The sequence below is a fragment of the Schistocerca nitens genome, chromosome 3 (genome assembly GCF_023898315.1).
Source record: "Schistocerca nitens isolate TAMUIC-IGC-003100 chromosome 3, iqSchNite1.1, whole genome shotgun sequence".
Classification (NCBI taxonomy): domain Eukaryota; kingdom Metazoa; phylum Arthropoda; class Insecta; order Orthoptera; family Acrididae; genus Schistocerca; species Schistocerca nitens.
Genome location: NC_064616.1, coordinates 752,370,964 through 752,443,052, shown reverse-complemented (window position 1 = coordinate 752,443,052; position 72,089 = coordinate 752,370,964).

The window sequence follows — 72,089 nt, the reverse complement described above, 5'->3', positions numbered from 1 at the left end:
TTGTCCACAATCGGGGGCTTTTCCCGACAACGCGGGCGAGCCGGGACTAGGTCAGGTATGCAGTGAAAGTGTAGCTACCCTTAGCAAAGCTACGGTATCTGAGGCGAACGAAGTGAGCGCACGAAAGTAGCAAATGACAATGTGCTACTGCAGTTTTTACAGATGATGGATAGAGACAATAAGGAAAGATTGGAAGCGATGGATAGAGATAATAAGGAGAGAGATAGGGAGAATAAGGAAAGATTGGAAACGTATACGGAAAGATTGGAAGTGTATACGGAAAGATTGGAAGCGATGGATAAAGTTAATAAGGAAAGATTGGAAGTGATGGATAAAGATAGTAAGGAAAGATTGGAGGCAATGGATAAGGGAAATAAAGAGGCAATGAGGAAGCTACACTCAGTTATCGATGAGGGTCTGTCCACAGTTAATAATCGGTTAGGTGAGGGGGAGAAGAATCTGGGTGCGTTGGAGAATAGCTTGTAACTTAATTGTGAGTACTAGAGTTTATGTTACTCGATAAATAAGAATGAGTCCACTCGCTTGGCAGACCACTCATCTTGCAGGCCTGACTGCTTGATGCCACAGTATGAGCAAGGCATGTGGGTGCCTCTCAGTATAGCTATCAAATATGTTTGTGACTGGTTTGCTAGGATAATTGTGTCTAGGGGTGCGTGGCCTGTGGCAGGAATGATTCACGTTTCCAGCTAACGGTAGGAACTGTCCAAATGGAGAGGCCTGTTGGGATGCAGGAATGTAGCTGACTTAACTATGTCGACCTCTAGATGGCCGAATAGCGAACTAACACTTAGTATGTGTTGGATAGCTTTCGTGATCGCGTGGAAATTTGAGAAGATTCAATATGGACATGTGTTTGCGCTGGACCATTTATTCCTCCCATGCAAATTGTCCGATTGACTGCTTCTTCACATTTCCTGTCTTTATTCAGTTGAGAGAACATCGATTGTGGTGTGCGCACCTAGCAGGTGAAAGACAGATGGAAGACACATTTGCTGGTTCTCTAGGCGTGAGACACACCTTAGTTGACTTTGTAAATTATAAGGAAGATTTCGAATCTGTTATATCACCGACATCGGTATTTGCGAGTCGAAATATCAATTTCATCTGTTTTCATGTAAAGGTCTTAACAGGTGGGATAAGTTTCTATTTATTCAGGGGTTCACAGCAAGCTGCACCTCGCTAAAGTTTTGGGTTTCTAGAGAAATAATTTCCAGTCTATGTCTTTGGAATGATGTTCCACGAATGGTACTGCTATGCAAGCGATTCTGCTATGTGCTTGATATCGAAAAGTATCGCGAAAAAATAATATGATATTCTGAGTAAACATGTGAAATTACATATGTTCTTGTAATTTCAGAATCTGGAGACTGGTGTAGAAAGCAAGCAACCAAGCAGGTCAGGACGTGAAACGGTGACATCTTTGTGCCGAGGGGAACCGACATAACCTTTCTACAACAGTCTTCGCGGTATTTGTATGAGTGTCTCTCGGTCGATAGCTATATGAATGATGCAAAAGGGGTGATTTTGTATTGGTGTGGGATACGAATTGTATGTTTACTAGTACATAGACATGGTATACCGTGATATATTGTCAAGTTGGGGCCGGTTACACGCTCTAATATTCAAGCTTCCGTCCTCAGTGGCAGAGCAGTGTAATTGAGTAAGATTCTCTCCGTATTTGACGATCTGTACGTCACTCTGCAGGGTTTAAGTGTCGTTGCAATATGACAATCTGTAGAAAATAGTTTTTTGTCACTGAAAGTCACTTCTGCAGAAAAAAAGGCGGACAGTGCTTACACACTTGTGGCATCAGTAATTTGGCGAGTAAATTGAGTAAGAGCCAGTTATAATGCTCAATTCATTCACAAGACGTCCTTAGTGCCGGGACATAGGAGTCTCTACATTGCAGTCAGAAGGTCTGCATTTTATAGACGTTTGTTGAAAGCAGGACTTAACGATTTCCACGAAGGGTAACACGTGATGCCACATTAGGACCATCAGGAATAATACATTCAGCATTATTCTGCGCTATTTTCGTAAACAGATTCTGTTAGGACAAGAATTTCGATGCAGACAAGCTGAGACATGACAAAAGCTCCTACAAAAGCGACCATAACTATTTCTGGGACACTATACAATTTCCGAAAAGTCGACTTGGCTCTTATTTACATAGCCATGTGATATCAGATAATATTGAGAGCCTTTTAAATGGTGAGTTGCTACTTGAATATTTTGCGGCAATGCGTGAGTCACGTTGGGCAGGTATTCATGCATGCATGGCTAGACGTGGCTCATATGTCCCTTTAGGATCGCTACGAACAATGCATCCTGTGCTATTCTTGGAAGCATTGGAATGGATTTCTACAGCGCGACCTGTGACGTCAGTATCAACAGGTAGAGAGGTATCGCGCCAACAATGGTAAAAACGAGCACATGGCACAGAGGGTGACTAGTCTATTATTTACATAGACATGTGACGTCAGTATAACACTCGAAGAACTCTAACTGTAGACGCGACTTTCACCTGCTGGCTGTATGCGGTAGTGGCCTGAGAGCATTGGCTAGCACCCCATGTGTTCAGCTATCCCACCGTGGCTTGTGGTGGCGTCAACATGTGAGCACATTGGAGCCTCTGATACATTGCAGTTGACGATAGTTTGAAAGCGTTTTTTTATGTGCAATTGTTCCAAAACAAATACAGTACACTCCTTCCTCTCTCGAGCAGTCCAGAACAGGCTGAGTGCTTTTGTTCCCATTGTCCCCAGCCCAGACCACCATGGGATGACAGCACCCTCTAGTGGCAGTACTGTGTACTAGGTCAGTTGACTCCTGACCTTGTGGAGGCCACACTGGATGGAGCTACGGCCTCAAGTTGTTTAAATAAAGACTGAAAATAATGACTTACGTCCATCCTATCCACCAGCCCAGCACAGGATTCATACTTTACCCGATATATTCGTCGAGCTTGTGTCCCATTCCTCACATTTGGTCCTAAACCTAACAAAATGGCTATGTGTAAGAAGATTCGCATCAAATGATGATAATGATAGTGAGACAGACTCTTATTTTGTGCAGTAATTCATATCTTATTTCAATGAGTGTATTAAACACCCATTGGACTAAATGCATTTATAATGGAAAAATAAAATAATTCTCTCTTAAATCTCGCTCAGTGATTGTCCGGCTTATATCTATTTAATTGTCCCATGTCAGCTACAGAGGAGCATTGAGTGCCGTTAGCTATTAGTGACTAATTCTATTGTTGGTTAGAACTTCTCTAAGACTTGAAACGTCTAACTGGAAAGAATCGTTGGCATCTTGTTTTTTAATGTACCAGCGTTTTATCTCCATTATAATGGTTTAAGTTTATACATGGGTGTATTGTCGTGTTTCTGTTTTCGTTGAGTACCAGGGAGAAGAGATACATTACAAACCAATGCCAGCACCTACCCTAATCGTCTGGAATAGTAAAAAGTGTGGAAAACAAAGCTTAATTTCGTCATGGACAACAATCAACAGTGTCATGCCATCACTCCGTGGAACTTTGCAGTAAGATTTGCACTTTAACCCATAGCTTTTGTAGAGATTGTAGTTATCGTATTCTATAGTCATATTACCTACTGACCTGTTTTGCTCGGCAGTGTGCAGAAGGAGTTTGTCCGAAGATCCGTCACAAGTGTCGTATTGCAATACCGCTGAGTTTACTTCTTAGGGGACACTGCGAAGTGCGTAGCCTAAAATGCTCATCTCTGCGTCATTTGAGTATCAGGATACCTAGGGGGGCTGCATGATCAGAATCGTACCCAGACTATGCAGGAGACTTAGAAACTCCCATCAGCCATCCGGCGAAAACTTCACCTGTTGCAAAACACCTATAGGATCGCAGCAAATCCTCACTTATCTGCTTTCTGAACGTGAGTGCGTGGATCACATTTACAACAGTCGCCAAGGAACTATGCGCCCATTGGTGTCTGAGCGAACTAGCATCTGACTTAACTGAGGATTCCGGATTTCAGTGTCGTGAACTATGTTACAAGAAATGTTTACGACTTTTACTCTACACAATAAATATCCCTTCTTCTCTGCCCAGTCTAATCATTTCACATTTCAGTCCTTGAATATGTTCGTGATTTCGTAGCTCCGTTACTCACCATATACACAAATCGTTTGATAAACGTTACTGCATTTTATACGCGCCTCTGTAGCCGAAGTTGCTAACGCACGTTTGTGCGGTGAATGAAAATTTCGCCGCCAGTATTTGGCCGGCAAGGCGTACAGTTCGTGATCACTAGACATCGCACCAGTGTCCTGAATTAATTTGCAAACCTCTCTGCTTAGCCTCATACTGTGTGGGCATTTGACGCTGTTTACCTGGCGCGTCGAACGGGACAGTTAAGCCCGGCCGTCACCTTGGTGTTGTTCAAGAGGAGTTGGCTATATGACGTCATCGGGTTTCACCTTACCCGTTCTCTCATTATACAATATAAACGTGACACCACGCTACACACACGACCATCACAATAATCTACACTCAAGAGGTAAACTTAAAACACGAGTCTCACTCTTTGAGAATGAAAGGTATTAGTGTGCGCGAAGGAAGGAAAACCTGTACAACTACCTCCCAGCCAACCATGCTACACGACATTACTTTACTTACAGTATCTTACACTCCAACAGAATCTCTTTGGTGTGGCATTACTCTGTTATATATTTTAAGCCAGTTTCACTGCTGAGGAGTAGTGGCTTGATGAGGGATTGATTTTAGATATGCGCACTGGTATTTGTGAAGCCTGCAATACACAGAAAGAGTCGCCTACTTAAATCTGTACTCAGAAGATGTATAGCACAGCAATAAGTGACTAAGATTACAGAGTGATAGTGCACATATAAGACCAGCAGTGCTCTGTTGTATATCGCGTGAAAAATCAGGATTACACAAATTTCAAGCTGCAGCCCAGTACAGTACAATTGTCAATGTAATCAGTCGTTTTTCGTTCATTACACTCACGGCACGTTTAAATTAACAATGTTAATGAAGTAGCCGACTATACTGATAGCGAAATAAATAGCGGCCAAAGAAGGTCGAATATCGAGAATAGTTCCGTTTAGTCGGACAGTATTTCACAGGGGTAGAAGGGTACGCCACGAACAACATACTAGAAATCCTGACTCGTGAGGGATGAGTGTATGGTGAAGGTGCGTTTGAGGGCCACTTTTGTGCATTTTTCTTGAATAATGCGAAACCGTCGCCTCCAGGGAGAATGTACCTCAGTGCAGAATTTAACATTAAATATCCTACAAAAAGTTGACATTCATTTTTTTCTGTAGGATTATAAGAATTTGCGCTTGGTTTATGAAGGCCAATTTAACATTGCGGGTTGCATGAAACGACAGCGGCAGGGGCAGCTGAATCACACTGTATATTCTGGTCATGCTTCGCTGCTTTCTGGATTTGCGGTGGCCCATCATTGCCACGAGACGCCACTAAAACGCCAATTAAATATAGGGAAGAAAACAATAAATATATTATACACTCTACATTACTATAACTATAATATATATGAACAAATATTCTGCTTGAATCAGTCTGTATATTGGTGAAGACCGTATCAAAATCCCTACAGTAGTTCCATATATTAGCCTTCACATACACACAGAAAAATACACACATTAAAAATGTCTTGCATCACCCCGGTTCCCAGAACTCCTGAAGATAGATGTTGACTGTGGATATTGTATTACAGACACAGTCCCTTTGACTGATCAGAGATGTCACTCAACCGGCCCAAACATGTAAACAACCATGCTTGCGCAGCGCCGATTAGACAGGAGTCCGACAGCCGATCACTTCCAGTCATTCCACCAGGAAGGAGGTACACGGCTTATGTTTTCTGTAGTTCAACCATGCCTAGACAGTCAATACCGCGGTTCGATCGCGTCCGCATTATTACTTTGTGCCAAGAAGCGCCCTCAACAACGGAAGTGTCCAGCCGTCTCGGAGTGAACCATAGCGATGTTGTTCGGACATGGAGCAGATACAGAGAGAGACAGGAACTGTCGATGACAAGTTACAACTTGTGACTAGGAAAGGAGTTTTCCCCTATGAGTATCTGGATAGTAAGGCGAAACTCGGCAATACCTGGCTACCCAACATATCTGCATTTACCAGTACCGTCACAGGCGATCAGGCGATGCCATAACTAGTGCAAATTGTGAGCATGCCATGAATGTCAAGTGGGAATTCAAGATTCCAGATTTGGGTGAATATGCAAGATTATACACAGACACTGGCGTGCGCTTGCATGCTGATGTTTTTGGAAAGTTCCGGGGTATATGCATGGCCCTGTACTCTCTGGACCCCTCCTTTTGTTACACGGCACCTAGGTTGTACTGGGAGGTACTGCTCAAGAACACGAGGCACAGCATCGATCTTTTGATTGATGCTGTTATGCTGCTTTTCTTCGAGCGTGGGATCCATGAAGGGCTTTGTCAGTGTGTACATAGACACGCCAAGGCGTATAATCCATGTATGGTTGAGGGGTTCAATGCATCCTTCGATTCAAGTTACGATGGAGGTTCGAGTCCTCCCTCGGGCATGAGTGTGTGTGTTTGTCCTTTGGATAATTTAGATTAAGTAGTGTGTAAGCTTAGGGACTGATGGCCTTAGTAGTTAAGTCCCTTAAGATTTCACACACATTTGAACATTTTTTTGATTCAAGTTATTTTCTATATTTGGATGTAAATAACTTATATGGGCACGCCATAGTGCTGCCACTACCAGTTGGTGGGTTTCAATGGGTGCTCGAAAATACAATAGAGGGATTAAGTGGAAAAGTATTGGGTCTGACGGCTCATTCTGATGTAGAGTATGACCTCATATACCCTGTTAGTTTGCGTGAAATGACGAGCGACTTGTCGTTGTGTCCAGAACAAGAAATTCCACGAGGAAGTACTATCCCTCAGCTGATGACCACTGTTGGACACAAGCAGAGGTATGTGATTCATTATCATAATCTCCAGCAGGGTCTCAGCTTAGGGATGGTGGTTGGTAGAATCACCTGGGCTATCTCCTTCAATCAGTCCCCCTGGTTGAAGGAGTATATTGAATTAAATATCGAAAAGAGAACGGGCACAACTAGTGATTTAGAAAAAAGGTTTCTATAAATTAATGAATAATTTCAAAGATAACTTTGTTGCTGTGGAGATGTCGAAGGTTTCACTAGAGTTTAAGAAGCCAATCAATTTGAGTATGTGTATACTGGACATCTAACTCCACATGTACCGGTTCCACTACGAGTTTGCTAAAACTCATTTCGTGGAACCAAAGATACTTTATATGGATACAGACAGCTTCATCTACTGGGTGAAGGACTGCGATCAGTATGAAGTAATTACGAGTCACGGTAATGAATTCGACACATTGGGATATGCAGCCGATAATCCTTGCGGTAGTTTTCCTCAGAACATGAAGGTTATCGGCTTAATGAAAGATGAGGCGGATGGATTGCCGATTGTGGAGTTTTTGGGTCTAAGATACAAAATGTACGCATATTGTACAATAGATGGAGCCAGCCAGAGGCAGGCTATGGGTGTGCGACGTGCGGCGTCACGTGTCCTCGCGGTCGAACACTACTTGCAATGCCTGTATGGTGGCATCCGCAGTGGTGCGCTGCAACCTCCGCATTTGGTTCAGCAAACTAGTATTCGATCGCAAGGTCACAAGGTGCACACTGTGCTACAATCTAAAGTCGGACTGTCACCTCATGACAATAAAAGAGCCATATGTGATGACGGGATCGAAATCCGCCTATAGTCACATTATTTACTTGAGGTGCGACAGGGAGTGGGGGACTTCGATGGTTTGAATGAGAGAGAGAGTGACTGGGTGAATGAGAGCTTGTGCAGAATAGAATGCCTCCTTTATCATAGTGTAAATATTGTATGTGTGTGATGTATGGCGTGCCTGCATGTGTGAGTGCTTATGTAGCTGTGTGTATGCTTGTGAATGTGTTAGAGTGTGGACGTCTATGTAAATATGTATGCCCGTGTGTAAATACAGGGTGTTACAAAAAGGTACGGACAAACTTTCAGGAAACATTCCTCACACACAAAGAAAGAAAATATGTTATGTGGACATGTGTCCGGAAACGCTTACTTTCCATGTTAAAGCTCATTTTGTTACTTCTCTTCAAATCACATTAATCATGGAATGGAAACACACAGCAACAGAACGTACCAGCGTGACTTCAAACACTTTGTTACAGGAAATGTTCAAAATGTCCTCCGTTAGCGAGGATACATGCATCCACCCTCCGTCGCATGGAATCCCAGATGCGATGATGCAGCCCTGGAGAATGGCGTATTGTATCACAGCCGTCCACAATACGAGCATGAAGAGTCTCTACATTTGGTACCGGGGTTGCGTAGACAAGAGCTTTCAAATGCCCCCAAAAATGAAAGTCAAGAGGGTTGAGGTCAGGAGAGAGTGGAGGCCATGGAATTGGTCCGCCTCTACCAATCCATCGGTCACCGACTCTGTTGTTGAGAAGCGTACGAACACTTCGACTGAAATGTGCAGGAGCTCCATCGTGCATAAACCACATGTTGTGTCGTACTTGTAAAGGCACATGTTCTAGCAGCACAGGTAGAGTATCCCGTATGAAATCATGATAACGTGCTCCATTGAGCGTAGGTGGAAGAACATGGGGCCCAATCAAGACATCACCAACAATGCCTGCCCAAACGTTCACAAAAAATCTGTGTTGATGACGTGATTGCACAGTTGCGTGCGGATTCTCGTCATCCCACACATGTTGATTGTGAAAATTACAATTTGATCACGTTGGAATGAAGCCTCATCCGTAAAGAGAACATTTGCACTGAAATGAGGATTGACACATTGTTGGATGAACCATTCGCAGAAGTGTGCCCGTGGGGGCCAATCAGCTGCTGATAGTGCCTGCACACGCTGTACATGGTACGGAAACAACTGGTTCTCTCGTAGCACTCTCCATTCAGTGACGTGGTCAACGTTACCTTGTACAGCAGCAACTTCTCTGACGCTGACATTAGGGTTATCGTCAACTGCACGAAGAATTGCCTCGTCCATTGCAGGTGTCCTCGTCTTTCTAGGTCTTCCCCAGTCGCGAGTCATAGGCTGGAATGTTCCGTGTTCCCTAAGACGCCGATCAATTGCTTCGAACGTCTTCCTGTCGGGACACCTTCGTTCTGGAAATCTGTCTCGATACAAACGTACCGCGCCATGGCTATTGCCCCGTGCTAATCCGTACATCAAATGGGCATCTACCAACTCCGCATTTGTAAACATTGCACTGACTGCAAAACCACGTTCGTGATGAACACTAACCTGTTGATGCTACGTACTGATGTGCTTGATGCTAGTACTGTAGAGCAATGAGTCGCATGTCAACATAAGCACCGAAGTCAACATTACCTTCCTTCAATTGGGCCAACTGGCGGTGAATCGAGGAAGTACAGTACATACTGACGAAACTAAAATGAGCTCTAACATGGAAATTAAGCGTTTCCGGACACATGTCCAAATAACATATTTTCTTTACTTGTTTGTGAGGAATGTTTCCTGAAAGTTTGGCCGTACCTTTTTGTAACACCTTGTATATAGCGTTGTTTTTTCTGAGTAAGTAGCATACTATGTATGCAGCCGGCCGCGGTGGTCTCGCGGTTCTAGGCGCGCAGTCCGGAACCGTGCGACTGCTACGGTCGCAGGTTCGAATCCTGCCTCGGGCATGGATGTGTGTGATGTCCTTAGGTTAGTTAGGTTTAAGTAGTTCTAAGTTCTAGGGGACTGATGACCACAGCAGTTGAGTCCCATAGTGCTCAGAGCCATTTGAACTATGTATGCATGAATATGTAAGCAGTATGTGCTGGACAAAAACTTGTAAAAAAAAAACGTAAAAAAGTTAAAAATGAAGGTTAAAAATTGAACTAAATTCATCAAAAAAGTTAAAGAATTGTAAATGAAGGAAAAAAATAGTTTACTGTATTTCTGTCTTTTGCACTTCATGTGTGAGTGTGATTGTGTGAATGTGTGTGTAAATAGATTAGTTTTTAAGTTTCACCTAGAGCTAGTATACTGGTCATACTAGTTTCAAGTGTGAGTTCCACCTAGTTCATTTTAGTGCAGTTGTTTGGTATATGCATTTTAGGATCATTCGTGTCATTGTGTTAGTAAATTATTTCAGCTGCTTGAGGCGGAAAATGTTTAGAACCAACCAGCTCAGTGTGAAAATTAAGCCATGTCTTTGTGTGGAATTTCACTAGTAACAGTAATAGTATTAGTGTAAGAGAGACTGTACCTCCGCAATAGCTGTAATCAGTACTGCAATGTAAAGTAAAAAATTTGTTCAAACAGTACTATTACTTGTGAAACCAAGAACTGTGAACAAAAAAAACTTTTCAAACAGTAATAAGAATTGTGAATTTAAAAGCAGTATTACTTCGTGTATTGTAAAGCAACAAGATTTGTGGATTCAAAGCTGTATTACTACTGTGAATACATGTGGGTAAAAAAATTTTATTCGTTACCATAAGTCTGTGTTTTTATTTCACAAATCCTTACCGTTAAAAATGTATACAAAGATTGTGCAAGATGCACGAGGTACTAGTTTGAAGCATGAGGGAGGTGACGTTTAAGATTGAGGAAAACAAAATATATGTAAGGATTGCATGGGATTTCACCTATCGTGCTGCATGTACAGATTTTTGGGAACAGGCGGTGCGTGCTGATGTCCACTTCCGAAGACATATAGCAAACACGTCTGAGATGATATATCTCCTGTGCTTGAACAGCCACAGACGTAGGATCTGGGCAAAGCTACATACTATCTAAGTAGGAACTAGGTATAAAGAAAGAAAAACACAGAATTTGATGCAAAAAATTCATTTATTTTCATTAATCCAACTTAAAAGTAATTTTACATTTCCATAAACAGGCACAACACTATTTTCACACATCTTCTTCTTGAGCTGATGGATAGCACGGCTCCCGTAAAATTTCAGGTCCTGAATATATGCAGACTTGAAGATTCACAGCAGCCATATGATCTTCTCCTCGCCTTTGACGTAGATGATGGTCTCAGGATGATCGAGTATTCGAAATGGCGTCATCATTTGTTTATAAGGTATACCAGGATCGCCCCAGTGGACACCATGAAAAAAATGTGTTAACCACTTTGCACTCCTTCGTGTTTTAGCACAATTCACAACCGTGAAAGGCCTCGGCGATGCAGCTCTTGCTGAGAATGTCTCTATTATACCGGCATCTTCTGTGCATGCTATGAGTGCAGCATCTTTAAATATGAATTGTCTACACTCAATATCACAGAAACTTTGAATCTCGGCAACGACGTTCATACTGTGTAGTTGTAATTGTGAAATGCTTTGGGTATGACACAGCCCTTGGTCATCTATATAGCACACAGCACACCACCAGTAAGTGGACAATAGTTAATCACACTGTCATGTGGAACTAGAGCATACACTGCTGGGTGTTCTGGGAAATTCAGTTCATACATCTATTGGTCCTGATTTAATTATCTGATTCTGCTTAGGACAGTCTATTACGATGACTGGTGCCAGCTCCTTGGATTTCCGTGGACTGACTAGGCATCCTTCCTCTTCAATACTTTCAAAGTAAGAAGCACGGAACCTTGCATACATGTCAAATGCTATACTGTATACATTCTGATCATACTGCAGCAGTAAATTGTCATATGAATAGAATTCGGAATTCAAGTAGACTGGCATTAGTTAAATTACAGTTGTGGAATCATTTGCTAAATTCCCCCGTTGGTCTGAAATGCAAGTATGATGAATCTCGGTGTTTCCAGCTGCATTGAGGTTTTAATAGACTATGTTTGTCTGTTCGCTGTTGGTAGAACCGGATACTCAAAAACTTCCCATGGGTGGAAAGTTAATGGAGACATGTTACGATATTCAGAACTTTAAACATCTTCAAACGCCCCTCGTCCGCCACAGTGATGTGTGGTATTCCACATATACAATAGACTTTCGCTAAGCCACGCGGGATTAGCCGAGCGGTCTCAGGCACTGCAGTCATGGACTATGCGGCTGGTTCCGGCGGAGGTTCGAGTCCTCCCTCGGGCATGGATGTGTGTGTGTGTTTGTCCTTAGGATAATTTAGGTTAAGTAGTGTGTAAGATTAGGGACTGATGACCTTAGCAGTTAAGTCCCATAAGATTTCACACACATTTGAAGATTTTTGAACTCTCGCTAATCCGGCCATTCCTGGCACATACGGGTGCCGGATTAGTGGAAGTGCCGGATTATTGAGTGTCTGAAATTTATTTTATTCATTTATTTTGTTTTCTATTTAATTTGAAAACACAGAGGCTATTGTGTACTGTACTTTATTAAACCGAAGGCTACAGTTTTAAAAAGTTGAAGATATACTTTATTAAATCCAAAAATACATTAATTTTCAAAGAAAACTCAGTCCTTGAGTGTATACTGTACATAAGTATACAGTCGTATCACTCACTATGAAACATGCCCCTAATTTTCAACTGTCACAATGATACGCGACAGTAGCATGCTTTATCAATCAACCACTTTACAAGCATTACATCGGTACCGCATGTATCTGGTAGTTGTGTAATGTACTCCAGGAAGACCTTGGCAGCTTCAGCACCAGCAGTGTGAGAAATCTTCATACGCTCTCCTCCTGTGTCCTCTTCTTCATCACTTTCATCATTACTTTCTTGCACGCTTTGGATTATTTCTTCATCTGTTAAAGTTTGGTGCGCATCACAGTTTTCCTCATTCAGCCACTTAGTAACATCTTCATCATCAATTTCTTCTCCTCCTGGAAGGTTGTGGAATATGTAAGTGTACCAAGTAATTGATAATTCCGAATTAACTGGTTCATCGCTGTCACTCACTAGTGGATCCAACTCGGCATCAGTGGATGGCCACAATTTTCTCCAGCTCTTCATTTATGGCAGCGGGCTCTACTTTATCCCATGCATCGGCTGCTTGCAAAACATCACGTATGTTAATTGCTTTCCACGCCTTCAGTATAGTCTCAATAGAGTCGTTTTCACTTTCATTCAGCAAGGAGACGAGAAATGAATGTCGACAATGACGTTTAATTGATTCCAAAATTCGCTGGACAATGGGCTGAATTTGGGCTGTCACACAGGCTGGGAGAAAGAGTGTTTGTATACCATCTGACCTTAGCAAAACGTCTGAAGGATAACTGGGAGCATTGTCAGTTATAAGGATAGCTTTCAGTGGAAGCTTTTTCTTCTTTAGCTTTCTTCTCACTAAAACTTCCTGGCAGATTAAAACTGTGTGCCGGACCGAGACTCGAACTCTGGACCTTCTTCTTGTGGGGCGGCGGGTGGATTTTATGTTGTTATTTAAATACAGAATGTTTTGTAATGTAGATGCATTTCCAGGCCGATGCACCATATGTGGGGTGGCGGGTGGAATAATTTGCTGTATTTAAGTGTTCCTATTATTTATTTAATGCTGTTGTTTGCCGTTCTCAACACTGGCTCTCTAACTACAATATTGGCAACCAGAAAGTGATTAGCAAAACGTGAAACCTGTAATTAGAATTCCTAGTGCCCACTTCATCTGAGAAATACACTTATAGCTACAGCTTATAGCTCTGAGGAATTAGCAGGTTGTCTGGGATTCATAATCAAATACGATTCACTCTAAAATGTTCACTATATTCTGATAGTCACAGACCAAAAAGAATCCACACAATCCAACTAACAGAGCAGTTCAGAGTGTAATGCGCTGATGCAACTATAACTGTTCAAATTAAATGTTTAAGTGACTGCTCGCCACAATTTGACGATAATGTTCATCAGACGCCACGCTAAATAATGGTAGAATGTTTGTCCCGCGGCGGCATGTGAAAATACGACATACGCAAACAGAAGATGATTCATTAAAGTCATCCCAGAATTAACACTTCACTCGAAAACGACTTCATGGTTACGCGTATCCCGAGTAACTTATTACGGCATCCGAGGCTCTTTATAGCAATGATACCGGTGCGACGCGACTCCCGGCACAGATGGTGCGCTAATCAGCGTCTGGAGAGAACTGGGGCCTTATTTCCTCGTGCAGCGTTCTTATACACTCCTGGAAATGGAAAAAAGAACACATTGACATCGGTGTGTCAGACCCACCATACTTGCTCCGGACACTGCGAGAGGGCTGTACAAGCAATGATCACACGCACGGCACAGCGGACACACCAGGAACCGCGGTGTTGGCCGTCGAATGGCGCTAGCTGCGCAGCATTTGTGCACCGCCGCCGTCAGTATCAGCCAATTTGCCGTGGCATACGGAGCTCCATCGCAGTCTTTAACACTGGTAGCATGCCGCGACAGCGTGGACGTGAACCGTATGTGCAGTTGACGGACTTTGAGCGAGGGCGTATAGTGGGCATGCGGGAGGCCGGGTGGACGTACCACCGAATTGCTCAACACGTGGGGCGTGAGGTCTCCACAGTACATCGATGTTGTCGCCAGTGGTCGGCGGAAGGTGCACGTGCCCGTCGACCTGGGACCGGACCGCAGCGACGCACGGATGCACGCCAAGACCGTAGGATCCTACGCAGTGCCGTAGGGGACCGCACCGCCACTTCCCAGCAAATTAGGGACACTGTTGCTCCTGGGGTATCGGCGAGGACCATTCGCAACCGTCTCCATGAAGCTGGGCTACGGTCCCGCACACCGTTAGGCCGTTTTCCGCTCACACCCCAACATCGTGCAGCCCGCCTCCAGTGGTGTCGCGACAGGCGTGAATGGAGGGACGAATGGAGACGTGTCGTCTTCAGCGATGAGAGTCGCTTCTGCCTTGGTGCCAATGATGGTCGTATGCGTGTTTGGCGCCGTGCAGGTGAGCGCCACAATCAGGACTGCATACGACCGAGGCACACAGGGCCAACACCCGGCATCATGGTGTGGGGAGCGATCTCCTACACTGGCCGTACACCACTGGTGATCGTCGAGGGGACACTGAATAGTGCACGGTACATCCAAACCGTCATCGAACCCATCGTTCTACCATTCCTAGACCGGCAAGGGAACTTGCTGTTCCAACAGGACAATGCACGTCCGCATGTATCCCGTGCCACCCAACGTGCTCTAGAAGGTGTAAGTCAACTACCCTGGCCAGCAAGATCTCCGGATCTGTCCCCCATTGAGCATGTTTGGGACTGGATGAAGCGTCGTCTCACGCGGTCTGCACGTCCAGCACGAACGCTGGTCCAACTGAGGCGCCAGGTGGAAATGGCATGGCAAGCCGTTCCACAGGACTACATCCAGCATCTCTACGATCGTCTCCATGGGAGAATAGCAGCCTGCATTGCTGCGAAAGCTGGATATACACTGTACTAGTGCCGACATTGTGCATGCTCTGTTGCCTGTGTCTATGTGCCTGTGGTTCTGTCAGTGTGATCATGTGATGTATCTGACCCCAGGTATGTGTCAATAAAGTTTCCCCTTCCTGGGACAATGAATTCACGGTGTTCTTATTTCAATTTCCAGGAGTGTATATAAAGCCGCGGTGCGGACGGCCAAGGGAATGCCTGATCAAATCGGCTCTCCCGACTAGCCACTGGCCTAGTAATGCACCACTTTAAGTTATTGAATAAATCATTGCTTTCTTCGCTGATGGCCGATGAAGCTCTCAATTTAAATGTGCAATCAACACACTGGTAAGTAATCATAATAAAAGTCTGACGTGGCTAAGTCCAATATTTTGGGCGAGAGAATTAATTTAATTACACTACACGCAGAAGAGGAGCTGTGAACTTGCCCTTTGGAGATACGCTATCGCTATAGTTTTATAGTTATTCAATTGAAACTTCTCACATCTTTATGATTATAGCGGATCTCCATTCTACTTAAATTTAAACATCCTAGCCTTATTTATTCACCTACTTAATGTATCTTGCTTCAATAATTTCTAAGACAAAAACCAGAAAATCATGAATTTCAACTAAAATTTTAATTTGTGAGATCCAGAATACTGTTTCTACTAAATTATTATGAAAAATGAATCTAAATATAAATTTTTAAGTCTCTAGCTCTTTTCTGTTGCGCCAATGATTTTTACAGAAAAACGTCCAAATTTCGAAAATGGTTAAAGTTATTGAACTGATATTCAACACATATTGATTTAGTATTACTCCTGACATGCTAGAAACTTTTTAGGTTATTTACTCGATTTTTAAAGTATTGGGCAACATTTATGATGTCAGAGCTAGGCTGGCACACAATGGAAAGACTGATGTGAATTTTATACAGCGTGAGTAGGCTGCTTCCCTACATTCTCATTGCTGACACTAACGTTTCATGGAACCACCTAGAGAATATCTGTCTGTCCATCCACGCTTTCTTCTGAGCGCAATATTGCACTGATAGATTACAGTCAGTGTGTTGAAAGCAACGTGGATGATGGGATTTTCCAGTTATTATAAGCGGTAGTTTATGATTCCCATTTGCATTACAACACGCCATTAATGTTACGCGCTGTTTCTGTTGCTTGTAACCACGAGCTTCCTTCTCGTTATTGGCAGCTAATGTTTTTGACGGAAGGCTCTTGTAAAAGAGTCCTGTTTCACCAGCATTATACAAGGCATCAGCCGTTAAATCTTCTTCCTCTGTTATCTTCCGTATCTTGCTTACAAACTCATCAGCATCCTTATCGTTAGCTGAGTGACTTTTCCCGGTGAATGTCGGCTGCCGAAAGCCATGCCGTTTTTTCCAGTTTGACAGCCAACCTTCGTTCGCTGCAAACAAGTTACTGCCGCCTAGTTGTTTGTTAAATGCGGCTGGTTTTTCCTTTATAATTGGGCCACTGGCAGGAATTCCTTTACTGCGTTGTTTGTGAACCATCTATAAACAGCTACGTCCTGTTCTTCAGTCTCACTCTTTCGCATAACCTTCCGTTTTCCCATCTCGCTATCCATTTGTGTTGAGTACTGTCGAATAACATCATCATCATTCTTTTTGATGTCATAAATAGTTGCTCGTCCAACATTGAACTCAGCAGTAACGGCTTGTGAGTTAACAAGCATTTCGCTCTCATTTAAGTATATGGCCGAAAGAGTCAGCCTACAGGAATTGTGAAACGAACCATGTCCATGTGCCACAAAGGGCGCAGATTCACCACGAGATGGGGAAACCCACAGGCGTCTTTTGTCTATTGAGGCCTAAGCGCTGTAGTGTGCGAGTCAGACGAGAACCTACGTCGTAGGGAAACCCAGGGAAGCATAGCAGTGTTAAGTATGGTGGACCTAAGATCGCCAATAAAGGGAAACATTTATGAAAACTATTTAATTCTGTAGTAGGGAATTAAGCCACAGTTATTTTAATCTACCATCCTTCATAAAGTTTCATGATGTTCCCAATACAACTTGAATATTGATCATATCTATAATAGTATAGAATTTACTGTTAAAGTTAAATTCCCAAGTTTTGTAACGGAGACCTGAATGCTAAAATCTGAACACTTTAGTCGATCTTAACGATCGAAATTTCATATAGAAGCGCATCATTACAATGACAAACGTTGTAAATGTCAACTCTGTAACTTTATTTGTCTAAAAGAAATAGTAAATTTAAATTATCAGTATTTACAGTTAAGCACCAGATCATCATTTTCTCCACACAAAACACATTGAACGATGACAGCACGACACCTTATTGAATCATTAGGTAACAGAATATTTGTTGTAAAGTTTACTGCATAATAGTTACTTTTGTTCTTTATTTATTTATCGGAAAGCACATGGGTGGAAGGCTACTGGCCGTGACATTCAAAGTTAAGAAGGAAATTGTATTGGTTTTACGTAAAAGTATTTAACGTTTATTATGTAATGGATGTTATTGTTACTTTATTTAGAATGTGAAAGTGGTCAAGCTTTGATATGTTAAAATGTAGAATAATGAAGAATAAGCTGTAGCCAATCAGATGGACGGCTTCAGGAAAGGGAACTGCCCTAGTCAGTTGAGCGAGGATATTGGGCGCGCGGGAAATGCGGCCGTGGACGGGCAGAGGGGAGCGTGCAGGTGGAGATGCGAAAGCGGACAGTTCGGCTGGAGACACCAAAGTGGACAGTTCTGGCCTAGACACCAAAGAGCACAGTTCGGATGCAGACGTGAATGCGGACGGTCGGTCTTTAGGCAGCTAGGAAGTGAAACGACTTAGAAAATTTCACGTTGTCTGATATCGCGGGACTTGGTCTCTGACGGTGAGCAGCTGCGCGCCTCGTGTGAACTGTAACGTTTTGCGAAGATAACGAGGTGGAATATTAGACTTGTACTTCGCGATGAGTTTGTGAATGATCTAACTGTGTCAAATGGATATGCGCTCGAGTGTAACAGTAACTCTAAATACGACCACTTTCGCTATTAGTTTGCTTTCTAAATAAACATTATTCTAACCAAATCGTAACTGTGTGGCCTACAACATTTATGAGTCATTAATTTAGTTCCCGGTATTATTATTACTATAATTTTGTGTTTATTGACTTTGTATCTCGCAAACTTGCCATCCGCCAGACAATTTAACCAAAGGGTCACAAGTGTCTAATTTAGAGCGTGTAATGCGACACGTGCGGTTCAACCCCTAGACGAGTTTGAGCCAAAACATTTCGACCAAGAGGAACCGCATGTGAGCCCGAACATCTTTGGGATGTTAGCTCGCAGGCTTTCTGCGAAGAACCTCGATTTAACTTATCAAAAATTTCGAGTTTCTGCTTGAGGTCTAGCGTAACGTGTTTCCTTTTAGGAGACATGATTCCGAAATGTAAAGAAAGCTAGAATTTCAAATACAGTATATAAAACATTGTTTAACTAAGCATTGTTGCGCAAGATAATTCATTGTGCAAGTGGTTTTGGATGTGCGCCGAATTACTGAGAGGCCGGACTACTGCGGGCCGGGTTAGCGAGAGTCTAAGTGTAATTTTATTGATGATGATCTGATTCTCCTCTTGAGCTCCTTAAATGTATGAGTTGTTATCTGTTGCACTCCGTACCAGAGTAAGCTCCTGGTTAGCGTTCATAATAATTCGATGCATGTGCTCGAAGTACCGCATAAGCATTTTTAGAGGTATGACTGCAGTAAATCGACGGTACTCTTCTGCTGTTCTGCCCACAGTCTCGTCTATGAACCATCCTGCATTTTATAAACCATACAAAGCCGAGGGTGATGACGAGACACATATTTCAAGGGCTCATTCTATGCCAACATTAAGTATACGATCAGTCTGTACCCCATTAAGTTCATATAGTATTTCATGCAACAGGAATGCCAAAGAATTATGTGTAAACTTTGATCCCACTGTATGACTACCATCCTTTCTCTTAAATGATCCACCCAAACATATGAAACTCCTGCATGGAAGAGTTAAAACGTCTTGGTTCTGGATGACAGTCCTAATTTCATCGCTCTTGCTACATGTCGTTGAAGCATAAGCGTTATGCGAAAAATATTCGTAGCCTATGATTCGCTAAGAAACTCTTAGTTCGCACGTGTTATCTATCACCTTGCGGTTCTGCTGCGAAGTGCTGTGCTGTGAGCTGTGTGTGCTGGTTTTATACCTTACGCCCATTCTGTCTTAGATATAGTCATACAATGGTTTCCTCACCACAAAAGTCAGAAAGTTGGTTATTCTGGTCCACAATATGCAGCTCCAGATATTCCAACGTCTGAACTGTCACTGGAAGGTATATAATGTTAGTAGTAATCTCAACAATCTTATACCCTGTTTCAGGTGATAGGAAGTATCCGTAAATTGAATGAACCAACCTATCGTTGAGATATGAATACAAAAATGTTCGTGAAATCTTATGGGACTTAACTGCTAAGGTCATCAGTCCCTAAGTTTACACACTACTTAACATAAATTATCCTAAGAACTAACACACACACCCATGCCCGAGGGAGGACTCGAACCTCCGCCGGTACCAGCAGCACAGTCCATGACTGCAGCGCCTGAGACCGCTCGGCTAATCCCGCGCGACGGATATGAATTCGTTGCAGTGATACACTCAACACAGATTGTACTGACAGAGAGAATATCCACTGTCTGATCAGATTTGTAAAATTCCCTGGGATCCGTCTTCAAAACCTGTTCCCTTGTGAAACCCAGTAGTAGACCTATGGAACCTTTCTGCGTACAGTCAATCGATGCATTCACCGTCCTTAACTCAGGTTTAAGTGTACTGATGTTTGCAGGGAGCTCAATCCCTTTTCCAGACTGTTTTAAAACAATTTCCAGATGCAGTTTTTTATTAGTCTCAGTGATATGTGTATGTCTGCAGTCCAATAAACACGATACTCCAATCTAAAATGCTTAAATCAGTTGGTGCGAAGTAATTCGTACTTACTACAGACGACAGATCTTTTAAAGTCAGACTGTACGACACTGTATCTAAACATCAACCGGTGGATGCTTAATATCATTCGTAAACGTCAGGAGAAACATGATGCATAGATGACTACACAGGAATGTATTCGAGTCTTGTAAGGGTCAAAAATTGTAGAACACATGTCTTCTGCCTGTGAAGTATCGCTGTAATTCTGCTTGTGGTTGCAGGTCGCTGAATAAGTTGAAATAGTAGACGTTATTTGTATTTCTTTTTTTTAACATTTGCTATCCAGTACGTTCCAGGTCCTTCTGCTTCATCCAGATTCACAATTCGGCATTCTCCTGATTTTCACATTGTCTTCGGTAATGTATTCCACATAAACACACCTCAGAATCTCGAAATGTTGAATTTCTTCTTAACAAACATAAGCAGATCTGTATTTGTAAGCTTCCTGTCTGGTTGGATAGTTAGGGGACTTTTTTGTTTATGAAGAGACCTAGTCGTTCAAAATGTTCAATTGTGTGTAAAATCTTATGGGACTTAACTGCTGAGGTCATCAGTCCCTAAGCTTACACACTACTTAACCTAAATTATCCTAAGAACAAACACACACACCCATGCCCGAGGGAGGACTCGAACCTCCGCCGGGACCAGCCGCACAGTCCATGACTACAGCGCCTGAGACCGCTCGGCTAATCCCGCGCGGCCCTAGTCGTTTCTTGTAAAGTTTCATGTATAGCCCTTTCCGACGACTGCTGCCTCCATCGTACGGTTATGTCTTCGTGCCTCCTGCAGTTGCTCCTGAGAGTTTTGTGCACTCTTGACTGTCCTGGCAATAGCCGCAGCGCCCCCAGCCAGTGAATCCACCGCTGAGAGACAGGATAGGGCACGAATGGGTATTGGTGGAACCCTGGGTAGTTTAATCTATCTTTTTCTTACCCCTTTCTGCTTCAGGGCGCTTTTAGCTGCATACATCGCTGTCAGGATATTGTTTTTCATGCACCCTTCGGCTGTCATCTTCTTCCTTAGCGTCCTGCGTGCAGCGCTCATAATTTGGCTGAACCTCTTCACACTCAAGCCCAACTTAACTTTACCAGACATAGTTTTTCCACTTGAAAATGCTGCAATGTGTTGACCTATACCAATATCCCTTCTCGCACGTATTGTCTTAGCTTTATCAGCTAAAATTCAATCGGCGGTGTGACGATCTGTATTTGCTGCGTATGCGATGTCGTGTTCCACACACGCTTTATCGAACAGAGTTATCCCCCTTATCACCGCGTGCCAATTGTTTCCGACGTTTTGTTGCAGGTCCACAGTAGCTATGTCTAGGAATGTGTAATTAGACTGGAAGTTTGTCGAGAATATCGCCTCCTCCTCTAACGTGCCTCCTATCACGCATGTTATTCCATTGATGTGGTTGTTGTCTGTGGACCCTATTATATAACAAATCGTCAGCGCCGATCAGCTGTTCTGTGATGCGGGAAAACCAAACCATTTCACTAATGCTCTATTCCCTCGACGCCGTATGACCCTGTCTACGGGATACACTTCTGATTCCGAGTTCTTCGCCGGCCGAGGTGGCCGAGCGGTTCTAGGCGCTACAGACTGGAACCGCGCGACCGCTACGGTCGCAGGTTCGAATCCTGCCTTGGGCATCGGTGTGTGTGATGTCCTTAGGTTAGTTAGGTTTAAGCAGTTCTAAGTTCTAGGGAACTGATGACCCCAGAAGTTAAGTAACAGTGCTCAGAGCCATGTGAACCATTTGAACCGAGTTCTTCTATAAGTCTTCTGTGTAAAAGCATCCTGCAATTTCAGTACCACTACTGTCCTTTAAGAGGTAGGTTCTGGGATTCGTTCTCTGTACTTTGGAAACCGTGAACATCTCGGTTGACCAGGTTGTCATGTATGACTTCTCAAATGCTGTTCTAAAATAGTGCTAAATCATCTACATTAAAGTGCTGTTTGCGCGGATCTAGCATTTTAAAATGATTGTATGCTGTATCTAGAAGTCTATTACCACGGCGTGCGGTTCTGGCGCTGCAGTCCGGAACCGCGGGACTGCTACGGTCGCAGGTTCGAATCCTGCCTCGGGCATGGGTGTGTGTGATGTCCTTAGGTTAGTTAGGTTTAAGTAGTTCTAAGTTCTAGGGGACTTATGGCCTAAGCTGTTGAGTCCCATAGTGCTCAGAGCCATTTGAACCATTTTTGAACCACGGAAATCGATTGGTCTCATTTTTATTGTGCGATGTTTGATTCGATTATATTGCGCAGTTATTTGTGGGAGGATATCAGTCCATGTATGTGAGCCACGAAGATTGAATCGCATCCACATTTGAGCTTTCACTGTTATGTTCAGGCGTTACACGATACTCGCCTTCAGGTGGGTGATCGTCGATTAGTGATGTATTCCATACCACTCCATCACAGTCTTGAAAATACACTCCTGGAAATGGAAAAAAGAACACATTGACACCGGTGTGTCAGACCCACCATACTTGCTCCGGACACTGCGAGAGGGCTGTACAAGCAATGATCACACGCACGGCACAGCGGACACACCAGGAACCGCGGTGTTGGCCGTCGAATGGCGCTAGCTGCGCAGCATTTGTGCACCGCCGCCGTCAGTGTCAGCCAGTTTGCCGTGGCATACGGAGCTCCATCGCAGTCTTTAACACTGGTAGCATGCCGCGACAGCGTGGACGTGAACCGTATGTGCAGTTGACGGACTTTGAGCGAGGGCGCATAGTGGGCATGCGGGAGGCCGGGTGGACGTACCGCCGAATTGCTCAACACGTGGGGCGTGAGGTCTCCACAGTACATCGATGTTGTCGCCAGTGGTCGGCGGAAGGTGCACGTGCCCGTCGACCTGGGACCGGACCGCAGCGACGCACGGATGCACGCCAAGACCGTAGGATGCTACGCAGTGCCGTAGGGGACCGCACCGCCACTTCCCAGCAAATTAGGGACACTGTTGCTCCTGGGGTATCGGCGAGGACCATTCGCAACCGTCTCCATGAAGCTGGGCTACGGTCCCGCACACCGTTAGGCCGTCTTCCGCTCACGCCCCAACATCGTGCAGCCCGCCTCCAGTGGTGTCGCGACAGGCGTGAATGGACGAATGGAGACGTGTCGTCTTCAGCGATGAGAGTCGCTTCTGCCTTGGTGCCAATGATGGTCGTATGCGTGTTTGGCGCCGTGCAGGTGAGCGCCACAATCAGGACTGCATACGACCGAGGCACACAGGGCCAACACCCGGCATCATGGTGTGGGGAGCGATCTCCTACACTGGCCGTACACCACTGGTGATCGTCGAGGGGACACTGAATAGTGCACGGTACATCCAAACCGTCATCGAACCCATCGTTCTACCATTCCTAGACCGGCAAGGGAACTTGCTGTTCCAACAGGACAATGCACGTCCGCATGTATCCCGTGCCACCCAACGTGCTCTAGAAGGTGTAAGTCAACTACCCTGGCCAGCAAGATCTCCGGATCTGTCGCCCATTGAGCATGTTTGGGACTGGATGAAGCGTCGTCTCACGCGGTCTGCACGTCCAGCACGAACGCTGGTCCAACTGAGGCGCCAGGTGGAAATGGCATGGCAAGCCGTTCCACAGGACTACATCCAGCATCTCTACGATCGTCTCCATGGGAGAATAGCAGCCTGCATTGCTGCGAAAGCTGGATATACACTGTACTAGTGCCGACATTGTGCATGCTCTGTTGCCTGTGTCTATGTGCCTGTGGTTCTGTCAGTGTGATCATGTGATGTATCTGACCCCAGGAATGTGTCAATAAAGTTTCCCCTTCCTGGGACAATGAATTCACGGTGTTCTTATTTCAATTTCCAGGAGTGTATATTGCAAAACTCGCCGCCGTGATCTGTTTGAAGACTGGGCTTCGGTTGGTGCCTGTGTGCAGTAATCGCTCAAACACATCCTTCCCTGTTTTCACTTACACAGGCAACGACCAGGCAAATTTAGAATAAGTATCAATTACCATTAAAATATATTTGAATCCATTATTCTCACTTTAGGATTCCATCCTGTCGACAAGATTTGTCTGCAAAAGATCGTCGATACCTTTAATCTTAACCTATCTTCGATAATATGTTTTGCGTTCTGGTTTGTGCAGTTCTCGAATTACAGTCTCCATATTTATTCAGTGATACCTCTCTCTCTAACCTCAGAAATTAGTGAAACAACTTCATTCGAATGAGTTTTATTACCAGCAGCAACTGATGCCATGAACAGCCGTAGCTGATATATTAGTTTGTTGGGGTCGTCGTAATATACAGACTGCGGGAGTCTATTGCTCATTCTTTTATGCTGAATGTCAATACCACCACCACTGCTATTTTTTCACCATCCAACATAGGTTTCATAATGGATTTGAGTTTACACTGCTTCGTATTTTTGCTTTTTTATGCAGATCAGTCAAAAGCAATATTTCACGATACATTTCCAGATCTTCAGGCGAATAGTTGACAGTTTTTGTGGGTCTTAGGAAAATAAGATTCAGTAGACCCGGTGTTCTTTGAAACACTCTTTCACCCATCTGTATTATTTTTCATTTGAAGTTACAGGCTGCGTGCCCGACAGGAATGGTTTTTCGCCACTGACACCGAATGTTTTGTCATCGTCGTCGTTGTAGAATTTCGCTCAAAGTTCATCGAGAGATTCAGTAAATGATTTAAAGGTTTCTTGCAGTGTCTACTCCCACTTCAAATGCCCTAACGTCAGCAGCCGTAACTTCTCTCGGACGGCCTTCCGTGCCTCAGCGACTTTATCCTTAGTCGACATCTCGTTGTATACTAATCTCACTTCTATGCTGCGTGAGGTTTTATACATCCGCTCTTCTTCTTATTCTTATGCTGCTCCCCCTTCAGTGAAGTCGTTTACTTTCTTTTCGATTGCATTCACGCGATCATTCAGTGTATTTTTCAGTCTGAGGAGGACGTCTGTAGTTCCTTGCGTACACCTCCAACTTTACGTTCGAGAGTTTGAATTTTCGCGTCCATGTACAAGCGAATGTTTTGTCTATGCACACTCATCCTGTCAGCCTGAGCTCCCAGCATGCGTGCAAATTTATCCATGGTGTTGCATGTACTCACTTCTTTCCATGACTATATGTATAGAAACTCCTGGAAGTTCCGTCTATACCCGTCATCATTCATTTTTCTTTTTTTTATATCAGTAACGAGAAATCCATACTCTGAGTGATTCCAGCAAGCTGTACATATCTTTACAAAATCATTGGACGACATATCCGTTCCTACATGAGCCTATTATAAATGTTTTAAATTCATATTCTCATGTTTGAATGCTATAATTAGGTTTGCATTATCCCTCACCAGCTGTTTTTTGATTCTGGAATATGTCTGGCTTAGATAAAACACATCAACAGCCATATGGTGACCAAAACAGAAATATATCGAATTTGATCTTGGTTTTCCACAGTAACATCATAAAATATGAACACTGTGTTTGGCTTTTCTTGTTTCGGTAAAGGGATATCACTGCTGTCACTGAATGTCGTGTATGGCACCCCCCCCCCCTTCTCCACCCTGCAATATCTCCTTTTAATAGTTGATATTTGGGTTGAAACAGTGTTTTTGAAAATACACATAAATGCTCAAAGCGGACTCCATCCGGATGTGTTAGCAGAGACATGAGAACATTTGTCTCGATACAGGTGGATGGACCTACAGTTAATGCATGTATGTTGTCGGGAAGAAGTAAGCCATTATTCTTCCGGTCTTCTCGCACTCTATCACAGCTCCATTCGCTTACAACAAAGTCTTGATGCTTCGCTCAACCTGACAAGGTAACTACTATGTCAGTTAATGTTGTGCAATGGGTTTTTATAGAAAATAATGAACACTATGCCCTACCATTATACCGACTGTGTCAGGTACGGCGTGCGGTGACAATTTAGTTAAATGACATAATTTTCTGTTGTTGCTTGTTTGTAGTGAAAATACTGGTGGCAATACCGTTAGTACTTGCAATATAATGAGAGGTAAGAAATAAAAAACACATACATGGTTATATACATTTTTATTCAGTAATCATACACTGGATGCACTACATCAAAAGGTTCTTCCTTTATCTTAACACCAGTACAGAATATTGAAAATAAAACTTTCTTGTAAGCAGAGAATTCATCATGTATTTCTCTCAAACTTATTGACAGTACATTAATTTTCGTTGGCACCATATTGACCCACTTTTGGAAGTCGTCTACATGTACCCTGTTCGTACTTAGATACTGTGCAATGTCCCTATACAGAGCGTCCACACAAAACAGCCATCTGTTCATTCTTTCCAACACAATGGATAGCACCATCTGTAGACCGAACAAGTTTTTAACGGTGGAGTGCTGTACATAAATGGATGTGTCAATCGATTTCACATGGAGTGCAGACTCATTGCACACTGTTGTAATAGATAGAGTTGGAGTAGCACAGTAAATATCCGGAGGAGGACGGCGCAGATGACACTCTGTCGTCAACTGCTGCTTGATGTAGGCTTTTGCACGACACAGTTCACCCCATTCCACTTCTGCAAACCGCACTTTAACACTTTTAGCAGCATTCTCGATCTCTATCACAACATGCCAGTCTCTGTCTGTAGTTGCTTTTGTACCAATATGTAAACACTTCGTACCACTAGGGATTAAATTATATACTGAAGTGAACAGTAGAGGTCCACAGGGATTAATTGCTATTTTCTCATCCACTACATCCTCACTTTGCCCATACAGTATCACTGGAACATTCTGCGATGGCGCGTATGATGGCGTCCTGTACCGACTTGCGTCATGCTGATTAGGACCCCCTAGTGCATTTCAGTGAGTCAGGGGTTGGCTGGGTGTCCTCAATCGACAATAACAGCTGACTGTTCTGCTCCATCAAGCTGACCAGGTGCGCTACAGGATCCCAGGGTGCTGCCACTGCTGTGGGTCCTGACGGGCTGCTGTTGCATATCCCGGCAGACTCGAAGACGTCACATCCACTGATGAGCAAAGAAGAAAAACCGTTACAAGCGATAATAGCGGCACAAAGACTTCATCTTTCTCCCACGGCAGTAAACACAGACATTAAGCAAGGGGTACTTACTCTTCCACTGCTTCTTCCTATTTTGCTGCTACTGCTGCGGCTGGACAGTGCTGGACGATCTCGGCTGGTGCTTCATGATGACAGACTGACTGCAACAGAGGCTGTAGAGCTCCTGAGCTCGCCTTATATCCTCAATGCGATCGGATGCTGCCTTCCTATTGGCTAATGCCAATTTCAAGATCCCTGGTCATGTAATTGTGTTGGGGGGTGCACTCGGGCTTTCCATCCAGAAGGACCAGGATTCGAGTCCTAGAAAGGGCACCATCATTTTGAATATGCCACCAGTTCCAGGGTCAGGGGTGGGGTCGGACGTCAGCAAAATTCGAAATTCGCACCAAGGGGAAGGGGAGGAAGAGGGAGAGAGGGAGCGAGGGGAGGGGGTGAGGACCCACGTGCCGCCTGTGGAAAACACATGACGTCATCTGGAGGTGGGGATGGAGGTAATTAATTGACCAGTTTAATTAATTTGCGTAACAATCTGATATCAGTTTGATATCAAAACTGTGGTCAGTGCCCCATTATCCTACTACAGTTAGCAGCAATTTACAATAATTTAAACCAAGAAAGTGTGCATTACATAACTTGCATGTGAGTATGATGCTTGGCCATGTAGTTCAAATTCACTAGCACTGATCTACCTTTGAACATCGGTCTAGTTCTCAATCCAGTGAATGATGGCTAATATAACTAGTAGAACGTCTAGCTGGTTCTTCTGGACGGCGACTGTAGATAAATCTGGATGCTATCTTGAGCCACTGTGTTTATAATGCCTAACTAACTTGAAGGGAGCTGTGACTCCGCTTGTACTCGCCTTTAGTGGATTGATGACCACTTGGGGACTATTTGAGTGACGTCAGGTGGATGCATATAATAGTTCTTGCCATGTGGCGCCCTCTCTGGATTCTGGTCTTAACCCAGTGCTACGAGAGTTGCAGGCAGCTTGATACTCCACAGTGTGTTGTTCTGTTACAATCTTCTGGTGGGTGCAGAAAGGATAAAGGACAGAAGAGTTTCTTAGTTTGCCAAAAGCTCTAACGGTAAAGAAAATCATCGACATATAAAGAGCTGCACCCAGAAGGACCCAACCGATCCACTACAAACTCGGTGTGTATATTGCAACCATCAGCTGTGCAAATGATTTATTTTGCACAGTCGAATGCGCCCTCTGGGAGTGTGGGTGGGGCTTTGATGACGGGCGCATCGGTTAATATAACAGGGCCCCAAACGGCCGTACTGGCCAGTACGCCAACGGGTAGCGTCACTAACGCAGAACCTGAACAGGCACTGCCCAGCTGGATCAGTTAGAGAGGGGCTGCATCTTGATGCTGCAGGAGGCTGGATGGTCCTATCGCCTTATTGCACACCACAGCAGTCGGACATACACCATCATTGCCCATTATTGGCGGTAAAGGATACAGGAAGGCCTACATGCACGACATGTAACATTTGGATGTCCGACACACACCACAAGGAGGGAGCACTGTAGGGTTGTTCGCCACAAGTGAGCACATCTGACAGCAACAACAGAGCTATCAGCGGGCTTTCCTGCCTCCTGTGCAACATCCTGTAAGTTCTAGTACCATTGGCAGGCGACTACTTGACACATGGCTCACTGCACGCCGATCGTTACGACGCCTACCATTCAGATCCCCACACCGTCGCGCTCGAATCGTTTGGCGTTGGCAACGAAGGACATGGGGCCCTGCATACTGGCAGCAGGTCGTCCTTAGTGATGAGTCCCGCTTCTGTCTTCGAGGTGACAATCTGTCTCCGGAGACGCAATCGAGATCGCCATGAAGAGCAGTTTGTGGTCTCCAGTAACACGTCTCACCAGCCTGGTGTGATGGCGTGGAAAGTATTATCCTATGGTGTCTACTCACCGTTAGTGTTCCTCATGGTCTCCAAATGGTTCAAATGGCTCTAAGCACTATGGGACTTAACTTCGGAGGTCATCAGTCCCCTAGAACTTAGAACTACTTAAACCTAACTAACCTAAGGACATCACACACACCCATGCCCGTGGCAGGATTCGAACCTGCGACCGTAGCGGTCGCGCGGTTCCAGATTGTAGCGCCTAGAACCGCTCGGCCACCCTGGCCGGCCATGGTCTCCCTAACAACCACACAGTACATGGATGAAATTATGCAAGCCGTAGCTCTGCTGTCTGCACGCACCCATGGGAGTGCTCTATTTCAAGAGGACGGCTCTCGTTGTCATACCGCTGCCATCTCCCGAGCGTGCCTTGCAGCTGTGGATACTCGGATACTCTACCATGGCTATCCGCATCTCCCAATCTCTCCATGATCCAGAGTGTGTGGGATGCCATGGAGTATGTCATCAGAACTCCACCTACATCCATCATTCTGTAGGATCTGTATACCCAAGCGTAAGCGACATGTTATGAAATATCACAGGACTGCATCCGAGACTTGTACAACTACATGGCACATGTCTTGACGTTTATATTCACAGACATGGGGGCCTGATGCCATGCTAGCACTTACTTCTTGTGGCCGTTAGCACAATATATGCTGGTCATTCCAAGGTGAAAGCATAATCATTTTGTATATATGGTACCATATACGTACCTTTGCGGATGGGAACGTGTGCCAGTCCCCAGCACGAATCTGCCCGGTGGATTAGTGTCGAGGTCCGGTGTGCCGGCCAGTCTGTGGATGGTTTTTAAGGCGGTTTTCCATCTGCCTCGGCGAATGAGGGCTGGTTCCCCTTATTCCGCCTCAGTTACATTATGTTGGCGATTGCTGCGCAAACACTTTCTGCATGTACGCGTACACCATAATTACTCTACCACGCAAACATTGGGGTTACACTAGTCTGGTGTGAGCCGTCCCCAGAGGGGTCCACTGGGGGCCGAACCGCACAATAATCCTGGGTTCGGTGTGGGGCGGAGGTGGGGCGAGTGGACTGCTGTAGTCTCCGTTGTTTCTAGGTCCCCAGTTCCATAAAATACATGACAATACAATCTACCTGCCTGCCCACAATGATTGCAATTCGCCTTGTCCTTCTAGTTGGGGCTCTTAATGTGACAATGAGTGTACATATTGAAACCCCACCATGATTCAACAATCAACTATGAAAGAAACTGAAGGTGTGTTCAGCTCGTTTGCTGAGAAGCCACATCCGATGGAGGAGATTGTGCAGCTTGTTATTGAGCGGCCGGCCGAAGTGGCCGTGCGGTTAAAGGCGCTGCAGTCTGGAACCGCAAGACCGCTACGGTCGCAGGTTCGAATCCTGCCTCGGGCATGGGTGTTTGTGATGTCCTTAGGTTAGTTAGGTTTAACTAGTTCTAAGTTCTAGGGGACTAATGACCTCAGCAGTTGAGTCCCATAGTGCTCAGAGCCATTTGAACCATTTTGTTATTGAGCTCCCCTCTCTCAATCGGCTTTTAATGATGGCATTCTCGACATCAGTGATATTTGCTGCCTTGGTTGAGGTATTCCTGCGTGGCTGCAGTGGTGAAGATCACTATCGTTGTTCGTTGCATGGAGCATAAGTCTCAATTTGCAGTAATTTTTCAAAACTTATCATGGTCCTCTGCTGTCGAGTAAGGTGCTGCGACTGCTACGGTCGCAGGTTCGAATCCTGCCTCGGGCATGGATGTGTGTGATGTCCTTAGGTTAGTTAGATTTAAGTAGTTCTAAGTTCTAGGGGACTGATAACCACAGCAGTTGAGTCCCGTAGTGCTCAGAGCCATTTGAACCATTTGAGTAAGGTGCAGACATTCCAGAAAATTTCGATCTACATTAGAAGGTAGAAAATTTTAGAGTTCCCCTGAATTTGTCTGCCGTGAATCAGGCATTGATACAACTGTTCTGTTGGCAGGGTCACAAAGAAATACCATTGCCTACGGAAAAACAATATACAAATCTTTTTCGTCAAATTAAATAGGACCAGGCTCCCTTCGAAAGTAGTGACGTTCATATTATAAGACATGAAAAAAATCGGAATTGCCAGACGCGATTCGAAGAACAAGTTAACGCTTCTAACATCAATATTATGAAGAATCCTGTATACCATATTTGATTCAATGCACCACAGCAAACATGCAGTGTGTGATATACTGTCCTTGAAACCAAAAAGAGAATGATAAATTCATATCTGTTGGAGTGGATACAAAACTGATAGCTTTAATTTTTTTTAATGTTTTCTCTAATAAAAGTATTTAGTTGCTTTTGAAGCGTTATCACAAAATGTGTGTTCTTTATTACTAAAGTAGTATAAACTGAAGCAAATATTCCGATATTAGTTGATAAAATTAATTATCAAATAAGCAGATTCGAAAAAACAAATTTAGTTACTTCATGAATATGTTACAATTAACTCTATGAATTCTGTTATGGTCTTACCAATGTCGTTCATTCACAAAGCCTGTAAGCAATATCACTTAATAGCGTCAGCTAACACTCAGACTGTAGCTATAGACTTGGAAAAATATCATGCCTAGGAAATACCATCCATCAGAGATGAACAGGAATTTTTGTTTCATACTCAATCGAGTGCAGTCAAGGGTGAAGCTACACAATGTGAAAATTATATATCGTATCAGTTGTTGAGTGTACATATCGCGACTGAATTCTACTAGGTATGGGAAGGTGTCACACGTGTCATCAGTAGTTGCTCATATAATTTATCTAACTGGTTGTTGTTGTTGTGGTCTTCAGTCCTGAGACTGGTTTGATGCAGCTCTCCATGCTACTCTATCCTGTGCAACCTTCTTCATCTCCCAGTACCTACTGCAACCTACATCCTTCTGAATCTGCTTAATGTATTCATCTCTTGGTCTCCCTCTACGATTTTTACCCTCCACGCTGCCCTCCAATACTAAATTGGTGATCCCCTGATGCCTCAGAACATGTCCTACCAACCGGTCCCGTCTTCTGGTCAAGTTGTGCCACAAACTTCTCTTCTCCCCAATCCTATTCAGTACTTCCTCATTAGTTATGTGATCTACCCATCTAATCTTCAGCATTCTTCTGTAGCACCACATTTCGAAAGCTTCTATTCTCTTCTTGTCCAAACTATTTATCGTCCATGTTTCACTTCCATACATGGCTACACTCCATACAAATACTTTCAGAAATGACTTCCTGACACTTAAATCTATACTCGATGTTAACAAATTTCTCTTCTTCAGAAACGCTTTCCTTGCCATTGCCAGTCTACATTTTATATCCTCTCTACTTCGACCATCATCAGTTATTTTGCTCCCCAAATAGCAAAACTCCTTTACTACTTTAAGTGTCTCATTTCCTAATCTAATTTCCTCAGCATCACCCGACTTAATTCGACTACATTCCATTATCCTCGTTTTGCTTTTGTTGATGTTCATCTTATATCCTCCTTTCAAGACACTGTCCATTCCATTCAACTGCTCTTCCAAGTCCTTTGCTGTCTCTGACAGAATTACAATGTCATCGGCGAACCTCAAAGTTTTTATTTCTTCTCCATGGATTTTAATACCTAATCCGAATTTTTCTTTTGTTTCCTTTACTGCTTGCTCAATACACAGATTGAATAACATCGGGGAGAGGCTACAACCCTGTCTTACTCCCTTCCCAACCACTGCTTCCCTTTCATGTCCCTCGACTCTTATAACTGCCATCTGGTTTCTGTACAAATTGTAAATAGCCTTTCGCTCCCTGTATTTTACCCCTGCCACCTTTAGAATTTGAAAGAGAGTATTCCAGTCAACATTGTCAAAAGCTTTCTCTAAGTCTACAAATGCTAGAAACATAGGTTTGCCTTTCCTTGCCGGCCGAAGTGGCCGTGCGGTTAAAGGCGCTGCAGTCTGGAACCGCACGACCGCTACGGTCGCAGGTTCGAATTCTGCCTCGGGCATGGATGTTTGTGATGTCCTTAGGTTAGTTAAGTTTAAGTAGTTCTACGTTCTAGGGGACTTATGACCTCAGCAGTTGAGTCCCATAGTGCTCAGAGCCATATGAACCATTTTTTTTTTTTTTTTGCCTTTCCTTAATCTTTCTTCTAAGATAAGTCGTAAGGCCAGTATTGCCTCACGTGTTCCAGTGTTTCTACGGAATCCAAACTGATCTTCCCCGAGGTTGGCTTCTATTAGTTTTTCCATTCGTTTGTAAAGAATTCGTGTTAGTATTTTGCAGCTGTGACTTATTAAACTGATAGTTCGGTAATTTTCACATCTGCCAACACCTGCTTTCTTTGGGATTGGAATTATTATATTCTTCTTGAAGTCTGAGGGTATTTCGCCTGTTTCATACATCTTGCTCACCACATGGTAGAGTTTTGTCAGGACTGGCCCTCCCAAGGCCGTCAGTAGTTCCAATGGAATGTTGTCTACTACGGGGGCCTTGTTTCGACTCAGGTCTTTCAGTGCTCTGTCAAACTCTTCACGCAGTATCGTATCTCCCATTTCATCTTCATCTACATCCTCTTCCATTTCCATAATATTGTCCTCAAGTACATCGCCCTTGTATAGACCCTCTATATACTCCTTCCACCTTTCTGCTTTCCCTTCCTTGCTTAGAACTGGGTTTCCATTTGAACTCTTGATATTCATACAAGTCGTTCTCTTATCTCCGAAGGTCTCTTTAATTTTTCTGTAAGCAGTATCTATCTTACCCCTAGTGAGATAAGCCTCTACATCCTTACATTTGTCCTCTATCCATCCCTGCTTAGCCATTTTGCAGTTTCTGTCGATCTCATTTTTGAGACGTTTGTATTCCCTTTTGCCTGCTTCATTTACTGCATTTTTATATTTTCTCCTTTCATCAATTAAATTCAATATTTCTTCTGTTACCCAAGGATTTCTACTAGACCTCGTCTTTTTACCTACTTGATCCTCTGCTGCCTTCACTACTTCATTCCTCAAAGCTACCCATTCTTCTTCTACTGTATTTCTTTCCCCCATTCCTGTCACTTGTTCCCTTATGCTCTCCCTGAAACTCTGCACAACCTCTGGTTCTTTCAGTTTATAGAGGTCCCATCTCATTAAATTCCCACCTTTTTGCAATTTCTTCAGTTTTAATCTACAGGTCATAACCAATAGATTGTGGTCAGAGTCCACATCTGCCCCTGGAAATGTCTTACAATTTAAAACCTGGTTCCTAAATATCTGTCTTACCATTATATAATCTATCTGATACCTTTTAGTATCTCCAAGGTTCTTCCATGTATACAACCTTCTTTCATGATTCTTAAACCAAGTTTTAGCTATGATTAAGTTATGCTCTGTGCAAAATTCTACCAGGCGGCTTCCTCTTTCATTTCTTAGCCCCAATCCATATTCACCTACTATGTTTCCTTCTCTCCCTTTTCCTACACTCGAATTCCAGTCACCCATGACTAAGCTATGATTAAGTTATGCTCTGTGCAAAATTCTACCAGGCGGCTTCCTCTTTCATTTCTTAGCCCCAATCCATATTCACCTACTATGTTTCCTTCTCTCCCTTTTCCTACACTCGAATTCCAGTCACCCATGACTATTAAATTTTCGTCTCCCTTCACTATCTGAATAATTTCTTTTGTTTCGTCATACATTTCTTCAATTTCTTCGTCATCTGCAGAGCTAGTTGGCATATAAACTTGTACTACTGTAGTAGGTGTGGGCTTCGTATCTATCTTGGCTACAATAATGCGTTCACTATGCTGTTTGTAGTAGCTTACCCGCATTCCTATTTTCCTATTCATTATTAAACCTACTCCTGCATTACCCCTATTTGATTTTGTATTTATAACCCTCTAGTCACCTGAGCAGAAGTCTTGTTCCTCCTGCCACCGAACTTCACTAATTCCCACTATATCTAACTTTAACCTATCCATTTCCCTTTTTAAATTTTCTAACCTACCTGCCCGATTAAGGGATCTGACATTCCACGCTCCGATCCGTAGAACGCCAGTTTTCTTTCTCCTGATAACGACATCCTCTTGAGTAGTCCCCGCCCGGAGATCCGAATGGGGGACTATTTTACCTCCGGAATATTTTACCCAAGAGGACGCCATCATCATTTAATCATACAGTAAAGCTGCATGCCCTCGGGAAAAATTACGGCTGTAGTTTCCCCTTGCTTTCAGCCGTTCGCAGTACCAGCACAGCAAGGCCGTTTTGGTTATTGTTACAAGGCCAGATCAGTCAATCATCCAGACTGTTGCTCTTGCAACTACTGAAAAGGCTGCTGCCCCTCTTCAGGAACCACACGTTTGTCTGGCCTCTCAACAGATACCCCTCCGTTGTGGTTGCACCTACGGTACGGCTATCTGTATCGCTGAGGCACGCAAGCCTCCCCACCAACAGCAAGGTCCATGGTTCATGGGGGGATCTAATTGGTGAGTTAGTTAAATACATGTTCTACAGATCGTCTGAACAATATATCATATAATTTATCTAGTCAGTTAGTTAGTTAAATACATATTCCACAGATCGTTTGAACAATTCTTGATGGGGAGAGAGTCATTTAACAAGATATGTATCCATGATTATTGTTAACATTAATGAATATACTATTTCGTTAGTCCTACTCATGCAACTAAAGAAACTAAATTTCGTTACAGACCACCAGTTTTTAAATAACAGTTCGTCCATGGTATGGAAGGAGTTGTCCAGGAGAAATGATTTTAAGACTTGGTTTGCTACCTGTCAGACATTTTATACTATTGGGCAAATGATCAAAAATTTTTGTGGCTGCATATAGAACTTCAGACTGCTTCAGTAATGAGTAATAAAGGTCAGTATTTCCTCTGGTATTATAGGTATGCACAGCACTGTTCTTCAAAAAGTGTATTAGATTATTTATGATGTATTTCATTAGAAAATATATGTATTGCGATAGTGCAGTTAAAACGCCTAAATACATGACGACTGAAGATGAACACAACATATTATTCTAACTGTTCACTTTTGTGCAATCAAGATCTTTTTACTAAGTGATGTGTTAACCCATAAAACTATACCATAAGACCTTCCTGCATTTCACTGCAACATTCCTGGAGACCAGGGTTTCCCAAATTGTGTTCTGTGGAACACTGGTGTTCCGCGGGAAGTGAATAAGTGCTTCGCAGAAAACTATTAGTAACACAGCTTTTCTCTCGACATTTTTGATACTAATTATTTTAAAGCTTTATTATTTTATCTGCGTTATCAGTTATGATATAAAATTGAATGTAATCATTGAATGAAGCAGTGTCTTCTCATTATTTTAAATTTAATTAACCTACAAAATAAAGAAATTGTTCCGACAAAGTACGAGGATTCCCAAAGTGTTCCGTCAGAGGAAAAGTTTGAAAACTCCTGCTGTAGACAGCAGTATCATCTCAGTGTATGTCTGTTCAGCAAGTCCGCAAATGGTGCAGGGCTTTTGCTGAGGGTAGCACGAAAGTTCACGATGAAGAACGGAGTGGAAGACCGCCGGTTTCGTATATGATTGTCCAGAAGATCAAGATTAAGCTGCTCAAAGATCGGAGGGTCACTGTCCGTGAACTTGTTGAACGCATTCCTGAAGCTTCCCATGGCGCTATTGAAAGAACTTTAACAGAAACGTTGGGTTACCGCAAGGTGTGTGCTCGCTGGAGCCCCCGGATGCTGACTTGACAGACACAAGGAGCAACCAATGCCTTGACTGTGCTCGCAAGTTTCTTCAACAATATGAGGGGCGTGCGGTCAAAGGCGCTGCAGTCATGGACTGTGCAGCTTGTCCCGGCGGAGGTTCGAGTCCTCCCATGAGCGTGTGTGTTTGTCCTTAGGATAATTTAGGTTAAGTAGTGTGTAAGCTTAGGGACTGATGACCTTAGCAGTTAAGTCCCATAAGATGTCACCCACAAAAAATGTTAGGGGGGAGGCAAAAAGGAGAAGTTGTTGGAATCTATCGTTACGGGAAATGAAACGTGGGGGTTTCATTACACCCCCGAAACAAAACATCAATCTCGTCAGTGGCGTCATTCCGGTTCACCACCACCAAAGAAATTTAAACAAACGCAGTCGGCAGGACAGGTTATAGCGACTGTGTTTTGGGATCGGAAGGGGATACTCCTCATCGATTTCATGCAACCTGGGACGACAATAAACTCAGACAGATATTGTAAAACATTGACCTAATTCCGGCGAGTAATCCAGAATCGCCGGAGAGGACGACTGAAGGAGGGAGTAGTGCTTCTTCACAACACTCGACCCCACGCCGCTCGTCAAACACAGGAGCTTTTGAAGAGATTTGGGTGGACTGTTATGACCCAGCCAACAGGGGTGGCCGAGCGGTTCTAGGCGCTACAGTGCTATCGCTACGGTGCAGGTTCGAGTCCTGCCTCGTGCAGGGATGTGTGTGATGTCCTTAGGTTAGTTAGGTTTAAATGGTTCTAAGTTCTAGGGGACTGATGACCTCAGAAGTTAAAACCCATAGTGCTCAGAGCCATTTGAACCATTTTGTTGTGACCCATCCCTCGTGCAGCCCGGACTTAGCCCCCAGCGATTATCACCTCTTCCCCAAGCTAAAGGAACACTTAGGTGGGAAACGCTTCAAGAGCGACGATGAAGTCCGAGCAGAGGTCACACGCTTCCTCAACGGGTTGGCGGGAGACTTCTTCGACTTAGGAATACAAAAGCTGAAGCACCGTCTTCAAAAGTGCGTCGAAAAACATGGAGACTATGTTGAAACATAGACAAAAGTGTAAGGTTTTCAACTAAGTATAAATTAATAACAGTAAACAATGCTTTCTAATTGTAAAAAATATGGGAACCTTACTTTTGGTACAACCCTGGTATATTCGCCTCCGGAGGAAAATAAAATACGTTACATAGACAAATGACACATAGATTTAAAATGGAGCAGACAGGCATGTCATCAGCAGGACATGAAAATGCATCACTATGGTCGGGGCAACTCGCCTTAACTAACTGACATTTAAGTCACGAAAAGCCTTTACCAAGATTTAAAAAGAGGTGAAAGGTGCACAGAGGCAGAAATATGTATCTATGGTCAGGAAACTCCGCCAAAGCACTTCACAAATTCTGATTCCTTACAGTAATGATACATACGAACAATTCTGCGATTCCGGTGCTTATTCGAGCAAAATTTTTGTTCGGAGCAATTAGTGTCTGAAGATACAAGGAATGGAATTACACGAAAGAATGTTAATGACTGATGGCGACATAAGCGTATCTTCATCTTTATATGAGTCCATCTCCTGCTTTTGTCTCCTGAAACGACGCAACACAGAATGTCCAAATAGCTGATCAGCTACAGCTACACTCGCAATTTTTCGTATTTGATGATCGTTATGTGAAATACGAAACACAGTTTTGCATACGTTCACCAAAAGTTTCATTTTAATTGTTGGGGTAAAGTCAGTTACATTTGACTATTTAGTCTAAATTTAATAGAACCATTTGATTGACCTTAGTTATGTTTGTCTTTACATTTGCTCATTTATGAAATGTTTCTCTTGCGTAGTACAACACTGCATGATACAATTTTCCCACATTCTCTAGCCAAAGTGATGACAGTTCCTCCCTTGGCTAAATCACTTGAAAAAAAAAATCATTCAAACACCGTGTGCTGGTTTTACTGATAATGTACCGTACCTTTGTGAAGGGTGTCCTGAGATGCATTTATATATCTGACACAAAATAAGTTACTCTTGTTAATGTAAAAGAACTGACATTTACAGCAGATGATGTGAATGGCCGCCGTTGACGATGATGCGGCACTGTGCGATTTACCAAAACTGAGACACGCGTACCAGCACTGACTGAGAGATGGCAGCACTAGTGATTTCAAAATTCTGCTATAACGCTTCAGTAACTAGGTTAAACCTCACTGCTTACTTTCTCCCACGTGTAAAAAGCGCAGGGAGAGAGATGAAGGGACCTTGGAAGCCCGAAGAGTTTACTGCCCCCACTGGCCTCACGAATTCGTGCCAAGGTTTCACGTGCGTTTCGCACTTTTGCTACATGTTGCTGTAAATATTCATACATAGAGTCATCTTATGTCTGTTGGTCCAGAAACAGATTGTGTTTCCACGGAGGGCCGAAAACAATTTTCTGATTGTTTCATTTTGTCCACCCCGTATTTGTGTAAATTACACATCTGGAGCACACTGACTGAAACATAGAGTATTGTAATAATTAACTGAAACCAAATTTTAAAACGTATCAAAACAAACTCTTCAGTAATCTAAGAAATGAAAATTGTTGTTTAAGTGCCTACACGACGAGGCGGAGCAAGAAGCTCGGACATGGGAAAGGGATGTGTAGGAATTAACCCGTATCTTTCTCAAAGGAACCAGTCCTGCGTATGCCTCGTGATATTTAGAGTTATCAAAGAAAACCAAAATGTAGACGGTCTGATGGGGATTCGAACTGGTATCCTCAAGAAGGCGAACCCGTGTGTAACAGACTGTGCCATTTCACATTATCATTGAACAATTCCAAAACGTACCGAATTCGGTGTAACTAGTGAAACCACAGTGGTGATGCCACAGTAGTGGTGAGTGTCATTTAACTGACAGGTGATACAAAAATATTTCTGTTTGCTGATGACACCAGCTTGGTAGTGAAGGATCTTGTGTGTAATATTGAAACATTATCAAATAATGTAGTTCATGAAATAAGTTCGTGGCTTGTGGAAAATAATTTGATGCTAAATCACAGTAAGACTCAGTTTTTACAGTTTCTAACTCACAATTCAACAAGAATTGATATTTTAATCAGGCAGAATGGGCATGTTATAAGCGAGACGGAACAGTTCAAGTTCCTAGGCGTACGGATAGATAGTAAGCTGTTGTGGAAAGCCCATGTTCAGGATCTTGTTCAGAAACTAAATGCCGCTTTATTTACCATTAGAACAATATCTGAAATAAGTGACATTTCAACACGAAAAGTAGTATACTTCGCATATTTTCATACGCTTATGTCATATGGTATTATTTTTTGGGGTAATTCTTCTGATTCAAAAAGGGTATTTTTGGCTCAAAAACGGGCTGTTCGAGCTATGTGTGGTGTAAGTTCGAGAACCTCTTGTCGACCCCTATTCAATAGTCTGGGAAGTCTGACATTGCCCTCACAGTATATATTTTCTTTAATGTCGTTTGCTGTTAGCAATATTAGCTTATTCCCAAGAGTTAGCAGCTTTTACTCAGTTAATACTAGGCAGAAATCAAATCTGCATGTGGAATGCACTTCCTTGACTCTTGTGCAGAAAGCAGTGCAGTATTCTGCTGCATCCATTTTCAATAAGCTACCACAAGAACTCAAAAATATTAGCAGTAGCCCAAACGCTTTTAAGTCTAAACTGAAGAGTTTCCTCATGGCTCACTCCTTCTATTCTTTCAAGGAGCTCCTGGAAGAGCTAAAAAATTAAGCAAATTCCAGTGTTACATTCTTGATTTTCTTTATTTAAACTAACGACGTGTCACCTGAATATGTTTCTTATATTTCATTTTATCTGTTTCTAGAATCGTGTTATAATTTCATGTATTGACTCGTTCCATGACCATGGAGACTTCTCCTTAATGTGGTCCCACGGAACAATAAATAAATAAATAAACACAAACAAAACAGCGAGTTGCATAGCGCGCACTGAACGTTAAAAATGCCTGAAAGAATTCATGGATGCAAGTATCTCCTTAGGCTTAGAAGTTCTGGAGTACATGTAGCTTAACGGGAAAGAGTTGATTTGCGAATCAGTCAGGCGAGCGACCTCCTGATCGAATCATGGTTGTGCGTGATTAACGTTCCTTGTTCTGCTACATCGACTGTACTGTGTTTTTTTTACATACTGTCTAGGCATATTCTGCGGTGGTTCCCATCTTCACCTCAGAAACATAACACAGAAACGGTTAAAACATAGAGCAAAAATTATACGAATGAAGTCGTAATTTGGGGTTACGGTTCCGCATCAACTGTAGAACGTTTCAGAACAAATGAAAATTTGTGTCGGACCGGGATTCGAGCCCGACTGCACTGCAGTATTTCATACCATAGCAAGGCATTATAGAGAGAAAACGGTGTCGCACCCCGTGTGGGAACTACCCTTGCGGTAATATAGTGCGAGAACTGGGGAGAGAAGATGCCAGGAAAACCTGAGATTTGGGCTGCTTCTAGAAGCGTGCGCGGATAGATATAGTGGTTGAGGCGGCTACTAGCGACATGTGAGAAATCGGGGTTCGAGAACCAATATGGTACAAGTTTGCATGCGTTCTAAAATATTTACAGCCGATGCGGAACCATAATCGCAATTTTCGAGTTAATTCTTAATTTAATGTAGCTGTTGATAGTAACCGCAGTGTTTCAGACACTGCACTGCAGCGAAGTTTACATCATCCATTCAACTTGCGTTAGGCGTTAGAGGAGGAGCATCCAGCCACAGAATTAAAATAAAATTAATGAACAAAGCGCGAATGGGAATTTTCTCATAATCTGTAGAACTCCCCCCCCCCCTCCACCGCAGGAGGGACAAACGCAGTAGAAAATGAAGAAAAGATTCAGTAGGCACAGAATATTCACGTCGATTGGCAGTTTTTGAGACGAAAATCACAATTTTTCCTAAAGAGCCTTGCTGTCGTTGTCGCAACTCACACAGAAAAGAAATTCAACACACATTCCACTCCCAGTATTCTAGATAAGGAAGTCTTCGTTTTACTGGTACAAAACCTGTCGACATGTGCCAAACCTACACGTACTTGATTCATTTCTGACATCCATATTCTTATTAAAATATCTAAAGAGAGTATTAAAATAAGGGGACTGTTTTCATTTATAACTAGTAGCCTAGTTAAGAAAATCATTTTGGTAGATCAAGTGGAGCGTGTTAGTGTGTGTGCATTAATCGATCAACTTATAAAAAAAATGGCTCTGAGCACTATGGGACTTAACATCTGAGGTCATCAGAACTACACTACTGGCCATTAAAATTGCTACACCACGAAGATGACGTGCTACAGACGCGAAATTTAACCGACAGGAAGAAGATGCTGTGATGTGCAAATGATTAGCTTTTCAGAGCATTCACACAAGGTTGGCACCGGTGGCGACACCTACAACGTGCTGACATGAGGAAAGTTTCCAACCGACTTCTCATACACAAATAGCAGTTGACCGGCGTTGCCTGATGAAACGTTGTTGTGATGCCATGTGTAAGGAGAAGAAATGCGTACCATCACGATTCCGACTTTGATAAAGGTCGGATGTAGCCTATCGCGATTGCGGTTTATCGTATCGCGACATTGCTGCTCACGTTGGTCGAGATCCAATGACTGTTAGCAGAATATGGAATCGGTGGTTCAGGAAGGGTGATACGGAACGCCGTGCTGCATCCCAACGGCCTCGTATCACTAGCAGTCGAGATGATAGGCATCTTATCCGCATGACTGTTACGGATCGTGCAGCCCCGTCTCGATCCCTGAGTCAACAGATGGAGACGTTTGCAAGACAACAACCATCTGCACGAACAGTTCGACGACGTTTGCAGCAGCAAGGACTATCAGCTCGCAGACCATGATTGCGGTTACCCTTGACGCTGCATCATAGACAGGAGCGCCTGCGATGGTGTACTCAACGACGAACCTGGGTGCACGAATGGCAAAATGTCATTTTTTCGGATGAATCCAGGTTCTGTCTACAGCAACATGATGGTCACATCCGTGTTTGGCGACATCGCAGTAAACGCACATTGGAAGCGTGTATTCGTCATCGCCATACTAGCGTATCACCCGGAGTGATGGTATGGGGTGCCATTGGTACACGTCTCGGTCACCTCTTGTTCGCATTGACGGCACTTTGAACAGTGGTCGTTACATTTCAGATGTGTTACGACCCGTGGCTCTACCCTTCATTCGATCCCTGCGAAACCCTACATTTCAGCAGGATAATGCACGAACGCATGTTGCAGGTCCAGTACGGGCCTTTGTGGATGCAGAAAATGTTCGACGGCTGCCCTGGCCAGCACGTTCTCCAGATCTCTCACCAACTGAAAACGTCTAGTCAATGGTGACCGAGCAACTGGCTCGTCACAATACGCCAGTCACTACTCTTAATGAACTGTGGTATCGTGTTGAAGCTGCATGGGCAGCTGTACCTGTCCACGCCATCCAAACTCTGTTTGACTCAATGCCCAGGCGTATCAAGGCCGTCATAACGGCCAGAGGTTATTGTTCTGGATACTGATTTCTCCGGATCTATGTACCCAAATTGCGTGAAAATGTAATCACATGTCAGTTCTAGTAAAATATATTTATCCAGTGAATACCAGTTTATCATCTGCATTTCTTCTTGGTGTAGCAATTTTAATGGCCAGTAGTGTACTTAAACCTAACTAACGTCAACATCCACATCCATGCCCGAGGCAGGGTTCAAACCTGCGACCGTAGCCGTCGTGCGGTTCCAGACTGAAGCGCCTAGAACCGCTCAGCCACACCGGCCGGCGACCAACTTTCATTGTCCATTAAGGCAGAGCAGGCCAAATGAACAAAACGCGAATATGGGGATCTGAAAGCGAGGTTAGCGTCCTGAAATGAGCAAAGCACCAACATGGCGATTTGAAAGCAAGCTTAGCGTCCTAGAGCTTAGACCGGAGCCCTCAGGCGGTACGATACAAGCTCGAGATAGAATTCCTATGTATTAGGGACGACGAAACACTTTCCGTTCGAAGGCCTTACAGTCCACAATCGGTATGTCACTCTGACAAAATCGCCGAGAGCATTGAGGCAATCGTGCCACGGAAGCAGCAGGTTTAAGATATCTGTTTGATAAAATACCGTGACCTGCTGCTTGAAGAAGTCCGTAACTGCCTGATGCACATCATTGTCGACCCTTCAAGGCCTTTTTTAAGGAAGTGAAAGGTGAAAATCGCATGGCTAGTGATCAGGACCATAGGACGGGTGCTCGAGTGTCTCCCACTTGTCCGTAACGGCTGAGATCGACCAGCGTCGTGTGTCAAATCGTGACCAGCATGGAACGTGGCGCATCATTCCACAACGTTGGCTTTCGACAGACATGGTGCACCATACACACTCTTCATTCTCCGATGGATGTCTGCCGGCGTTTGTCCTTTGGCAGCCAAGAAAATAATAACAGCATGTTGGTTCTGTTTGGAATCATTTGGTAATAACATCGCCGTAGTTCACGTTTCAAAATGGCTCTGAGCACTATGGGACTTAACATCTGAGGTCATCAGTCCCCTAGAGCTACTTATACCTAACTAACCTAAGGACGTCACACACATCCATGCCCGAGGCAGGATTCGAACCTGCGACCGTAGCGTCGCGCGGTTCCAGACTGAAGCGCCTAGAACCGCTCGGTCACATCGGCCGGCAGTTCACGTTTCCACATTTACCACACGCAAGTCGGAAAGACACAAGTGCCATATTAATCCCTTGCCTACACGTCGGCGCTTATATACCTGTATCGGAGTCGCGCTACGTTGCATATGCGCTAAAACAATACCATCAAACGGGAAGTTTTTGGTCGCCCCTTATAATTTCTATACGTGAACACCTCCTCGAAAGAACCTGGCCTCCTGTTGTCCCAAAAGAGTGCTACCTATTTCTTTTAGTTAGTGCATGATCGTCTTGGAAAACGAAGTATTGCCTGGCCTGCAAGAGATCGCCTCAGGCAGGAGAAGCTTTTGGACCTATAACTAAATGTAAAGAACTACGGTGTAAGAAGGAAATGAAACGCATCAGGAGTCCAAGCGCCCAATTATGCCCCAAGTGGAGAGAATGAATCTGACGTTCGAGTCTCCTGTGTGACGACATCATATTGTATTGTGGCTACCTCAGGCGAGGTAATACGAGACCAGGATATAGCTGGAGATTCCTTACAGACCATGCTTTCCGCCGCAGTTGCTTGATAGCCAAGTGGCTGGGACTAAGGGCCCATAGCCAAAAGTAGAATTTCTCATTTTTCTTTACTCTTGGAACGTTCAGCTTATTCTGCATGGATGCTTGTCAGTGAGATAATACGATGACGAAAGCGTAAAACACTCTTTTAGAATCTCTGTAGCCTGAGCACTCTTCCCAACAAACTTAATATCAAAAATCAGTAGTCCACAGTGCACCTTGATGGTCAGCGATGGGTTACTATACACTGTCTCATTAAAAGTAACAACCCTCTGTAATGCGGAATTCACAACTAGTTGTCCCCAGGGACGGACCCACCAATATAAAAGGAGGCGGTGAGTAATGTGTTGGCAGTTGAGAAACAATAACAGCAGAACGGATGGGTCAGGAGAGCTCAGCGACATCTAACGTGGGTTAGTCAGTGGATGACACATGAATAACAAATCCATAAGGGCCATTTCAGTCCTTCTAATGCTGGCCAAGTCGACTGTTGGTGATGTGGGTGTGAATGTGATGTGGAAAAGCGAAGGAACAACCGAAACCAGGCAGTCCTTATGTACTGACGGACAGGAACAGCCGAGCACTGCAGAGGATAGTTGTAAAAAAATGCATGAAGTTAGCGGAAGGAACCACTCGTGAGTTACAAGGTGATGCTAATAGTCCAGCTAGCACAATGACTGTACGTAGGGAGTTAAAAACAATAGGGCACAATGGCCAACCAGCTTCTCATAAACCACACATTTCTGTAGGCAACGCTAAGCTACGCTTGAGATGGTGAAAAGAGTGACGCCACTCGACAGTGGGTGGCTGGAAACGACTAATTTGGAATGACAAATCACGCTATATCACGTGGCAGTCCGATGGAAAGATTTGGATTTGGCAAATGCCGGGAGAACTTTACTTCAGCTTAAGTGTAGTCCCAACAGTGAAACATGGAGGAGGTGGTGTTACGGTACGGGAGTGTTTCTCGTTGTTGGCATGTGGTCCCCTTAGTGGCATAAGAAAACGCTAAATGCAAAAGGATATGAAAACATTTTACAGCATTGTGTCCCTGTACAGTAGAGGGAGAGCTCGAAGACACTCATTACTTCTATAAGCATGAGAAAGGACCCCGTAGCCGGCCGCGGTGGTCTCGCGGTTCTAGGCGCGCAGTCCGGAACCGTGGGACTGCTACGGTCGCAGGTTCGAATCCTGCCTCGGGCATGGATGTGTGTGATGTCCTTCGGTTAGTTAGGTTTAAGTAGTTCTAAGTTCTAGGGGACTGATAACCACAGCAGTTGAGTCCCATAGTGCTCAGAGCCATTTGAACCATTTTTTTTGAAAGGACCCCGTCACAAATCAGCGTCTGTGAGGCAATGGTTTGTGGACAGTAACGTTCCTTAAATGGATTGCTCTGCCCAGTGTCCCGACCTGAACCGAACAGAACGCCTTTGGGATGAGTTAGATGTCGACTTAGCTCCAGACCGAAGGGTCTAACATCTCCTCTGGTTTCGGCTCTTGAGGAAGAATGGGCTGCCATTCCCTCAGAGACATTTAGACACCTATTCAAAGTGTCCCCAGAAGAGTAAAAGCCGTCATAAAGGCGAAGGGTGAATACATCTCATATTAATGTTCATTAATCGGTGTCCGGATAGTTTTGATCAGATAGTGTACTTTAAAGGTGAAGTAAGGCGATCGGAAGGGCTTTTCACTTTGAGGAAAGATTAGTCGAGTTAAAGAAATGGAATTTTACGTAGTATCTTAACTTCTACGTCTCTTTGTGCTATGTCCTTTAGTTAGCTTTAACTGTTAGATGTGACAATTGCTACGATCTTCCGCCGGTACCTGATGAGTCAAGAAGGGGAAGATTCTATCGGGATCGACACTCTGTAGAGGTAATATTACATCTCTCGCAGCTTTCCTGTGACGCAGTACTAGCTTCACAAGTATCCACCGCTTATCAGAGGTCCGTTAACAGCTCTGTACGTCGCAAGCGCTATTACTGATTGGTGCAAACATATCTTCATGAGTAGAAATCTCTTTGTTCCTGAGCCAAAATATGAAATACACGTATTTTTAAAGTCATACTCACGAAAGAGTTAGTAGAGAACAGTTGTCTGCGTGTAATTCACTACATCTAACAAAATGATGCTATTATACGCCTTCGAAACGGAGTGAGACATGGTTGTTGCCTATCCTCGATGTTAGTCGATACGTTCATTGAGCAAACTGGGAAGAAAACCAAGGAGAAATTTGGAAAGAGAATTAAAGTTCATGGAGAAGAAATTAAAACTTTGAGGTTTGCCGATGACACTGTAATTCTGTCAGAGGCGGCAAAGAATTTGGTGGAGCAGTCGAGCGGAATAGGCAGTGTGTAGAAAATGGGTTGTGAGATGCATACCAACAGAAGTAAAATAAGGCTAATGAAATGTGGTAGAATTAAATTAGACGGTACTGAGGGAATTACATTAGGAAATGACACTCAAAACGTACAAGACGAATTTTTTTTTTTGGGGGGGGGGGGGGGGGGGGCGCAGCAAAATAACTGACGATAGCCAAAATGCAGAGGATATGAAATGCAGATTGGTAATAGTAAGAAAAGCATTCGTGAAAATAAGGAATCAACGTCCAATATAAATTTAAATACGGGGAAGTCTTTCGTGTAGGTATTTATCTGGAGTGTAGCTTTATACAGAACTGAAACGTGGACTATAGTTCAGAAAAAAAGAGAACAGAAGTACTTGAAATTTGGTGCTACAGAGGAACGATGATGATTGGATAGACAGTTCGGATAGCAAATAAAGAGACACTGAGTCGAGTTACAAAGAAAACAAATTGTTTGGCATAACTTGGCTAAAGGAGGAGAAATCGTTTGATAGGACACATCCTTAGGCATCAAGAAATACTTTGATCTGTGTGTGTGAATCCCTAAGAGACCGAACTGCTAAGGTCATCTGTCCCTAGACTTACACACTACTTAAACTAACTTAACGCTAAGAACAACACACACATACCAATGCCCGAGGGAGGACTCGAACCTCCGGCGGGAGGGTCCGTGCAAGAGAGTCCGTGACATTACGCCTCAAACCGGCGGCCACTTCGCGCGGCCTCAGTTTGATAATGGAGGGAAGTGTGTGTGTGTGCGTGCGTGCGTGTGTGTGTGTGTGTGTGTGTGTGTGTGTGTGTGTGTGTGTGTGTGTGCTTGCGTGCATATGTTGGAGGGGAGGGGGTAAAAAGCTGTTGACGGAAACCAGAGCTTGACAGCAGTAAGCAATCTCAAATGAGTGTAGTCTCCAGTAGTCATACAGAAATGAAGAGGACTGCACGGGATAGTAGCGTGAAGAGCTGCATCATACTAGTGTTCCCAATGAAGACTCAGTAGCAACTTATAAGAAACATAGAATGCAAAAGAAACAATATATTTTATATGGTCAGCACACCATTCAAGAAAACAGAGTATAGCAGTCGAAAACCGATTTCCCCGCTGTTACTCTCTCGACCCGACATATGTTATCGTATACATGACGCGGAAGAGGACAAGGAAAACCTAAGGCCGTCGGGACGTGGACCGTGCATTCGAACGGTGAACGTTGAGCGTGTCGAGTTTCTGAATTCACAATGTGGAAAATTCACGTTGAGGAGCCTTTCAGAACGTGCAGGGCAATATATAGCATGTCAAATTTTATCAACGTGTGTTTGAACGTAGACGAATGAAATGGAAGAACGCCACCTACGTCAGATGACGCCATGTATCTTCAGTACAGAGTTGCGGGACGCCATTTTGGCTTTCAATTGAAGCCCGTAGTGTTGGTTTGTTGGTTGATTCGGGGAAGGGGGCAGAGAGCGAGGTCATAAGTCCCATCGAATTAGGGACAGATGGGGGACGGCTTCTCCCGTCGGAGTTTCGAGTCCTCGCTCGGGAATGGGTGAGTGCGTTGTCCTTAGCGTAAGTTAGTTTAAGTTAGATTAAATAGTATGTCAGCTTAGGGACCGATGACCTCAGCAGTTTGGTCCCATAAGATCTTACCAGGCTCCATCCCACTATTTACCTGAAGAAATTTAGAGAAATCACGGTAAACCTAAATCAGGATGGCCGGACGCGGGTATGAACCGTCGTCCTCCCGAATGCGAGTCCAGTGTGCTAATCACTGCGCCAGCTCACTCGGTGCCCATATTGTATATGCCGTTTCTAAGCCCAGCCCTCGAAAATCCGTCGTTAATTGTACAATTTGTTATAATAAAATCACGGGAAACGTCATATTGGTGGTTAAAGAATTGTAACTTGCGTAATATAAAAGTATACCGTTTCAAGGCAACGAAATATTGAGAATACATCAAAAACGCATTGTTCTTTGTACAGTTGCTTTAATTAAATGCCAGTTAATAACACATCTGCGGTTTAAAGCTTTGGGGAGACGGTAAGATGCAAAGTGTGTTTGTACTGGGTTTATCGGTGGGGTAGTGTAATGAATAAAGACAGTTTATTACTGTGACACACGATGGGATGGTTGTTTGTGTCAAATTGGATGCCAATATTTTTTTTTTGTGACATTCGCGTTTTCTAACAGGTTCTGATAATTTATTATTAGTTTTATAGAGGAACATTCTGTAATATTTGATGTTATGTATATAGTGCGCTCTTTCTGAAGAGTGAGTTTGTTCGATTGGCTTTATCCACAAAACATCTTGCATTACTTGCAGTAATACGTTTTGCATTTTCTTGTCTCAAGTTTTGTATTTCACGTATTGTAAAGATTCTGTTACTGAATAGGAACATTTTTCAAATAAGAATGACACTGGGGTTTAGCTAAAAATTGAGAATGATTAAATAATTTTTATCTTTCCATCGTACTACTTGTATTGGAACTTTTATAAGCGGATGTCGTTATTGACTGAACATGGTACTTTCCTTTTTGCCTTATAGCATGTTAACGGATACTGAAATTTTTACTTACGTATACTACATACAGGACGGCCTGATTGGCATATGGACAAGGGAGTAAATGTGTGTTTTAATAGAGCTAACGTTGGAATTTTACGCTCTTCCATTTCGTAAACAATGTGATTTGCGAGCCAGTTACAGCCGACAAGAGCCGTTGCAGCGCGCTGTGATCGCGTGTACCACGTTGATATGCACGTACCGTGTGCACAAGTCTTATCGTTTCTGAGCATTCAGCAGCACGTTGAAATCGGCATGCTCAACGATGATGTTCGAAAACACGGTCCGTGTGCCGACGGCTTTAGGTTGGACATTCAGAGCGCCGATGTGTTTACAGTAGTGGACGTGGTAGAGCAGAAAAGTGGCGATAAATGGAGGAGTATACAATAGAAGACAGGAAGATTATTCTACGCCTCCACAAGAAAGCCAAGTATTTTTGGAGGGCGGCAAAGTGGCGGGCAGAAGCCCGAGTAAAAGTGCGCAGCTTTGTCAACCGCCAGCGAGGTCAAAGTTTCCTCGTAAGGGGGGAGAGCGGGACGTGACGAGAAAGCGCAGTTCCACACAACTGAGATAACAGGTAAACTTTGTTAAAAAGTACAGAAATATTACGTCTCCTCAAAGTGCTGTGCAATTGGCAAAGTACCATAACTGAGATACATCGCCAAGTAATACGAAAAGATTACTCACACGTGCAGGTTACAAAGCTAGAACAGCCAGAGCGAAGTCTTACATTTGTGAGATGAACACGTCAAGAAAATTAGAATTTACCACGCGGCAAGAGTGTAAAGTTACGGAGCGACTTTTATCTGTTCCACAACGGTAAGCGGATTATTGTGCGGAAAAGGCGGTGTTATGGTCCCAAGGAAGGTCGCGCGAGAGATCTTGCTGCAAAACAGTGATTACCTGAAAGTGGCAGAGAATCATAAGTTCTAGCAGGATAAGCACATAGCAAAAATTATCTGGGTATTGGCATCAGATTTCACCCAACGTGGTTTTATGCATTTGCTAGCTTTTTATTATAAATAACATTATTTAATATTGGATGTTAAGTTTGTTTCACAAAATATTACTTCTTTCATTCATAATGAACTTAACATAATAATGGTAAAAATGTATGACTGCACAGTTTACGATTTAAAATCTTTAAAGATTATGCTGTAGTATCTACGTATGAAAAGCTCGTGCCTCGGTTAATACAGACACTGAAATGTAAGGTCTCAGACTTGCTGTTGTGCTCAAGTAATGCTTGTAAGTTGTGGTTGATACGTCTAACGAATACGTACCCTACCGCTTTACAGACACTCAGAAGTTGTGTGACTTATATTGTTTTATTATTAGCGACATGGGATCGCGTGATTAATGTGTAGACGTTATGTATTGGGTTATGGTGTTTAGTTTCCATTTTGACTGTATGAAGACAGTAGTTAAACACGTGAAATGTAGTCACCCAAACACTGTGATTGACCATCTTCTTGTAAGAATGTTATTCGAAGATACAAGAAAGTAAAGCTTTTAATTTTTTTGAAAAGTTCTGTTTGCTCATGTACGCCAGGTGCATCTTGATGGCAAGTGATAATAGAAACTGGTAGGTGTTTCGTAGCAGCTGACGGTGATAGAACGTAATTTTCGATGGATAAATACAAGCAGTGGATCATCACCTCTGAAAAACTCTACTCTGCAAAACTTAAGAATGAGATATATACAGTAATATATCATATTAGCAGCTTGGTGGAAATGAATGGAAGTGTGAGAGCATGTTGCCAGAAGTCTCCCACTCGTGTACAGAAAGACGGACGTCACATGGCAAGATGTCAGCACTACTATAGCGTCGAATGGCGCTGGCCCCGCAACACGGGGCAGTTGAAGGAACGGGAAAAGACAGTGTGCGTCAATCAGTGAACATTTAAAGTGCAAGCTGGTGGTGTTCTCCACTAAAACATGGCCTGGGGACAGGATTTAGATGAGTTCAGACAGGGAAGACTCATCGGGAATCTGGAAAGAGGACAAAGTGTAATGAGTGTAGCCAAAGAGTTAAGCATTGCAGACAACATTGCTCCTCGGGCATGGGAAATCATCGGGAAACTCTAAGAAAGACAAAATGTGACTGACGAATGTAGCCTAAGAGTTTGGTATTGCTAACAGTATTTTTCCACGTGAATGGGGAGCATTCCAAAGTAAAGCCACTGCTGCCTGAAGGAAAGGTGGAGGCAGAGCACAGCAGCAGATGACCGCCATCTTGTGCAGCAGGCAAGTAGGGCCAACATCAAACAGCAGGTGCAATTTGCAAGCACATTTTACACGACTGAAAGACACGCTCCACAGTGGCACATCAAATGTCTACGGGTGGTCGTTTTGTCTGACCACCAGTACATTGTATTCCGTTGACACCCACACGTAAATTTGCGCTTGTGCAAAGAGCATAGGAACTGGATCAATGTGCTCTTCTTGTGTGAGAGCAGATTCAATCGGAGCAGTAATTTTTGACGTACCCTCGTATGGTAAAATGTGGGAACACATAATGCAACCAGCTACATTGCCGAACGTAATCATTTTCGTCGTTTAGGTTTTAGGGAGTGGGGAGGCCTAATGCAGCAAGGGCGTACTCACCAAATCTTTGAAGTGGTGATCACACAAGTAGTAAGGGGGTATACTAAGTGCAGTTAGAGTGTTTTTAATGCACAATCTTTTTATGAATTACTTATATTAATTATATTACATTACATTATATTGTAAATAATAAAAGTTAATAAATATTTATATGCTTTGTTTTTTTATGTCTTTTAATTTACCAGAATCCATCGCTACTAGATCAGCTTGCCATAAAGGATCTATACCAATAGAGATAACAAGTCTTCTTTTAAAACTTGTTCTCATTCATCTATGTAATTCATTAATGATTGCTTAATGAATATTAGGGGTGAGAGATTTAGTGCCCCTTCACCTACAACATTTCTTAAACGAATTTACTCTTTTTAGTTTTATATACTGTGCAAAGAGCTTCAGTTCTTTGTCTCCCAGTTATAGTTGTTACACTTTGAGGTTGTTGTGTTTCTGTAAATTATTTACACTTCAAACAACAGATATGGTTATCCATTCATATAGATTAAATTTCATAAATAAAAGTACTTTTACATCTGTAGGTTCAGATAAATGGATATAATTGCTGTACCTATTCTCAGTCTTACAGCTAGAAAATTTGATTTATGTGCTGTTTCTGACTGATTATTATTATTTATTTAATATGTTTTACCACCAGAATCACTTATTATGATGTGAAGATTATTAAGTGTATATTCACTGTCTACGATATAACTTTTTTCAGTGTGATATTGTACTGGAATACACACTTGTGCCATTCATGTCCTCACTTAAATCTAAATTCATATACTTGTTTATCATGTACCTTTCTTCCTGGTACACCACATCTATCTAATATATAATTAAGAGTTCAATTGATGTTATTTACCTTTTTATGATAATCTCCTATAACACTATCATAAATTGCGTTTCCTTTATTAAGTTTTGTTAGAATATTTTCGTATTCAGCTCTTGTTGCAGGATTTATTAAATTCTTCTTTGTCAAAATAGTCATTGAGCTGTGTTAGAATACTTGCATATTCAGGTTTTGTAACAAGACTGTTTGGTCACAGACAGAGTTGCTGACTAGAGTCGGCAATAGCTGATGAGAAGTCTGTTTTAGCTATTGCAAATTCATTTTCTAAATGTTGTGTAGTAACTCCATCACAACCATTTACAAGATCTTTTATATCTACCAGTCTTCTATCTTCAGAATCAATATAAGTTTTAGACGATTTACAAATGTTGCTTAATTGGTTTTTAAATTCCTTAATGGGGGATGTAATGGATTTTGGTCCACAAAATCGGTTTTTCAAAAATATTATTTTCTTGATCTACGCAATTTAATCTACATTGTGTGTGGATTTTATCATGATAGCACTTTTAGAAATGCCTTTAAATTGTTAAACTGATTAACTCTGCACTGGTGGCCACTGCCACCTTTTCTGATGTTTGGGAAACTGCTTGCTTCAGTGGAATTTTTGTCAATGTGAAGGCTATTTTCTTTCGATATTTTTGGCTGACGTCTATAACTCTGGCCGACATCTATATCTTTGCATGAAAACTTTCTTGCATGTGGTTTATTTTCGTTTTGACAATACTAAAACATATTAGTAGGTGGAATATTGAATTCGCAAACCTTTACACGGAAGTCAAGATTCATGCACAATAGGTGGTGGAAAAATTGTGTTTAGGAAACTGAGGTTTCATTTCAATTGGTTTACCAACAAAAAAGAGGAAGCATGTCGAGATGTAGAACACGATGTTGATATGGATTCCACTGGATTCAGACTTATTGATTTAGATCTTCTCTTCATAAAATACTACAATAGAAAAGTTGAAATGTGTTGGCCACATCCAAAAGAGGCTTGGTAGTAGGCTTCATCGCTTGCTGAAAGCGAGGAAACGTGAAGTGCTTTAGAATGGAAAACCAATAGGAGGAAAAGGCAAGCTTATTCTGAAAGAATTTGATTCTCTTCAGTTACTTTATGGGAGAGCTATCAGAAAAAACACACATAGTTTAGAGGCAATGAGGAGTTCTGTGTGAGCAATTTTTTCCCACAAACTATCCACTGACCAAACACCAAAAAACAATCTGTGTCTGAAAGATGATTGATATAAGTTGGCCGGCCGAAGTGGCCGTGCGGTTAAAGGCGCTGCAGTCTGGAACCGCAAGACCGCTACGGTCGCAGGTTCGAATCCTGCCTCGGGCATGGATGTTTGTGATGTCCTTAGGTTAGTTAGGTTTAACTAGTTCTAAGTTCTAGGGGACTAATGACCTCAGCAGTTGAGTCCCATAGTGCTCAGAGCCATTGATGTAAGTTGAGCAACAGAAATGAGATGTATTGACATAAACACTCATTCCCAGAACCTGTTATGAATGCAATTAATCCCACATTCAGGTTTCTTGCAAACCCTGATTTACTGAGGAAGTGTCTTCACAGAAAGACACAAACTGCAAATGAATGCCTCAATAATTTAAAATGGATTAGATACTTAAAAGGACAGTCTGTAGAATTGAAGTACTCAAAGTAGGTGTCTATGATGCAGTTTTATTTTACAATAACGGAAATAATGGCAGAATTGAAGTGCTGAAGAAAGTTGGTGTTTACAACCAAAGAAATTTACACAATCGACGAGAGGAGGGTCAAAAAAGCTAAAAGATGAGTGAGTGTCTCACCTGCAAATACAGACCAGGCAGATTCGAAGAGGAGAGAAAAGAAACCTGGAGTATGAGGAGTGTCAAGTATTGAGGTAAGGTTATTTCATGTAGAAGTATGATAGGAAAATCTCTGAACCTCATTTTCTCTATTTTACATTTTTTACGTTATTAGAAGCCTTTTCTCAGAAAGTGTATGCACTAATGCTATGAAATTTTTCAGGAACTGTTCATAACGTGTTGCTGTCTCCCTGGAACAAAAAACTACGAGAGCCTGTAATTACATTCTGATTTTTAGATGATTGCATGTAGAAAAAAAGTTAATTTTGGATATGCAAAATTGAAAAATCTGTTAACGATACAATTTGTACCATAAATTAATAACTGTATTTCAGTGGTCTTATAACATTCTCAGAACACTACAATAAATATTTCAGATTAATTGCACGTTTAGAATTTGAGTTACAAATTTTATAAAAAAAGACAATTGTGAAATTAAACATTCAAATTTCTGGAAAATTATTAATCCTGCATATTTTTATATATTCTGTTAAAATTCAGCTCTTTTGATTTACACATGCAAAATTTTAGATTTGTACATTAATAAATGTGGCTGTAATGATTTTTTAAATAAATGTTTACATTTTCTGTCACTTCCCCCCTTAATTACATTCTCTATTTTTGCATCTGTGCACCAATGATTTTAATTCTGCACCCATATTATAAACAGCACTTAGCTTGTTGTTGGAGTGTTTCATTAAATTTTTTGTTTTTGAATTTATTTCTTTTTTAATATTTGATTGAAAATCTATGGTTCTTGATTCCGATTCCTTTTTTTTCTTTTTCTATGTTTATTTGCACATTGAACTTGCAGTGCCTTTAGACCATGCCTTAGTTTCATAACTGTAAGCGTTTAGCTGAAAATAATGCTAACCCACCTGCATATGTTGTTAAAGGTCTGAATAAAAATACATTTATAGAAATGAAGACAAATAAAAATATTCTTAAAATTGAAGGATTTATTTCTATTTCATATAGCAGCAATTGACAGGAATTAGAAATTTTTGTTATCCTAAGGAAGAACCATGTTTAGAAATAAAAACAGATGGTTTTTCTACTTTTAATGGGAATTATTTACCCAGAATAGTTTACTTAAAAACACTACCGATTTTCGAAAATGAGGAGAATTTATTGTATAAAGAAGAAGATAAAAGAATAATCGAAAAAATAAAAATCGAAGAAATATTAGGAAATATAAAAATAAAGAACTGTAAAAAACTAGAAACTTTACAAGAAGGATTTGACCTAATTATTTCTAATAGTGCCTCTGAAACTTACTGTACAAAAGACAGATATTTCTCTAAATTCGATAAATATGCAGGATTGTTACTGTTCAGATTATGAGCTACAAGAAGAAATTTGAACTAAAGATTTAGATCTAAACTTCAAGATTAATGTTAAAGTAGAAAAAATTAAAACAACTTGAAATGAAAACTAGGAAAGGCTTTTGTTTGTTGTTTAAATTTTTATGTATCTATTTTCATTGCTTCGATTTTTTATGGAATAACTATGTTATTCTCTTTAAAAAATTGACATTAATTTTGGATATTCTTTATTAATTCCAACTAAACTTTCTATATATTCCAGAAAAAATCGAAATAGTTAAAGACTGAATAAAATTTGACCTTATTTTTCTAATTTTTCAGAGTCTGGCATCACATGCCCTATTGGTTAATGGATAATGAGTAAAACATAAAATATCGTTAATAATCAAAATATTGTCAAAATAATATTAACTGTAGCGCACTCAAAATGTCCATTATTTTAACTAACGTTTTATTTCGTCTTATTAATATTATTTGTAGATGGGTTTATGAAGATAGTATTAAGAATGACTTAATTTTTTAGTGCGCTCAAAATTTGTTTAGATTATATATAGTAGTAAATGGGTACAATGAGCGCAGTTGGGGTGTTTTTAATGCAGAACATGTTTATGAATTAATTCAATTAATTATATTACTTTATAATTAATTCATAAAAAGGTTATGCATTACAAGCACCCTAACTGCGCTCAATGTACCCAGTTATACTTACACACACTATGAGGAAATATATTCCATGTTTTGCAGTGTGCAGAGATCATCATAAATCACAGTGACGTAAGTCTAATTACTGTCTCTGAATAAAACTGTCATTTCTGTTCGTCTCACTGCGAATTTCTTTGAGTCACCTTCTGTATTATACTGTAGTAGTTCTTTCTATAGCTGGCTCAAGTTTCATAGAGCTATTTACTTGGCAGTGGCATATCACGTGAAAGTTAGTTTCTTCCTACAGTTTTTCACACCATTGTTCTTATTTATGACAACGAAACAATTAAACTGTTGAAATAAGTAATTATCCTATATTTTTTTATTATTTATGACAAAAATGTCCTTGTGTAACTGAAAATCTGTTTAGGTACATTAAGGTTTTTCATTGTTGCATTAATGACTTATACAGGTACACATTCCATCAGTCTGGTTTTGAGGATTCATTCTGTCGCAAAATATTACGTGAAATTAATGTGTTAGTATACATTCCTGTAACTGTAATCAAGCTGTGTCCTCTAATATAAATGTACGCAGATTACCGGAAACATTATGATCATTGTCCATGACGAGAATGCATGCCGCTTCTAGGGCCCGTGCCGTGGTAAGGATAGCATACAAGCCGTGCAGAAACGAATGAGAAATCATTCTGGCACAAGTTGTTGTTGTGGTCTTCAGTCCTGAGACTGGTTTGTTGCAGCTCTCCGTGCTCTCTTGGTCTCCCTCTACGATTTTTACCCTCCACGCTGCCCTGCAGTACTAAATAGGTGATCCCTTGATGCCTCACAACATGTCCCACCAACCGATCCCTTCTTCTAGTCAAGTTGTGCCACAAACTCCTCTTCTCCCGAATTCTATTCAGTACCTCCTCATTAGTTATGTGATCTACCCATCTAATCTTCAGCATTCTTCTGTAGCACCACATTTCGAAAGGTTCTATTCTCTTCATGTCCAAAGTATTTATCGTCCATGTTTCATTTCCATACATGGCTACACTCCACACAAATATTTTCAGAAACGACTTCCTGACACTTAAATGTATACTCGATGTTAACAAATTTCTTTTCTTCAGAAACGTTTTCCTTACCATTGCCAGTCTAGATTTTATATCCTTTCTACTTCGACCATCATCAGCTATTTTGCTCGCCAAATAGCAAAACTCCTTTACTACTTTAAGTGTCTCATTTCCTAATCTAGTTCCCTCAGCATCACCCGACTTAATTCGACTACATTCCATTATCCTCGTTTTGCTTTTGTTGATGTTCATCTTATATCCTCTTTTCAAGACACTGTCCATTCCGTTCAACTGCTCTTCCAAGTACACGAGTATGGGCAGTAAATGGAGAAATCCACTGACCTAAGTAACTGTGATAAAGGGCTGATTATTATGGTCCTCGTTTTGCTTTTGTTGATGTTCATCTTATATCCTCCTTTCAAGACACTGTCCATTCCGTTAAACTGCTCTTCCAAGTACACGAGTATGGGCAGTAAATGGAGAAATCCACTGACATAAGTAACTGTGATAAAGGGCTGATTATTATGGTCCAGCGCCTGGAAACGAGCATCATGGACATGGCGAGGCTGGTTGGCTGTTCGTGTGCTACTGTCGTGAGTGTCCATTTAAATATAGTATAACCAGTATTAGGCGACAAGGCGTTGGACGTCCACGCCCGATCACACGATATGCGGATATGAGGCATTCCCACGAAACACACCGTTATCACACATTGTTGGAGATGCGGATCCATTGCATATGACCCCTACAGGTTCCCACGTTGGCCACAGTAACGATTGAAGTCGGCACCGGACCATACAGACTGGACCGTGGATCAAAAAAACGTCTCGCCCGTGCGATGCTACCGTTTCTTTTCGCTTATGTTGTCAATTCCAAAGTAGGAATGACATTAACTCGATCGTGAAGAATCGGACAGAAACGACAGCGATCGCGAGTAGTAGTTAGCTGAAAGGCCGTTCTGTAGTACGTGGCTTACACTGATACGATGTATTCAAACTCTTACAATTATGAAATCTGTACTGAAAACCAGTGTTGACAGGGGGGGGGGGGGGGGGAAGGAAAAGGGGTGAAACAATTCCTGCAACTCTCACTCCATTGACGAGATGTCTGCGGATAGGGAGGAATACCATGGGAAGGACACACTGTTTTTGATAACACTGCCCCCTGCGACACCCAACCACCCACCCACCCACCCACCCACCCACCCACCCACCCACCCACACACACACACACACACACACACACACACACACACACACACACACACACATACAAAGTGTGACATTAATAAAACCGACCAACTGCAGGGACGAATTCCTGAGTGGAAATGGAGGAAAATAGGTCCTATGAACATGTGTCCAGAAATGCAACGTTGGCACAATAGATGGCGCTGATTAATGACGGTTTCTCTGACCACGTGCCATGTGTTCCATGATTCATGACGGACGCAGAATGCTGTAAGAAGCAGAAAAAAACTTTGTGTTCTGCCTTAAGGGGAAGCCTCGTCAGAGAGGTCCACCGCATGAGCGTCTATGGAAGTGATTTCAGTGGTGGTTTCCCTTTGCCTTCCACTGATGATAATGAAATGATAATGAGGACAACACAACACCCAGTCCCTGAGCGGAGAAAAGCTCCGACGCATCCGGGAATCAAACCCGGCTCCCTTGGCGTGACATACCGCCGCACTGACCACTCAGCTATCGGGGCGGACTAAGAAGCAGAGTGAAATGATAATTAAATCAAGACCCTAAGCTGTCGACAGGCGTTGATATACATCAACGGGTACAGTTGAAAATGTGTGCCCTGACCAGGACTTGAACCCGGGATCTCTGAGCCACCGAGGTCTCATAGGATATTGCGACTACAGAGATTTATCCCTTACACGCTCCCCGTGAGACCCACATTCCCAACTTAATGTCCACACACTACATTCCTAGTGCCCCTGCCCATTACACTCATTACTCGCGGCAGACAATCTTACCGAGTCCCATAAGAGTTCACGCAAAGCGTGTGCATCTAGCACAGCAGAAGGTCAATGGCCGGTTAGCCTTAACTATATATGAAGATGGTATCTATTTTTTGGACATTTCCGAAAGAACAGATATCATCTTCATATATAAGAACTTACGAAATCTGTACTGAAAAACAATATATATATATATATATATATATATATATATATATATATATACTGTTTTTCAGTACAGATTTCATAAGTGTAAGAGTTTCAATACATCGTATTAGTGTAAGCTACGTACTACAGGACGGCGTTTCAGCTATATATATATATATATATATATATATATATATATATATATATATATATATATATACTCCTGGAAATTGAAATAAGAACACCGTGAATTCATTGTCCCAGGAAGGGGAAACTTTATTGACACATTCCTGGGGTCAGATACATCACATGGTCACACTGACAGAACCACAGGCACATAGACACAGGCAACAGAGCATGCACAATGTCGGCACTAGTACAGTGTATATCCACCTTTCGCAGCAATGCAGGCTGCTATTCTCCCATGGAGACGATCGTAGAGATGCTGGATGTAGTCCTGTGGAACGGCTTGCCATGCCATTTCCACCTGGCGCCTCAGCTGGACCAGCGTTCGTGCTGGACGTGCAGACCGCGTGAGACGACGCTTCATCCAGTCCCAAACATGCTCAATGGGGGACAGATCCGTAGATCTTGCTGGCCAGGGTAGTTGACTTACACCTTCTAGAGCACGTTGGGTGGCACGGGATACATGCGGACGTGCATTGTCCTGTTGGAACAGCAAGTTCCCTTGCCGGTCTAGGAATGGTAGAACGATGGGTTCGATGACGGTTTGGATGTACCGTGCACTATTCAGTGTCCCCTCGACGATCACCAGTGGTGTACGGCCAGTGTAGGAGATCGCTCCCCACACCATGATGCCGGGTGTTGGCCCTGTGTGCCTCGGTCGTATGCAGTCCTGATTGTGGCGCTCACCTGCACGGCGCCAAACACGCATACGACCATCATTGGCACCAAGGCAGAAGCGACTCTCATCGCTGAAGACGACACGTCTCCATTCGTCCCTCCATTCACGCCTGTCGCGACACCACTGGAGGCGGGCTGCACGATGTTGGGGCGTGAGCGGAAGACGGCCTAACGGTGTGCGGGACCGTAGCCCAGCTTCATGGAGACGGTTGCGAATGGTCCTCGCCGATACCCCAGGAGCAACAGTGTCCCTAATTTGCTGGGAAGTGGCGGTGCGGTCCCCTACGGCACTGCGTAGGATCCTACGGTCTTGGCGTGCATCCGTGCGTCGCTGCGGTCCGGTCCCAGGTCGACGGGCACGTGCACCTTCCGCCGACCACTGGCGACAACATCGATGTACTGTGGAGACCTCACGCCCCACGTGTTGAGCAATTCGGCGGTACGTCCACCCGGCCTCCCGCATGCCCACAATACGCCCTCGCTCAAAGTCCGTCAACTGCACATACGGTTCACGTCCACGCTGTCGCGGCATGCTACCAGTGTTAAAGACTGCGATGGAGCTCCGTATGCCACGGCAAACTGGCTGACACTGACGGCGGCGGTGCACAAATGCTGCGCAGCTAGCGCCATTCGACGGCCAACACGGCGGTTCCTGGTGTGTCCGCTGTGCCGTGCGTGTGATCATTGCTTGTACAGCCCTCTCGCAGTGTCCGGAGCAAGTATGGTGGGTCTGACACACCGGTGTCAATGTGTTCTTTTTTCCATTTCCAGGAGTATATATATATATATATATATATATATATGTATATATATATATATAGGGTGGTCCACTGATCGTGTCAGGGCCAAATACCTCACGAAATAAGCCTCACACGAAAAAACTACAGAGAACGAAACGCGTCTAGCTTGAAGGGGGAAACCAGATGGCGCTGCTATATGTCAAACGGATATCAACTGCGTTTTTTTTAGATAGGAACCCCCATTTTTATTACATATTCGTGTAGTACGTAAAGGAATATGAATTTTTTAGTTGGACCACTATTTTCACAGTGTGATAGATGGCGCTGCAATAGTCACAAACATATGGCTCACCATTTTAGACGAACAGTTGGTAACAGGTAGGTTTTTTAAATTAAAATACAGAATGTAGGTACGTTTGAACATTTTATTTCGGTTGTTCCAATGTGATACATGTACCTTTGAGAAATTATCATTTCTGAGAACGCATGCTATTACAGCGTGATTATCTGTAAATACCACATTAATGCAATAAATGCTCAAAATGACGTCCGTCAAATGCATTTGGCAATACGTGTAACGACATTCCTCTCAACAGCGAGTGGTTTGCCTTCAGTAATGTTCGCACATGGGTTGACAATGCGCTGACGCATGTTGTCAGGCGTTGTCGGTGGATCACGATGGCAAATATCCTTCAACTTTCCCCACAGGAAGAAATCCGGGGACGTCAGATCCGGTGAACGTGCGGGCCATCTGTCATGAAATATGCTATTCAATACCGCTTCAACCGTAGGCGAGCTATGTGCCAGATATCCATCATATTGGAAGTACATCGCCATTCTGTCATGCAGTGAAACATCTTGTAGTAACAGCGGTAGAATATTACGTAGGAAATCAGCATACATTGCACCATTTAGAATGCCATCCATAAAATGGGGGCCAATTATCCTTCCTCCCACAATGTCGCACCATACATTAACCCGCCAAGGCCGCTGATGTTCCACTCGTCGCAGCCATCGTGGATTTTCCGTTGCCCAATAGTGCATATTATGCCGGTTTAAGTTACTGCTGTTGGTGAATGACGCTTCGTCGCTAAATAGAACGCGTGCAAAAAATCTGTCATCGTCCCGTAATTTCTCTTGTGCCCAGTGGCAGTACTATACACGACGTTCAAAGTCGTCGCCATGCAGTTCCTAGTGCATAGAAATATAGTGCGTGTGCAATCGATGTTGATATAGCATTCCCAACACCGACGTTTTTGAGATTCCCGATTCTCGCGCAATTTGTCTGCTACTGATGTGCGGATTAGCCACGACAGCAGCTAAAACACCTACTTGGGCATCATCATTTGTTGCAGGTTGTGGCTGACGTTTCACATGTGGCTGAACACTTCCTCTTTCCTTAAATAACGTAACTATCCGGTGAACGATCCGGACACTAGGATGATGTCATCCAGGATACCGAGCAGCATACATAGCACACGCCCGTTGGGCATTTTGATCACAATAGCCATACATAAACACGATATCGATCTTTTCCGCAATTAGTAAACGGGCCATTTTAACACGGGTAATGTATCACGAAGCAAATACCGTCCGCACTTGTGGAATGTTACGTGATACCAAGTACTTATACGTTTGTGAATATTACAGCGCCATGTATCACAAAGCGAAAAACGTCGTCCAACTAAAACATTCGTATTTCTTTACGTACGACACGACTATGTAATATAAATGGGATTCCTATTTTAAAAAAACGCGGTTGATATCCGTTTGACCAATGGCAGCGCCATCTAGCGGGCCAACCATAGGGCCATCTGGTTTCCCCCTTCAAGCTAGACGAGTTTCGTTCTTTGTAGTTTTTTCGTTTGATGCTTATTTCGTGAGATATTTGGCCCGGTCACTATCAATGGACCACCCATGACAAAAAACATGGGATATCTCTTAATATCGTGTCGGGCCTCTTTTTCCCCGGCGTAGTGCAAAAACGCAACAATACTTAGACTCAACAAGTCGTTGGAGATTCCCCACAGAAATACTGAGCCATGCTGCTTCTGTTGTCGTCCATAGTTGCGAAAGTGTTCCCAATGCAGGACTTTGTACACGAACTGATGTCTCGATTATGTCGTATAAATGTTCGATGGAATTCATGTTGGGCAATCTGGCTGATCAAATCATTCGCTCGAATTGTCTAGAATGTTCTTCAAACCAATTACAAACAATTGTGGACCGGTGACATAGCACAGTATCATCCATAAAAATTTCATCGTTGTTTGGGAACATGAAGTCTTTGGTGTGACGTCATAAGCGCGTGACTGCGCGTGAGATCGCTCTCTAAGTTTTCATCTATTTTTAGGTTTCAGATATATATTTTAACTGTTTTTGTGATAATATTTACTATATAAGTGACTTATTAGTGGTTTCTTCATTCACCTCTGCATTTCTTGTGTTGTGGCCTGATATTTGTGAGTGTTTCTTATCGAGCAACTTAACCTCTTACCCGTGTTTACATTCCGCGCTGACCAGTTGCAGCTGTAGCGGCGCATCGAAAGCTAAGTACTAATTAATTGTTTGTGTATAGTAGTTTATTTAGGAACTTTAGTAGTCTTCAACCGGTGTTCTTGGTGTTTTCTGGTGAAATAACTTCAGAAGAAATTTTTGCGAACTGCTTTCAGTTTCGTTACTGTCATTAGACGTTTGATTTTCTTTCTGTGTTAGTATGTTGTTATATTCTCATTTGTTTTTGATTAATACTGTCAATAATAGTAGTTACTTCCCTTGTAGAGCAAGTTTGTGATTATTGTAGTCAGTTTTTAACATCTTCTTATTGTAGTAGCGGAACTTAGATAAAGTTGTTTTCTTGTTTCAATAATTGTAAAATGTTACCATGAGTGAGAAGTGTGGGCTTTGCCGTAGGTTCGTGAGTAGTGGATTGCGGTGTGAGACTTGTTCGAAGTTTTTTCACTGGGGGGAATGCAGTGGGGAAGCCAGTGGGCATTCTGGTGAGATCCTCTCCTGGAACTGTAGGTTATGTAGCAAGAGTAAGATGATAGAGGAGCAGGAGCGTAAGATCTGTGCCCTTCAGGTGCAGTTGAAAAACGCACAGGAGGAGCTAGATAGGATGAGGAGGGAGAAGGGAGTTGGGGAATGGGAGCTGGCTGTTGGCAAGAGATCTGCTAGGAGAAGGAGATTTTCAGATAGTTTTACTATTGGTGTTTGTAATAGATATGACCAACTGTCAGAGTCTAGTGGAGAGGAATCTCTAGTAGCTGTAGATGTAGGAAGTATGCAGCAGACCTCAGCAGTTACGGTGGCTAGGACAGTTGCAAAGTCTAAGAGAAAGAAGAAGGTTCTGCTGTTAGGTAGTTCTCATGGTAGAGGTGTAGGCCAGCAGTTGCAGGAAGTTTTGGGGAGTGAGTACCAGGTCACCAGCATTGTGAAGCCTAATGCAGGACTGGCTCAGGTGACTTTTAACATAGGGGGGGTTATGTAGGGATTTTACTAAAGAGGATCAGGTAGTGATTGTGGGTAGGGCTGGTAATAGTATTGATAGGGATGGGGAGTATGACATAGATGGTGACCTGGAAAAGATAGCCACTCAGACTGGCAACACGAATGTGTATTTCGTGGAACTGTTTCAGCGTCACGATTGGCCTCATCTTAATACAGCCGTCAGGCGTAATAACATGAGACTTGGGGGGTGCGCTGATGACAGAAGGCATGAGTCACATTTCAGTGGTGTCGGTGGAGTCTATCAGCAGGACGGGTTTCACTAGACATGGCCTGCACCTCAACAGGTATGGGAAGGGGAGGTTGGCAAAACTTATAGGTGACAGCATAGGTGGGGGTGGTGGGATCACTCATGGGAAAATTCCGGTAGTTGTGGGTGTTAGAGCTGTACCTTTTTTAGATTGAAGTCAGCTGATAGGTATTCCTGCTTAAGGGAAGTCTCTCTAACAAAGAAACCACTTTCTACAAAGCTTGGGTATCCGATTAATGAGGGAATTAGTATATTTCATCAAAATATACAAGGTATTAGAGATAAAGTTAGTGAACTGCTTATAGATGTTGACTCTGAAATTATTGGTATATCTGAACACTTCTTAAATAAGGAGATAATTCAGAGGCTTCCTTTACCAGGATACAGGTTGGCTGGCAGCTTTTCTAGGAGCTCTTTGCGGTGTATGGGAGTAGCCATGTATGTGAAAAACGGTATCCCATTTGAGTCAATTGATGTTTCAAAGTACTGCACTGAAAAGGTGTTTGAATGTTGTGCAGGTGTTGTTAAATTTAGTGGAGCTAAACTTCTTACTGTTGTTATTTATAGATCCCCAGACTCCGATTTCACAACATTTTTGCTAAAGCTAGAGGAGGTTCTTGGTTCACTTTATAGGAAATACAAAAAGTTAGTTATATGTGGTGACTTCAATATTAATTGTACAAGTGATTGTGCAAGGAAAAGGATGCTGGTAGACCTCCTTAATTCATATAATCTTATGCAAACCGTATTCTTTCCAACGAGAGTGCAAGGGAACAGTAGAACAACCATAGACAATATTTTTGTTCATTCGTCATTATTAGAAGGGCATTCTGTTAGCAAAAAGATGAATGGCCTTTCAGATCATGATGCACAAATTTTAAGTCTAAAATATTTTTGTGCTGCAACACATGTTAAATATAGTTACCAACTTTTTAGGAAAGCTGATCCAGTTGCTGTACAGACTTTTGTAAACCTTATCAAGGAACAAGAGTGGCAAGATGTTTATAGTGCTGATACAGTAGACGATAAATATAATACTTTCTTCAAGACTTTTCTCGTGCTCTTTGAAAGTTGCTTTCCGTTAGAACGTTCAAAACAGGGTACTAGCACAAACAGGCAGCCTGGGTGGCTGACTAGAGGGATAAGAATATCTTGTAGAACAAAGTGGCAATTATATCAAAACGTTAGAAACAGTCAAAATCTAAATGCAGCAGCCCATTACAAACAGTATTGTAAGGTGCTTAAAAAAGTTATTAGGAAGGCAAAAAGTATGTGGTATGCAGATAGAATAGCTAAGTCTCAGGATAAAATTAAAACCATATGGTCAGTCGTAAAGGAAGTGGCTGGTCTGCAGAGACAGGTCGAGAATATAGAATCAGTGCGTAGTGGGGATGTCCGTGTTACTGATAAGTCGCATATATGTACAGTATTTAATAATCACTTTCTGAATATAGCAGGTGAACTAAATAGAAACCTAGTCCCAACAGGGAATCATATAGTGCTCTTAGAAAAAAGTGTTCCGAGACTGTTACCTGAAATGCTCCTCCATGATACTGACAAGAGGGAGATTGAGTTAATAATTAAATCACTAAAGACCAAGAACTCTCATGGATATGACAGGGTATCTAGCAGAATACTGAAGTATTGTTCCACGTATGTTAGCTCAGTACTTAGCCATATCTGTAACTTTTCCTTTAGGAGTGGTCGGTTTCCTGACCGATTAAAGTACTCGGTAGTGAAGCCACTTTATAAAAAGGGAGACAGGGATAATGTTGACAATTATAGACCTATTTCTATGCCATCGGTGTTTGCTAAAGTTATCGAGAGGGTTGTATATACAAGGTTACTGCAGCATTTAAATTCACATAATTTGCTGTCAAATGTACAGTTTGGTTTTAGAAATGGCTTAACAACTGAAAATGCTATAGTCTCTTTTCTCTGTGAGGTTTTGGACGGATTAAATAAAAGGTTGCGAACGTTAGGTGTTTTCTTTGATTTAACGAAGGCTTTTGACTGTGTTGACCACAAAATATTACTGCAGAAGTTGGAACATTATGGAGTAAGGGGAGTAGCTTACAATTGGTTCGCCTCCTACTTTAAGAACAGAAAGCAGAAGGTAATCCTCCGTAATATTGAGAGTGGTAATGATGTTCAGTCCCAATGGGGCACTGTTAAATGGGGCGTTCCCCAGGGGTCGGTGCTGGGGCCACTGCTGTTTCTTGTTTATATAAATGATATGCCTTCTAGTATTACAGGTGATTCAAAAATATTTCTGTTTGCTGATGACACCACCTTGGTAGTGAAGGATCTTGTGTGTAATATTGAAACATTATCAAATAATGTAGTTCATGATATAAGTTCGTGGCTTGTGGAAAATAATTTGATGCTAAATCACAGTAAGACTCAGTTTTTACAGTTTCTAACTCACAATTCAACAAGAACTGACATTTTAATCAGATAGAATGGGCATGTTATAAGCGAGACGGAACAGTTCAAGTTCCTAGGCGTACGGATAGATAGTAAGCTGTTGTGGAAAGCCCATGTTCAGGATCTTGTTCAGAAACTAAATGCCGCTTTATTTACCATTAGAACAGTATCTGAAATAAGTGACATTTCAACACGAAAAGTAGTATACTTCGCATATTTTCATACGCTTATGTCATATGGTATTATTTTTTGGGGTAATTCTTCTGATTCAAAAAGGGTATTTTTGGCTCAAAAACGGGCTGTTCGAGCTATGTATGGTGTAAGTTCGAAAACCTCTTGTCGACCCCTATTCAATAGTCTGGGAATTTTGACATTGCCCTGACAGTATGTATTTTCTTTAATGTCGTTTGTTGTTAGCAATATTAGCTTATTCCCAAGAGTTAGCAGCTTTCACTCAGTTAATACTAGGCAGAAATCAAATCTGCATGTGGAATGCACTTCCTTGACTCTTGTGCAGAAAGGAGTGCAGTATTCTGCTGCATCCATTTTCAATAAGCTACCACAAGAACTCAAAAATCTTAGCAGTAGCCCAAACACTTTTAAGTCTAAACTGAAGAGTTTCCTCATGGCTCACTCCTTCTATTCTGTCGAGGAGCTCCTGGAAGAGCTAAAAAATTAAGCAAATTCCAGTGTTACATTCTTTATTTTCTTTATTTAAACTAACGACTTGTCGCCTAAATATGTTTCTTATATTTCATTTTATCTGTTTCTACAGTCGTGTTATAATTTCATGTATTGACTCGTTCCATGACCATGGAGACTTCTCCTAAATGTGGTCCCACGGAACAATAAATAAATAAATAAATAAATTGCTGCTTATGATCTCCAAGTAGCCGAATATAGCCATATCTAGTCAACGATCAATTAATTTGGACCAAAGAACCCAGTTCATTCGATATTAACACAGATCACTCCATTATGGAGCCAGCACTATTTTGCACAGTGTCTTGTTGAAAAACTTGGGTCCATGTCTTCGTGGGGTCTGCGCCAGACACGAACCCTACCATCAGCTCTTAACAACTGAAATCAGGACTCATCTGACCAGACCACGGTTTTCCAGTTGTCTAGCGTCCAATCTATGTGGTCACGAGCCCAGGAGAGGCGATACAGGCGATTTCGTGCCATTAGCAAAGTCACTCACATCGGTCGTCTGATGCCATTGCCCATTAACGCCACATTTCTCCGTACTGTCCTAATGGATACGTTCGTCGTATGTCTCACATTGATTTATGCTGTTATTTCACGCAGTGTTGCTTTACTGTTAGCACTGACAACTCCATGCAAACGCTGCTGCTCTCGGTCGTTAAGTGAAGGCGATCGGCCACTGTGTTGTCTGTGGTGAGAGGTCATGCCTGAAATTTGATATTCTCGGCGCGCTCTTGACACTGTGGATTTTGGAGTATCGAATTGTCTAACGATTTTCAAAACATAATGTCCCATGCGTCTAGCTCCAACTACCATTCCACGTCCAAAGTCTGTTAATCTCTGTCGTGCGGCCATAAACACGTAGGAAATATCTTCACACGAATCTCCTGAGTACAGATGACAGCTCCGCCAATACACTACCCTTTAAATGTTGAAGAAGGCGACCATTTGGACCATATCTAAAGCTCGAAAAAGATGGCCTCAGACGCCCATGCAGAGAGTTTGTAAAAGGCGTTTATAGTTCAGCGTCATTATATGGTGGACAGCTTTCGTAATTTACAATACCCAAACGACGGTGTGCATAAATCGTCCACAGTGGGGCCACACTCCCCTTGTAGAACCCACTGCCGATTTCTATGTTGATGCTGCAGTCTGCTACATTCCCACACCGCTCGACCAATCCTAGCGCCATCCGGATTTCCTCCTCAGAATTGGCGAAAAAGACTAGATCATCTGCGTAAGTGCGGTACAGGAATGTGTGTCAGTGTGATCCCAGATAGATATTGTTACAGTCCACAAAGAAGCGACTGTAGCTATTGCGTAGAGGATCATTAAGAGAGGACAGCCCTGTCGGACTGAACGTAAGATAAGGATGTGTCCTTCCACCCTACCATTGAACATCATCCTCAACGAGGCACCAAGGATAATGCTCATGATCAGGTGAGTAAAGGCAGCTGGGAAGGCCATCCAATCCACCACGATCATGACAGCCAGGAAAGAATGGCTCATTTTACCAAATGCATGATCAAAGTCCACCGAGACCAGGGCAGCATGCAATCTAAAGATGGATGCGAGGGCGATCACATCTCGATAGTTTCATAGGTCATCGTTCATGAGTCACAACATGCACACATACACATTATGTAATCCCGTACAGGGGGAGGACATTTTAATTGAAAGTCGCTGCCTGGTATCGGCGGATAAATACTGTTGCAGTGCCAATGTTGTTAAGAAGTTCATTCAGACGTGCATACATACTCGAAAGAACATAGCGTCGTACTTCTTAACAACACAGCCACTGAAATGTATCGTGATAAGAATAACCTGACTGTAATTAGCTTCACCACAGTACATACTCTGAGTATTTATTAATAGGAGATATTGTGTTATTCAACTGCACATCCTACACGCATTAACAGGAAGATGGTTGTAGATGTATTACATCAAAAGCAGTTACTTTGCCTCTTAATGGTGCAGTTTACCTTACACTATGTAGAATTGTGAAATGTGAATAGATTTTAGAACATCCAGCAGACAGAGGAGGGGATTTATTCAGTGGTTGAAGAATAAGAAGACGTTGTTCAATTGTAACAACGTTAGAGAGTGAGACGTAGCAGTTGTTGTTGGACTTAGCAGTTCATTATTAGAAGAGACAAAACGGCAAGTGGAAATCATACAGTGAAGCATTTTATATGACAAAAATATTTATTATGACAAAAATATTTATTATGACAAAAATATTTATTATGACAAAAATGCTCTTTCTCTAGCTAAAACACGATCCCGACGCAAAGCACGTGACCAGTTTGACCGTCTGGGCGGGATTATAGCTAACGACCAGCCATTGACGGATGCTAGTCCCATCTCATAAACACTGTATTTAGGCAGAGCTAACTCATTGCAGTGGGTGATGTCTTACACATTATTTATCTAGCTGTTCAATACTGTTTGTTCAGGATATGAATGCGGATGTATTAGCATTCAGCACGGGCTAGAAATATCATACAAAAGCACTTCGAGACCCAAGCATCAGACTCACAAGGAGAGGCCACAATGTTCGGATCGCAGATTTACTGCAACCCTTGTACACTTTTAGTTGTCCATTAGGACAACATAATATGCAAGTATTTAGGCGCTCTACTATTTAATGCGTCAATGGTGTACCGATGTGGTTATCATTCAAGCTCTATAATCGGTGAGCCTCTGGATCGAATCCCATTACTTTTTTTAATCAAAAATTTATTCAGCACTAGTCATATAATTTCATGCTTATTATTCTTGAAAGGTAATATGATGAAAATACACGTGAAATTACATGAACTTTACCGATGTTTTTGGTTGTTTGCTTATTTTCATTATCA